The following is a 71,200-nucleotide window of genomic DNA, read 5'->3' as shown; positions in this document are numbered from 1 at the left end:
TCAACTGCTTAGCAGGCATCCTAGTGCCATGCTATCTGTTTGAAATACTGAGAATACCCACAAACTCCTAAATCCAGCTGAAGTCACTGGGAATAGGGCATCTGAAACTCAAGATATTTCTTTAGATGCTTAAAAAGGATTCAGAAGTAATGCCAGATATCCAGATTTCATTATTTTATCCCCCAACTTTGTTGTTTAAAGTGACATAAATATACTTTTTCATAGTTAGTGTTTTTATTTAGAAAACTCAACAATTAGGAACAAAATACTAAGTTATATTAGACTATTTTCAATAACTTTCAGATTTCTGAAGTGCCCGGTTATGAAAAAAAAAGGACTACAGAATAAAGGTAGCAAATGCACAAATTCAATGCTGTTAAAAGGCAGACACGTGAAATCCCATGTATCTTGTGCCATTTGTAAAAAGGTTGTTTTATTATCAGTGTAACTAATCACAATGAAGCCATCTCTTACAACCAAAGACATTATAATGAATTTTCTTTACAGCTACAGAGAAATGGGATTTGCTGTTCCATATCAAACCAGAACAGGCTGTATAAATTCTTCTTCATATTTACTGTTAAATGTAATTTTTATCTATAAAATCAGCCATGAAATATTAAAAACTGAAACAACAGAATTTATACCCTTTACTTAATTTAGTTTAAACGGTCTATTCACTAAAGAGAGGGAAAAAAGGTTACATATGTATTATAGCGCATCTGCCCCTCTCCCCCTCTAAGCCTTTCCATTACAAACCCCCCAGATTTGGGAATTTATGGCCGGGCTGTAAAAATTCACTTCATACTTAGAGTCGGTATGCTCCCACAATTTTTTTTAAGAAATAAATAGGGAGGAAGACAGGAGAGGGCCGCAAGGGAAGAAGAAAAGCAACCAGATGGGAAACTTCATGGCCTAGCTGCCCAGACGCCTGGGCCTCACCCCAGGTGGAGCAGGGACCCTCGGTGCACCCCTGCCCAGGAAGAGGCACACGGAGGCTGACAGAAAGCCTCAGAAGTTCATGTGAGCCAAAGGGTATAAAAAGGGGGTTATTTAATATATAACTATATCTATAAACACAGAAAACAACTCATACATAAGCAGGTCGATTCCAAAACGAAGCACGATATAACGCAACAAGAGACAAACAGCCACGGCCTTAAGGTTTATGCTGCAACCTAGCCCATTTCCAACTACCAATATCCTATTTTCAGCCTGGAGCACAGCAAAAGGCACAAAACCAGGCTGTACCTCAGCTCTCGGGGTTCCCATTTTGCCAGGGAGCACAGCCCTGCCTCAGTTCTCACAGGCAGAAGGTATCACCTACACACACCCCCGCCACACACTCGAAAAAGATGCATAAGAAGAGAGAACTACAAAGTACGAATGTTAAGGATCAACCAGACACTGATACCATAATTGTTTCAATGCTATAATTTCATTTGTAATACAGATGAATAGCAAGGAGCTGAAGAAAGACTCAGAAAGTTGCTGGGCCATGACAAATGTATCCTTGAAAACAAAAACAAACAGAATCAACAGCAAAGGCTGCAAGGGTAAAATCGGTTACCAGGTGATGAAATTTACGACAGAAGACCACGAGGAAAAAGATGATGGAAAAAGGATGGTCAAACCAGGCAGCATGGATGTTCCAAGGGTTAGGGTGGTCCTACAGAACAAAAATCTGCACTTGATTTCCAAAATTCACTTCCAAAATTATTTCAGACTGTGTCCACGCCAGGGATGTCAGGCACAACTAACTGAACTGCTCAACACCAAGCTTTAAGATGTCTGGATCACCAAGTGTGATAGGCAGTCCTGAGATAGATACTTGAATAAAATACACAGAGAGAAGAAGAAAAACAAGAAACAAACAAAAAAAATACCAACTCTAACAACAACAAATTAACTTACATGGGACAGCCTCCTCCAGCAAGAAGAAGGACAGTGAGACAGCGAGCACAAGTCCTGAACCCTGAAAGCAGAGCTGCTGGGTGAAGCAACCTGGGCAAAAAGAAGATGGCACTGACTCCATGGAGCTTCTACCACACGCTTTGCATCAGGAAAGCCTTGGTCCTGCACCTGTGCCGTGCCAGCTGACAGAAACATCCTGGCATCATGAAGCAAGCACCTAAGCAAAGCCTCCTCCAAGCCAAATGGAGCTGCTCGATAATGAGATGTCCCCTGCTTCTGAAACCAGAGCAGAGCTCCAAGCGTGCACGTCTCATGCACAGGTTATTAAGTTTTCATGATGATTCACTAAAAACCACATTCTCTCTAAGAGTATATTTAGTTTTTATGTTAAAAAGCATTTAGACATCAAGAGTATTTCTTTTAGAATTCGTTATATTTATTTATTCTTAGGATTTATGAAAAAAAATGTATTCGTTGCAAAAAAGGTATTGACCAAACACGAGCAAACACATTGTAGTTGCTCTACCCTTCAGCTGGTTTTAGTAGAAAGACATTGAAAGTGCATTAGGAGCACTCTGTAGAACTATCTAAACAAATAAATATCTAAGCAAACAAAGACCTCAACAACATGGCATTTAGTAATAAATCACACTTTACAAAGCACTGGAATTTGGGGAAGTATTAGTCTTGAAAATGCCTTTAAATTACCCTCATTTGGAATGACTGGCATGACTGCGTTATCTGTATGTTTTTACATTAAAATTACCACAAGCACTGATTGCTACTGATCTTGAACTTCTAATAACCAATCAACGAATACGGCCCTGTAACTCACTGCAATCTAAAATCGGAGTGCTGAAGTGTGCGTTTTCAGAGAAGTGGTTTATAGCTCTAGATTTAAAATGCAAAGTTTCCATTATATTTAATAATTAAAATGCATGCTGTGTTATGGTTACATTTGGTGACTGGATTAGTAGTACCCCAACTGAGTTAAACAATGCCTTTTTCCTATTAGACTTCGTATTACCATATCAGCTATTTGTTTAAGAAAAGGAAGAAAAAAAGCACAGCACGGAAGAGGGAATAAAAAAGAAATATGAATATCAAACATACTGAAAGACAGTGAGGACCAAGACAGTGAGAAGACCTGGTATCAGCAAAATCTATGCTAGCTGAAAGGGGAGAAGCTGAAATATCTATGCATTTAAAGCATGAAAACTTTTTCCTTTTTTTTTTTTTGAAAAAAACATTTGTCATTGAGGGTTCTTGTTCAAAGTAAATGGTTTAAATCTCAGTCTGTTTTCCTGGATTCAGTCTCTACGAATTTAGGGAATACAGACATCACTGTCAAAGAGCGGACTCTCTCAGGCTGTCAACTTCTTAATCAGGGTCTGACTTCACTGGAAAGTGTGAAATTATGTAATTATTTATGCGTGGCAGTTCTGATGGGTTAGACAATTCCAGCACTATGAACATCTTCTTTTATAAATCAAAATCCCTACTGCAGTTTTATTTCAGGGAGAATACCATTCTTTCTTTCTGTGCTTTCTAGGTGGTTTATTCAAATAACATTTAAATACTTATGTGGCGTACTTCTCCTCTCCCAAAATGGATAACATGGAGTTTTGAAATATAACTTACACGGATGAAAATGAATTTAAAAAAATAAAATCAGGGTGAAACCATGGCTACATGAAATGAAGTCTTCTCAGCACTATCTGTTAGATCAGATGTTATCCAAAGCTCTGTAATTACAGGTCTAATGACCTTTGAGAACTTATAACGAATGCAAAATAAAATACATTTTGACCCCACATACAGACACCCTCCTTACACATCTGCACTTCCATACAACATTTAAATATAAATTTCAGAGATTAACTTTATTATTGTTATTTCAAGTATATTTTTAATTATCTTGGTATCAATAGAAGGTTTAAAGAATGGCTCTTGTGCCTGAAAGCTTGCCTACCTCTCTCCATCTATAGTAGTTGGTCTAAGGTACTACCTCTGCTTGCATACCTCCTCCTACGAAATTTCCCTGATTGGGTACCCCTTGGGGCACACACCCTTAGCATACAAACTAGAAAATTCCCCGTTCTCTGACCAAAAAAGTCTCTGTTCAGTGCTTTACCTCGGAATATACTCTGCCGACACCAGCAACATCTAAAATCATAATGATGATAAGGAGGAAAAGGAGAAGGCATCCCTCTAAGTCAGCCTCCACCTGCAAAGCTCAGCATGTTTTTCACACGGAAATGAAAACTGAGTAGCCTGAACAGAGCCGGCAAAATGCATTCTCAGGTGTTTTCTTGTCCTCTCCAACCAACTGCCTATCATACCTAATAATCTCGTGCCCAAGGGGGATTCCTGGGTTGCAAGACAAGGAGCTCCTTTCATCCTACCAGGCATCTGCTGCGGAGCTGCAGAAGGGATACCTCCAAAGTCGGACCTCATCTCCCTTCTCTTCAGTCTCTTCTTCTCCTTCCTTCCTCATTTTGCCATCCCTATTACAAACTCCCTGGGTGACAAAAAGAAAATCAGACAGGGAACAAAGCCTACACACAACCCTCTGCAGGTGTCATCAGAGGCGCACACAAATGAGTCCATGAAAATAGTTGTCAGGGGGTTTCAAGCTACCTAGATTTAGAATGGCTCTCAAAGTCATGAGTCTGTAGCTTTGACAACTCAACTCTAATCACAAGCAACAACAACAAAAAAAGAGATGTTTCTTCTTAAGGCATATACCTGTGAAGCTCCCGGTACCGGCAAGAAACCACAATGTATTACAAAACCTCTGCTCTGAAACTGAACTCTGGGGTTTTGGGTTAATATTTAGACAAATAAAAAGTACAATTTTATTTCTTTGTTTTTGTATGCACAAATTATGAGAAGGGGGGCTTGTGTCAGGCTCTGATTTTGATCATTTTGACGCAAATTGAAAAAATTCTGTTACACTAAATGGAGATACTCCGATTTATATTCAGGTAAATGACATCAAATTCTAGTCCCAGGTTTTCTTTCCTTCCTGATTAAATTACATTAATGTAGGCTCAAAACAAAGCAACTACTGCTAGTCCTACTGTTTTTCCTTGAGCAGAACAGCTTAACCATTAACAACACATCACACGCACACATACATGAAGGCATCCGGGCTCTTCCATACTTGTGCTCTTTTTCTGAAGCCTTGCCAACAGCGACCAACGTTACAGCGCATGGGCACCAACATCCTAAACGTGGGACATAACTGGAGCTGCTTCCTGTAGGGAAAGGACCTGCAGGCCACTGTTTTCCCCTAAAATACCTTTTAGTAACTTTATACTCAAATAAGATATCAAAGAAAAAAAAAAAACCACACCCACAACGCTCTGTTCTTGCACAGAAGGCAGCAGAAAAAGGCCCAAATACTAAATATTGCATCTTCTCATTGTTAAAGGGTTTGACATGGTATTTATCGCTATATTACCCCTAATTAGCGGTTTAAGCTTGTTAACAAGAAGAGTTCTTTTCATTTAAGATAAACAGGAATTATCTTCCCATTGTATAGGTAAAACTTGTAAATAGGACAGCTCATAAATTCCAAGATGAGAGTAACTAGGAAACTATTCATTAAGGCTTGTGTTATAAATTCAAAACATGAAGCATAACACGCTTAAAGAAGAAGGTTTTATTTTTAAAAGCATTCATTAGGCTCTCATCTCCGAGTCTCAGACTTGTAAATAATTTAAAGTGAAAATTTGAACAACAGGGAGAAAAAAAAACACAAATGCAATTCAAATCATTCCATTGTTATACCAAGAAACCCGGAAACAATAGAAAATAAGTAGGCAAATTTAGAAGAAAACATCCATAAAACATTTCTGTGGAGTGTATCTGTGAACTTAGATATTATGCTACCACTGGATCCAATCAAAAAAAAAAAAATTAGCTTTGACTTACAACAATCAGGTTGTGCCTAATAAGGGATACGTATGCTCAATAGTAATTTTGAGTATTCAGTTCACTTTATCCTGCTGCTGCCAAACAAACAAACAAGCCGCAGCTTATGGATGCTTTTAGATTTTACATTGTTCCCTTTTGACTTTTCCGACGCGTATATCCTATTCATTATTTATATGACATAAGGTGAGAACCCCTTTCCCTATAAGGAGTAAGATATATCCAGATTTGCCTCACATGGGGAGCATGAAAAGGCACAGCCTTTTACTCTGCTGGCACTGAAAGCTGGCAGCGAAGACAGACGTAACAAACCTGAGGGAACAGAACACCAGGCTTGTGTTTTTCCTGGGGCACAGAGGAGAAGCGGGTGGTGCCAGCATGTTAGGCACCATCCTTACAGCATCCTGCAGCGAGCATCCTCCTGCTACGGCACAGCCTCAAGCCAGCTCCAGGTGGACCACCTCGTGTTTCACCGAATGTCTTCTGCTAACTTACCAAAAGCAAACAAGCCCCATCACTAACCCGTGCGGGACGGAAACAGGCAGGCTTCCAGAGAAGGCCCAAATGTAGAAACCTGTCTGGTACAGCAAAGGTACAGGGCCGTGCAGGAGCTTTTAAGGCAATCCAAAGGGAACACAAACAGTTGGTTTCTTTCTTTGTTTCAATCAGAGATCTGAAGACCTCCATGCTTCCAACCTTCTTGCTTAGATGTTTCCCACAAAGGTTTTATCACACGTTACTATACAGATTCCCAAACAAACAAACAAACAAAATCACATGAAACAATTACCTCTATATAAATTGACGACTTTGTGTTACTGTTTGAAGAATCGTAGAATGGGTTGGATAACTGAAATTAATTTTAACGTTCGTATGTCTTTGCAGCTGTATCTTTCAGAGGGACTTTTGAGATGCCAAAAACTTGGCTGAGCACAGTGAGAACGTTTCTTTTTAACTACAATGAAACAGAAAAGCATCTATAAGCATGTTTGTAGCAAAACAGTCATCTGTAGAGGCATGTGCACCTGGATCCAGACACTGAAACACTGCACGCCTTAACAGCCCTGCCTGCTTCCCCCATGTCTACTCCATGCGCACACATAACTTAAGTCTCTGCTCCTTTGAAAACAGGCTGAGGGAGCTGGGGTTGGTCAGCCTGGAGAAGAGGAGGCTCTGGGGAGACCTTACAGCGGCCTGCCAGGGCCTAAAGGGGCCTGCAGGAGAGCTGGGGAGGGACTCTGTGTCAGGGGTGTAGGGATAGGACAAGGGGGAATGGCTCTGAACTCAAAGAGAGCAGGTTTAGATTGGGTATAGGGAATAAATTCAGAGGGTGGTGAGGCCCTGGCACAGGCTGCCCAGAGAAGCTGTGGATGCCCCATCCCTGGAGGTGTTCAAGGCCAGGCTGGATGGGGCTTTGGGCAGCCTGGTCTGGTGGGAGGTGTCCCTGCCCATGGCAGGGGGCTGGAACTGGGTGGGCTTTAAAGTCCCAAAGCATTCTACATTTAGACTTGGAAATGCATAGGTAATTAAAATGTCTGCTCGTGCTGCTAAGCACCGAAGAAACCAAGAGCATTTGGAACCTCCCAGCCCAGTTAAACATAACCCAGGAAGCGGTCAACAACATAGGACAACAAAAACAGGCTGGCAATTAGCAGCTCTTTTAATGCAGCACTGGAAGGCAGGCCTGAGCCTTACAAACAAGCACCTCGCTTTTGGAACATCACCACTGCCCGTTTCCGAATGGCGCTAGGGTTATCTCTTTGTGAAGGAGCACATCAGTTCGCTAGCTCTTGCTGTAACTTCATTTCTGCAAAGCAAAATACACTTCTGAAGTTTCTCTAGAAATTGCAAGGACAACATGTTTGTATTTTTTACTTCTTCACTGGTTTTATTCACACACATCAACAAATTCATTAAGCTTCTGTTTTAGCGCTGACCAAAACGGCAAAAATTAAAAATAAAAAAGTTTAGAAGAAAAACAGGCACAGATATTTTTCCTTTAAATTTTTATAAACTTTTTTTTAACGTTGTTTGGTGCAAAGGCAACAGACCAGAGATGAAATCACGGTGGTAACTGGTTAAGGTGTCCCGTGCCTGTGTCACGCTGGGCCAGGCAGCAAGCCCGAGACGTGAGGGAAGCGCCAGCTGCCAGCTCGCTGCCCCGCACCGAGCCCAGGCACCCAGCACCGGCCCGAGCACTGCTGCGGATGTACCGGGAGCAACCGTGACTGCGTGACAGCACCCGGAGCCCTGGCTCGAGAGAACAGCACGGTCTCAGGGAGACCAAACAGGACTGGAGCCAACCCACGGCTGCACCCGGCCTGTGCTGGGAAGCCCCGCTGCGGTGTGGGAATGAGGGAGGTGGTTTGCAGGGTGTAATCATAAGCTAGGATGAGTTTGCGTGGCGTTTTGATGCAAATTTTGGAGGGGAAGGGCGATCTCATGATGATGACTAAATTTTAGGAAAAAAAAAAATGTAAATGTGCCCTTGGGTCCTGTTTCCTCCTTGGTCACGGAACCTCCCCGGTCATCTTTTGTCTTTCCTTTGATTTTGATCTGCGTTCAGCCTTTGATTTTTGGGAACAGGTCTGTGCTGCTGGCAGAGCACCAGGGGCAACTGCACCTTATGCAGCGCATACCGGGCTGCTCCAGAGCCACCAAGGCAGATGCAAAACAAAACCTTCAGGGGGCAGAAAAACTGGCTGGCTGCTGATCACCGACTTGCCCAAAGTGAAAGCTGTTTAACTCCTTAGATGATACAAGGCACAGAAGAGAGATTCCTAAGGCTCACAGCTGGTTTTGTGGACAACTGAACAGCTGCTCTCACTAAATATATGTATATATGTCACTGAGAGAACCGCAGCCACCACAGTTTGTAGAATCAGGTCGTCATGTATCCCTCTCCAATTTTGGCACTGTGCTCATTACAAAAGGATAACCTGTACTCCAATAGGAGCAACCTAAAAAGCCAACGCAGTAATCTTAACACGCACCATAATGATGTGGCATTCACTGGAACGAACTAGGCCAGACATATCTTTAACCAACATTTTTATTTGAGTGATGGATCATCCAGCGCAACCTTTCTGTTTCCTGAAGGACGAGAACATCTAAGTTCTACGCCACATTAGGAAATTCATATGTGGGAGCCACTCAACAATTTCAGTCCAACCACATTTCATCTCATGCACAAAAACATAAGTCTGCAGATATTTAAAAAGATCAAAAAACAACTAGGCAAAGCAGTTATGGTTTTTTGTTTTTTGTTTTCTAATGGTGTACACACTAATGCAAAAAAGCTGTTCTTCCTCACAGAAGGTTTTAATGGCGCATTGTGACTGAAATCTGTTCCACACACATCACGTCTCTCCAAGTATTTTTCCACAAATGAGCTCAGGCTTTAGGAAACTTTTAAAACGGGAAACTTTCGTGCAAATAAATTAGAAATTATTGATGCCATTAATATACAGTATTTCCTACAGAAGAATGATATGAAAGGATTAGCTCAATGTTTTTAACTCAGGTCGTTTGAATTACATTACCCAAAATGCTAATAAAACCGACATGTTTGAACATACTGAAAAAGTCACAGTCCATCATCAGGCTGTCACGTCACTGCATTTGACTTTTTTTTTTTTTAAATGTATGGATTATACAATTACTGCCAGGCTCCATATTTTATATGTAAAAGCTACAATCTGATTATATGTCCGTGTTGAAATAATTTATGAAATAAGGATGGAACGACTCTAACGTTACCTCTGTGATGAATGTAACTTGCTGTGAATACTCTAAGAGATTGCAAGAGAGACCAAACCGAAGGCTGTAATTGTCTTCATCTTTCATGAAGAGGTGTGACCTGGGAAAAATATAGATCCCAGCATCCAAAGCTCCAGCCTCCTGCAAACATCTTGATTACTCAAGTTCTGATATAGGACTGGAAAAAGACAATTTACAGTCTTCACGGGCTACACCTTTAGATTATTACGGTAAGAATCACAGCAAATTACATCTGTTGCTTAAATTATATATTTGTCTGTCATTGTTTTGCACCATCAGCAAATCACTGCCACCACGACTACCCTTTCAGTTTTGGATTCCTGTTATTTATTACTCCCTAGGTGTCACCATCATGCTCAGTACGGTGCAGATGAACACGAACACATGAAAAGCTCAAGGTCTTGCTAGTCTACATCAAGGTTACTACAAAAAAAAAGAGGGAACAAGCAGTCAAGAATTAAAACAGTAACTATACGAAGCCTTCCCTCTTTGTAACTTCTCAGAAAGAGAGGTTAGGTATTGGTACAGGTTGCCCAGGGAAGCGGTGGGGTCACTGTTCCTGGGGGTGTTCAAGGAAAGGTTGGACCTGGTGCTTAGGGACATGGTTTAGTGGGTGACATTGGTGGTAGGGGCATGGTTGGACCAGATGGTCTTGGAGGTCTTTTCCAACCGTTATGACACCATGAACTCTGAGATGACCAATAAACACAGCTCAGGGATCACAAATTAAACGCACACATCATTTTTCAGACTGTAGAGTCAGCTAAGGAGAACAAGATGCACACTGGGGCTCACAGGCCATACAAGCTACCCAACAGAGCCGCAGGCAGCCTGCCACCCCATGCCACACTAACCACAGCCACAACCCATCCCTCGAAAGCCACCCGCACTCCATCTCCGCCTTGGCGACCGGTGCAGCCTTCACCCTGCGCCGAGCACCTTTGCGGGAAGGCACTCGGGAACCCCCGGGGCCCTGTCCTCAGCCCGACCCCCGCCGCCCTGCAGACCACGACCACCCGCAGCGACGCGCTGGGGCTCTGTGGCGGAGCGAGAGGCAGAGGCGGGGGGCAAACACCGCCGAAAATCCATTTTTTAGCACCAAAAACCCCTCGCGGGGGGCCCGGCCCTCACGGGGGGGCGCCGCCGCGCCTGCGCAGAGCCGCGCCCCGCCCGGCGGGCACGCGCACGCCTAACGGCCCCTAACGGCCGCTAACGGCCGCTCCCCGCTCTCCCTCAATCCCCCCTCCCCGAGGCGCATGCGCAGCACGGCGCTGGGCGGGGGGCGCGCACCCCGCTGGGGGCTCGCGGCGCCGCTGCCCCCGCGCCGAGGAAGAGCCCAGGGCCCGGCTTGGCCAATGGGCGCGCGGGGCGCTCGCCCCGCCCTCCGCGCCGCGACCAATCGCCGCGCGGCACGGGAGCTCCGCGGCAGCCGATTGGCTGCGCCCGGCGGCGCTGCCCGCCCGCCCCCCGCGCCCTAAAAAAAACGACGGCAGCGCAGAGGCCCAAAAAGCCCGCGGGAAGGCGCCGGGCCGCGCGCGGCCTCCCCGCCCTCCCGCCGCGCCGCGCCGCACGGGGCCGCAGCCGGGGCCGCGCCGCCGGGCGGGGGGGGGCCGGGCTGGCGCGTGGCGGCCGGGCGCGCTTACCGGCGGGGGGAGCCGTCCGCCTCCGCGTGTGCAGAGCTTGGTCACCAGTGGCGCGCCGTAGATTCGCCGCCTGACGTCACGGCGCGGGGAGGGGAGGGGAGGGGGAGGGAGGGGGAGGCCCCGGTCACGTGACGCGGCGCCAGGTGGGGAGGGAAGGGGACGGGAGGGGAGGGGGGAGAGGCGGCGCCGCCATCTTGTGCCCCCCTCCCGCCCGCTGAGGGGTTGGGCGCGCTGCGTTAATGCTCAGTGTAGAAGGGAAGCGGTTAAATAAAGAGACGTGGGGAAGCGCTCTGTGAAACACCTGTGGGAATAAAGATGTTCTTGCACGGAGTTGGGTTGTTCAGAGGGAAGGATCGAGATAAGCTTGCAGTGATAGGAAACCTTAACAGACAGTTGTAAAATACACACCAGTTTCTCACACACCTTACATGTGGTGACCTGGTGAGGAAACCAGAGTGCTAAAACACTTCACAGTACTTCATAAAACTTCAGAATAAACCCCCATAATACTTAATATTCCACCCACCCCCCTTTTAAACTAAGTCACACAATGCACATAATACCGAAATTGAAGATGCATGGGCTAAAGAGCCCAGGCATCTGGGGACAAAGGCAGTTGCTTTTTCCCACTTGTAACTAGGAAACCATAGTGTTAAAGCACTTCACATTCCTCCATAATACTTGATATTGCATTCCTCCTCCCCCTTTTTAGACTGAGGCACACGATGCATGTAATACCAAAATTAAAGATGGATGGCCTAAAAGATGTATGGCCTAGGCATCCGTGGTGGAAGGCAGTTGCTTCTTGCCAATTGTAAGTAGGTCTTAGTGTTGTAGTCTAACACCATTTAGCTTTCTTCAAAGCTGTTGTGGGTGTGCCAGGAGAAGAGAAGACGCTGCTTGGAGTTTCACTGGTGTTTGCCAGCCATACAGCGCACATAACACATAGTCTGGCACGCTAATTAGGCCTAACAGCACACACTTTCATTCAGCCACCTAGTCATCAGCTAATCCGTCAGCATCGTGACACAGCAGTGCAGGGGCTGTGGTATAAAGATCAAGAATGGTTTGAGGATGAGCAGGCACCACACATAGCCTGAGCCATATGTTCCAGCCACGCTGGAAGAGTCTGAAATGAATCAACAAAGCTGAAAGCATGGGAGTATCTGTAGGTAACATGTAACACAACATGGGTAAGATGAGGATCTCTCTTTGTATTTGTCCAGTACCTAAGGACTGTAGTACATATTTTAATTGCCCTGTGTATAATAACAAACCTGAAGAGAGGAAGACTCCCTGCTTTGTAGTATGGGTACCTTAAGTTAGAGATACATATTTGCCTTCATCAGGACATTTAAGAGCTTTCACAGATTATCAAAAGAGACTATGGAAATCACTGGCAGTTTAAGAATGATCTAATTAAGAACTATCTAACTGATAACAATATCATTATTCTTGATTTTGTTTTTCAGAATGGGAGAATGTGTAAGTCAACCTTTTGATGTCCCTTAGGCTCAGCTCAGCTTCCCTGCATTTTACAAGTTCCTTCTGTACTCCTAAGAATTTTTGGAGATCCTCAAGTAACATCTGTACTTAAATATTTGTAGCATCCAGAAGAGCACACCTGATGCAGCAGTTCTTTCATCATCTGCTTGCTGAGGGTGAATATACTGAGGCAGAGGGCATGATGAGAGCTGGAGTTTTATAAATCTAACAGTAGAATATAAAAACGTTGTTTAGGTGTAGCCTGAAGAGGGAGCCATTGGTATTGTAGAAGCAGCAAAAAAGGCAAAATAGCTACTAATAAAAGGAAAATTATATCTGTAACAAATGTAATTACTTTTTGTAATTTCAATCTCTGTTAAATGTTTGCAGGCATGCCTACATTTAATATGCTGTTTTAGATAGGTCAGTAATTAAAGTCATGCTGCAAATTTAAATGCTTCTTTTTGTTCTGGATATTTATTCAGGTTAAAATATATCTAACTAAATAAGTCAGGGGTTAATTAGTTAATTAAAAAGTTAATTAGTTAATAGATTAGTTTATAATTTGTAAATCATAAACTAATAAATTGTTTGTAAACATATAATTTGCTTTCTAACCAAATACGACACTAGGAATGATTCTGTAGTTGCTCTATTTCTTTGATGTCAAAATACCGATCTTGCTAGAAACGCTGATTGTTTAAAGAGCAGTACCAGGTTTTGCTTACCCATGTAACTTCAGTAGGAAAGGTAGACAGAATTTTAATTTTCTGTGTTTATTCATGTACAGGAAACACAGAGCTCCGTGTCATTTAGCGCGACAAAGACAATCATAGTAATCGTATGTACCCACTTTGAGTTACGGGTTTTCTCACACACACTTGCTTAAAAAAAATCATCCTGTGACTGGAATTTGGCGATGGCCATGTGAGTAATGTCTGTGACAGGCCCTCCTGAGGGCGCTGAGCAGTGTCCGCAGGACTGTCAAATGGGCTGCGGCAGTATCCATAAGGGTTTGTTAGCCACTGGTATTTTCATCCAGAGTGGCAACTTGCAGAAGAATATCTGCACGTAGTTTTGTCCTGTCTGTGCAACCACAGCCACAAGAAAACATCAAACAGAATATCTGGGCTGTAAACACCAGGAACTTTTTTTAATGTCACTTGTCTATGCATCTATACATATGTATACTTGTATACCTTCCCTTCTTTAAGCCAAAATGTTTTTCCCATTGAAGAGACAATTAACCCTTGAGAAGCCTTATCAGGCGGTAGCTTTTCTCTCACTTGAAAAGCAGGACTAAACGTTTTCCTTTTTTTTAATAAATAAATAAACAAATCATGAGTTATTGTGAGGAATCCTATTTCATGTATATTGGTGACTGAACAAAAGGGCCTCGCTGTTCCTTAAGCTGTCAGAAATTAATGAGATAAACGTATGCATTCTTGGATAATCATACTGAATGTCACGCTTGTCTCAATCACATACTATGTGTTGCACGAAAGTATTCCCAGATAGGCCTAGGAAAATAAAACGCCGTGCTTAGGTTTTTCAAGATACTTGGATGCTGACTCCATTGTGGCAACCCTGATGTGGGTGTGGGTCTGTCTGAAACTGCCGTGGGGCTGCCGCTGCAGACACATTGGGGCTGGCATTTCAGTCCCTCCTGCCGTGTGTGTGAAAGGAGGGATTGAGCCTGCACCCCGAGCCTGGCGCTGAGATGCCTCACAAGGTGCCAGCCAGCTCAAGCTGCTTCAGGGACACATGATCACACCTTCATTAAGGGCTGCATCTTCTTACCCATGTCCTTCTATCCTCCTGTAGGTTCACGGCCCACTTGTGCTAACTAAGTACACCTGAAGTACAAATGGTTATCCATTTTCATGGGACCAAAGTGCACACCTGCTGCTTTTATGCCTTTTGTTAAACTTCTCTGTTTTAACGTAGAGAACCTGATGTCAACAAGTAAAATGTGATTAAAATCACGTGCTTTCTCCACCCTTTTCTGATGTTTTAACTGCAATATAAATGGTACAGAGAAAAACAAGAGATTAAGGCATGCAGGCTTTAATTAGTATTCAGAGGTGATCAGTCTGAATTTCCTGTAATTTCACACAACCTTGGAAAAGGAAAATTTTCAGCAGTTTCAAGAATGCTTTTTCAATGAAAAACAAATCTTGTTTATAGCAAGTTTTCATGTTGCAGTTATTAGAATTTGGAAAAAGAGAACAAGAAGATAATGCTCAAAGACCCTTCCCCCTTATCCTAAGGGAAATACGTAGGTTCAAAAATTCTAACAGAAGAGAGTGGCCATATCTGCAGATCCTTTCATGTGGCCCACGAGAAGCATCCTTGTGGCCTCCTGCAAGGAACATTACAGGCTTCCTGCTCAGATTGAAGAAATGAAACAACATTTTTCCAAACGTGAGGAACACAGCTTGTATGCTAGAAAGAAATGAAGCTGGATTTTTACAGGCTTTACACTTATATTTTTTGCTTTTATATTTGGATAACTGAAGACATCATTGTAGCTAAAGATGACCCTTTCTCTATTACAAAGGAATGATTGTATTAACATGTACTTTTCATGCTTTGGTTCTCTAGCAAAATTATGATGTTATTAAGCTTGGACTGACATTTTTAGAAGTTACCAGTAGAGTATGTTTATCTTTAAAGTGCTGATCCTGCAAATGGTTGCACAAAAAAACTCTGAAGCCTGCAACACAGCAGCCACGGAGAGATGTCTTCACCTGAGGAGTCGGGCATGTCCCTTCAGATACTGAGTAACCCTGAGTTATATCCCTCTGAAGCCACTTGCAGTACAGCTGAGAAGTGGTGTGAGATGTACAAAACAGTGATTTGTATGGTATGTGCTTATCTAGAACAGCAGACAACTGGCTGTCTACTCAATATCCCAGCAGTCAATACCACAAAATAAATGCTAATAAACAGTCATATAAAACAACTCCGTATAAGCACAGACAATTAAATATACTTCTGCATACTACAAAACTCTCAAATGTTTGTCAGTTAAGGACCACGACCATTTTTCATTGCTGAAAAAGATGTACCTTGTGCAGCATGTACTTTGAAGTTTAAGCAAAGTTCTGTTGTTGTTTTCCTCTCCCAAGGGTAAAGTTTCTTAGCAAGCAGAATCTAAGCTCAATGCCTAGTTAAGCTCTGCAAACAATTTCATGCACCTGTTTGATTTTATTCCACGACCAACTACAGCTGTTGTTTCTGCCTTGAGGAGTAAGTGAACATGACAAGTTTCACGCAAGGAACCTGGGGGGAATTATACAATAAAACATAAGCACGTTTTCAGAAGTATTTGCATGTTTTAAAGCTGAGCAAGAGTAGCTACAGTGCCTAGGAACTGCCTCCATAATCCCCCATCGCAAGCAGCTCATTCCACATGGGCTGCAGGATCTAGAGGAAGGATTTTGCAGGACCACTGATCCTCAGGCAGGTTTTGAGGGCCCCTTACATTCAATGGCTCTTTCATTTACGTTGTTAGAAACCTGTGGAAATAACCAAGTAACTTCTAAACACCTTGAGAAAGATTCAAGCCCATACCTCAACTGAAAAAAATCTGGGGAAAAAAAAAAAAAAAAAAGTACACCACAACACGTGCACTGTTAGCAAGCCAATTTTATTTTTCTGTTGTATTTTTCTGTAACTTAATGTTACAGTATCCCAGGTGTGGTGGTAAATTTATTAATATTTAAGCTTTGAGAGGTCTGGCTAAGTTTATCCTGAGCAAAATCCCATTTCTTTCAACTGAAAGCTAGCAGTGTGCTGCTGCTGTGGAGCACCAAGCCATCTCCCCATGCTCCCCATGAGACAGGGAGACTAAAACAAGGAGATTGTTCTTAGAACTGCATTTTGTGGATCAGGGTTTTAACTTCACACCTTCCTTGAAGGTGGAAGCTCACAGTGGAAGCTCACAGCAGGAACCAGGGGACTGTGGCTCCTCGCCAGCACTGGGTGCTGTGGCACGGTCTCCTTGTGGCACCAATAAAGGGGCAGGTGCTCAATCTTCCCTGTCCAAACATGGACTATGGCCACCCTTAACTAGCAAGGCACTTTGTAACCTGTTGTCAAGCAAGCTAAATGGTGTATTCTGAGAGGAATGACTGGCGGGAGTCAAAGTCAAGCTTCTTGGGAGTAATGTTTCTTGAAAAAATAACACCATAGCTACATGAGTGTGCCTAATCTTCCACTTTCAGAGCAGATGGTGACCTGATTAGTTCTGCATCTCAGGAGGCTGCTCATCTCTCTATGCCTTCAGCTCCTATTGTCAGCATCCTATTATTTCACTCGTTCTCTATGATTTTAGCTGACTGCCACATTTTTTTTAGTCTTGCCTTTTGAGACATTATGTAAAGACTAAACTGTTTTTCTAATCTAAAAAAAAAAAAAAAAAGCAACTTTAACACTTAACTTGAAATTTAGCCCACTGATTTTAAATGAACATTAAAGTGTTCCAATTTCTTCTTTTAAAATAATAATCAGTTGGAAAATATAATCCCATCGTTGATCACCTGATTCCCTCAAACACATCTTACCTGTGCAGGCTATGAGGGAAGACCCAAGGCAACATACCAGGGAGACAGGTAGACCTTGACCGTGTAGAGGTACCTGGTGCCATTAGAGGTTGCCCCTCCACTGGCCATGTTCACACAGGGCTTGAGCTGTGCCTGCCATCCTTCAGGCATATCTCTGCAGGACATCCCCAGTGGCGTTAGGCGTCCAAGTCTTGGATGCTGCTGTTGGACATGCCCACAAAGTTGTTTTGTTCCTGTCTGGGTAGGTTTAATCAGCAAAATGTCCTCTTAATACTGTTATTCAGAACATGAAACAAACAGTACTGAGGTTTCACTGTGGTAACCCAAAGTAAACACAGATTAATACTAGAGCTTTACAACATTGTAAAAAAAGAATCTAGAATAAAATTTAACCTGTCCAATTTACTGTGAGATGTCACCTCTTTTTGGTGTCCCTTTTCTGTGACTTCATGTACGCTGCACTAATAAAGATACTGGCTTTTGTAGTTTTGCACATACACAGGCCAAAGCCAACAGCCCTCATTCAATCCTTAGTAAGAAAAACCTGAATCAATATGATAGAAGTGACAGGTAATGGTACAGACCTTAGAGAAATGCACACCATATTTTTTTTTCCCCTAAAGACTGATGAGATGCTGCACAACAGTAAAAAAAGAAAAGCCAGAATGACTGGTGGATGCACTCCTGATTTGAGAGGGAAAAGAGTAGTTCTGGAAACCCCTGTGGGAGGGAATGGCTCTCACAATGCTCTCTTTTATGGCCTGGAAAACCTAAAATCAAAGTTTTCTGCTATTTCTCTCTTTTGGGACTGAAAGATGTTCTGCATAATTCATTGGTCCCAGTGTTTCATACATACGGTTTTATCTTGATGGTAAGTGGTTATTTCAGATCTGAACCTTATTTCAGTGTGCTGCTCTGACAGCATTTGTGCACATGAAGTGATGCCATCCTTGTTGATTGCACTTTATTTGATGTTCCAAATAAATAGCAACAGAAGAAACTACATATGGCACAATCCCACCCTAAATTGTTTTAGGATTGCTGTGTTTTTCAGAGCACTTACATTCCTGGAAACACAGCCTCCATACCTCTGGCATGAGCAAATCTACCAGCTCTGCTACCTTCTCTTCTTCCAGAATTGTCATGTCTAGGAGTAATTATTTCTTTCAGTGATGTTGAAGTCCCTTTTGAAAGCCACCCAAAAACTGAGACACTACAAAACAGAAGACTGCAAATCATGCTTTATCAGTTGTACATCTTCAAGCACTTTGAAAAAATCTAGTCCTTTACAGGTCCATAGCTTTTAAGCATGGACCAGCGTGCCCCACGTGCAGGGCAGAGCTCCTTACCTACTGCTATGTTCCATAATGGTTTGAACAGGTGAAGGGAGCTGAGAGACTGCCAAGGGCCTTTCCTGCAACTTGATGATGTGCAAACTGGAGTCTTCTGCTTTTAGGGGCTCAGTCCTGGTCTTCTCATGTAGGCCTCTAGGCGTGGGCACCAGAAGTTGCGCTTCAGTTGTGTGGTAAATGGAGCCAACACAAACGAGATCCCACCTGGGGCCCTTCTCTTTCCCTTGAAGGCCTTCAGCAGCCGGTGTACATACTCTGTTCTCATCAGCTGACGGGGGCTCCTCACAGCCCTGGGGAAGTCTGAACATGGGGTTTATTGAGAACCCAGTGTGAAACCTAACCATCCCTGATCATGCCTGTTCCCAAACCTCTCAGAATACCAGCCACATGTAGGTCCAGCTCCCAGGAATTTCAGGGGAGTGACTGAAAAACAAGCTTGTTTTTTGGTTGTGTTTTCAAATCCAGCCAAGGCTTTTCGCCTGATAATTTTCCACATCAGCAGAGTTTACAGGTTATTTATGGCATGATATCCTACTCTGAAGGCTCTACATCCACACTTCATGCCCTTAAACACCTTTATTCTTGCTTGTTTTTCAAGAGATGGAGCAGGAGAGGAAGGAAAAATACCAGCCAAATTCCTTAATTAACGCCCCTTGTGTTAACAGTGGAGATAACACCAATGAGCTTTTGTTTAAATCCAGTTGTCATTTTTGTTGTGTGTGAATTAAATGCATATCAAAATGAAAATCACATTTTGAAATTGAAATAAATATTGATGTGAATTGTGTAATATTTGCTAGATGTTTTCCCTAATCAGCAAACAGAACTTTGGAGCTTTGTTGTAATTTCAAGATACATCACATGCATTTGATTTAACAACAGAAACTGATAATTTAAAAGCAACTAATAGTTTCTAGTTTGATGGAAAAACACCCTTCTGATGGCAGATTTTGGCCAAAACACATTTACAATTTTTGTTGTAAAGAAAGTGACATTAAGGAGCATGTATTATGCACAGCATTTATTTTTTTCCACAAATTCAGTCACATAGAATATGTGATTTACATGTTTTTCCAGACCAGGAAATGAGTAAGCCTAACACTGGAAAAAAATAAAATAAAAATAATAATAAAAAAAAAAAAACATGCTTTGCTAATTTTGTGATGATGGTCTATCAGTTGTTAGTCTCTGGGCTGGAAGTTTCATGTAACTGCCCACGTAGCTTTGATATCTCCAGGAAAAAGGCTGCGAACACTTTGGTTCCTTCAATGTAGTTGTGTCTGTTAAGAAAGAAAGACGAGAATGACATCCTGTCAGGCCAGTCTGCTGTTCAGTTAGTAGACTAGCCAAAGGTTTAAGTATATTCAGAGGAGTCTGAGAGACTGACCACCATAAAGAATTGACAAAAGATCCTAACAAAAAACACTGATTTATTAGTGGTGAGTTTAGCATGGGAAATCACTGTTCCTTACTACTGCCCTGCATCATGACTTACTCTAATTCAGGAGAAGGGTAAGAGGAAAAACATCTCTCCGAGGATGAGAAAAAAAAAAAAGTGCTATGTTCTAGCTCCCCATTCATGCCTGCAGTGATGGCAAGTTTCTCAGAGTCAAGACCATAACTATCACAGCCAAAAGAAATGGACAGAGGTGACTTCATTTTACTCTCCTACGTGCAGAGTGCAGATGTGGTTTACTCTCACTCATTTACATTGCAAAGAACAGAAGGATGAAACAGCTTCCTGAAAAAAAGACAAAGTGCACTGAAATTCTGGATGCCCTGCAACTGGCACTCCTCTGCAGGATTCCTCTGCAGGATTCTCAGAGAAAACTGTCTCAGTGTAAAGTATGCTGATTACTGTCATCTGTAACCAACAGTGTTGGGGCTATACGGAGGGGAAAAAAAAAATCACCTGAGAATTAATTTTAGGATGAGCTTGGTACAACCTAACTCAGAAACTGCAAGGGCAGCACTCTAATTTTGATATAGTTACACTAGTTTGGCTCGCTGCGATATAACTACACTTAACCATCAGCCTGAGTACCTCTGACTGCAACATTCAGAATGGATGCTGTGCAGAAAGGTGCCCATATTTCATCATATTTCAACCAGAGGAAAATTTCACTGGCATGGCAATGAAAACCGCCACTGTATGTACTTCAAGATGGAGTAGACATTTCATGAAAAACACATGTCAGTATGTGATAAATTTGGAATTCTGCTTTCTGCACGGCAACACACCAGGTTTGCTGGAGACAGTAGCTTGGGACCGTCCACTGGAAAGCAAAGGTTCCCATCTGTCAGTGGTTATGTGTGAGCACCAGAAGACTTCAGTTCTCCCCCCCTTCTCTTATAGCACAAACGAATGAATAAAAGGAACCTGCTTATTTTCTCATTTTGGGAGTGCTCCCCAGCATCGGCCGCTCCAATCGGAAACATTATCACCCTTTTCTGCGTTACAGTCTGAAACAGTCTGGCAATAGGAATTGTTGAACCATCCCGAATAAAATCTGGATCTTCTCCAAAAACTGAAATACATGCAAAGAATTGGTTCGTTCATAAGTGAAACAAAAGATGCTTTCTTCTGTTACCAAATATCCGCAGTCTGCTCAATCACGAAGAGCTTCTGAGTAGAAACTGTATCTAAACGATGTCATGAATCAGTTGCACTCCACAAACCTCTGGCTTTGTAACTGTACATGAAAGAACTAAACAAGTCATTTTTTTTGGCTACTCCTGTTAAATACACCCCAGTTCAGCAAGATGTGGAGGCTGAGCTGTTCTGTCAAAATCAATGAGATACGTAAGGGCAAGTGACCATAACACTGAATTGGGAAATCCCTTTTTAATTTTGTGGATGAGCAGAGTTCTCCTGCAGACTTGCAGACACATTAAAAACTAAAAAAGAAGATGTGTACCTGTTTTTATTGCCCTTCTTGCTGCTTTATATAGTGGATCATTAACGTCAGCAACCCAGGGCTTCGCACCCAGTGGCATAGACACTTTGAGTTTGTTTGGACTGTTCCTCTTGGAAAACACATTCTTCAAGTGCTCCTCCACCTACAGGGCAAACACCTTCCAGTTAGATGCTTTCATCTTCTTGAAATTGCTCTTACAAACAGCTAAATGCTAGAAACACCCAGTTTACTACTGGGGTTGTGAAGTTGTGAGGTGCTAAGAGGGACTTTGGTTCACACAGTAGAAAGAACCTGGCTTTGGCTTCTTACCTGTTGTTTCACAACTGAAAGGTCCATGTAGGGGACTTGGCGAATTGAAAATTTCCCTATGACTTTTGCTGGAATGACTGTTTTAATTCCTGGTTCATGAAAAGCTCCTTCAATCCCATGAATAGAGAGTGAAGGATAACGCCACAGGTGCAGGAGTATCTCTTCCTTCAAAAAAAAAAAAATAGAAGAGGGGAAAAGGGTGACACTGGAACCATTCACAATTGATAGAAACAATGCGAAGACAAAACATTTTCCATCCACGTTATACTTGGAGACCTCTGTACTTTAAAGATATTTGATTTGTAATTCAAACTAGTGCTATCTTTTTAATTTTAAGAAATACTGCTCCTTTCAGTCAACATTTGTTTCTCTGTAGAAACGTTTAGATTGAGAACAGCTTTTCATGCACGACAAGAAATGTGGAGCACTATTAAAAATATCACAGCAGTGATTTTTGTAGTGCCAAGTGAGATCAGAACAACTTCTGCTCTACCACCTACGGATCTCAGGATTTCTACAAGGAGAAACCTGCAACCAGTTTAGGCAGACCCCATTCAGTTGATACCAGGTGAGAAATCCTTCTAACGAGCACTTAAATACTACAAGAAGTAAGGGGATAATATTCAAGTTTATGCTTTTTTTTTTTTTCCTGGAGAAGGTAAGAAGGATAAAAATAAATAAAAATGAAACTACTTATTCTAAAGAAGGAGAGACAGTAAGAGGACACTTTTTTTTTTTTTTAAAAAAAAAAAAAAAAAAAAAAAAAGCTTTTTATAAGCTGGTATGTGTGCAGAACCCCAGAGCACTACTCCTTTATTTGTACTCCATTTTTATGACATTGGAGCTTTAAGTACACAAAAAATTTTCACCACTTCACCCACATATGGGTAAAGCATCAAAACTCTTTACTGTTACATTATTCTTGTACATTATTAATTATTACAGTCTAGTTTAGGCCAATTCAGAAGCTTCTTCATGGAAATAAAAGCATTCACATTAGAACTAATACCATTATAGTTATGTTAGTAATAAAAAAATGAATCACCCCTCCCTTTCTCCCAGCTGCAAGCCTTGTGCAAGGAGATTTTTCTAAGTCAGCCCTCACCTGCTGTTTTTTATTTAGGAAATAATTTTTAAATTCTGGCAAAGAGAGGCTTATAGCTTTGGGTGGTTTTTGGCATGCTCAACAGACACCAAGATCAATAAACAAAATTAATGAATAAAAACCACCCCAAAGAACACCAGCCTAAAGCTGCCTCCCATTTTTAAGAGCTGAATATAGGTTCTTTCCTACTCCGTAACCAGTATGCAGGGTTTTCAATGTATACTATCTTTGGTTGGTTAGCCAGGGTATGGTGGGAGAGGATCTGCAGTATGAGAGAGGGGGAGCCAAACTCTTTAATTTGCTCATTTATTATTCATATTTTGGATCAACTTGCCCAGATGTGGTAACTTACATTTTCAGCACATTAATTTTATTTACCTTTTAATGCTCTGTGCTCTCTCTCTTTTTTTTTTTTTGGCCATTGATTGAAAATATCTTTCAGTCTGGCTTTGTCCATAAATGCTATGAAGGGGTGATTTAAATTCTTTCTGCTGTCCTTCTAATACATTACTTTACCTATATCTGTCTACATATAAATATATGCACACCTATATATTCTTATTTTACCTTGCTACTGTAGAGGAATTTTTTCACTCCACTATTATTCTTGTGTTCTTCTATATCATATTCAATGGATTCATACAATTTCCTCTCCTCCTCTGTCAGGGCAGCGACACTGTCATAGATTCCAGGGATCTGAATATGACCCGTGGGATCCACAAGGCTGTCTATGAAGGAAGACAAAGATATCATTAAAAGTAGGACCCATTTCTTCTGCTTGGCAATCACTACACCTTTTCCCTTCTACCTAACTCTTTTGAGTTAGCCAAATGAGTAACCCTAACAACTAACTAGTAACAACTGTAGGCAGCCATCAGGTTGCCACACCCATGTATGTGGGTAATCCTTAAACATCCTTGATGAACATCTGAGTATTAGACTGAAAACAGCTCAACTGCACATCTGGTCTTACCAGGGACATTGCCTTCCTCCGCTGCTGTCAGCATAGCTGTGCTGAGATTTGGAAACCTGGAAATCGTGCTTCAGTTAGACTTGACTTACTCGAATCAATTAAATATGGCACTGATCTTCATTAGGCTGATTGCTAGTCATTTCCCAGCTACTCCTGAACAATGATGCACGTTATTACCCAGCAGAGCTACCAGGTCCATCAGCGGCTCGTGAACGATGCCTCCAAAAGTTCCAGAGTGAAGGTCCTTGTCACCACCCTCAACCTGTGCCAAAAACATGGCTCAGATGTAAATAGTCCCTACCTCATTCTTCCGCAGGTATTTGTTTTCCACAGGGACTGGCAGCTTTGCTTTTTTAAACGAGGCCACAAATAAATGGAAAGCTATTATGAGTTCCTATTAATGGAATAGGAAACATCATGTCAGGAACAATCTGCTCCTGGTAAAGAGAAGAGGGCTTTGTTGTTAACCACTGGAGAGAGAAACTCGGCTGTCTGTACTACTTACAGGCACTTGAAAGCAAGGATCTCTCTCCATTCCTTCTTTTGCTTCAGTAAGATTAAGTACATCATAAGTGTAACACCTGCATATTACTGTTTCTAACATTGCAGAATAAATGCAAAAATCTTCATAACCAAAGCAAGAAAGAACCTTACTTGTTTCACATTAAGAAAATATATGTCCAACCTTAATTCCAGATTGCAACAAATAAGAATTTAGAAGCATCTCAAATCAAACAGCCTTAGAACAGAAAAGGCATTTGCTTTATTAAATGGGTTGTTTTTCCAGACACATTTTCATTCTCAGGTTTATCTTAAACTATATTTGTGCAACAAACTTGTTTATTCTTCCCTAAACCTCATTAAACCCAACTGTCTGGTAGCAGGCAGAGACCATTTCTGATGTTTTAATATCATAATTTATCATAATCTAGACTTAGACAAATTGAATCAAGGCTGCAGAGGTTGCTTTGGTTAAAAACAAATTTCGTTCATTTTCAGACATAAAGGTTAATGTAGATTTTTCCTTTAGGTCCTTTCCTTTTTTAATCTCTCTGAATTTCTTTTATGCTTTAAGTTTTCCAGATGACAAACTTCATTTCACAATAGCTCATTTTGGCTGCTAAATACACTGCAGTGCACTGTTACTTGCTTCTGCCAATGGTTAGGAAAGTTTTGCACAGCTTTTAAACCCAGAGATCCAACTAAATTGAGTGCCTCTAGGCAGAGATGTTGCACTAAGCAGTATCTGCTGCAGAGGGGCAAGAACAGCAGAAGAAATAGTGTTGGAGTGGTGTAGGGACAATGGTGCAGGAGAATGGAGTTGATATGAGGAAGGGGTGATGAGGGAGAGGGGCAGGAGAGTAATTGGGTAGGAAAGAGAGTGAGAGGAGAGAGTGGAAATTTCTCCTAAGCGGAGAAACGATGATTGAAGAGAACTTGATGAAAGCAAATAAGGCTTCTCACTGAAATGAGAAGGGAAATCTGCATAAGCAAGGAAGAGCACAGAAGACCTGCATTTGTAAATATTCCGCTTGCTGTCAGCCTTTCTCTGCATATAGAGACAGATGTGATCACAGCAGCATCACTGCTCACTGGTCAGAGGCCTTGCCAGCTCACACGAACCCGTGTCTCTTACCTCCACAAAGAAGCAGGCGTTGCCCCGAGTCCCGTATGTGAGGGCAGGCTTCTTCTTGCTGAGCCAGAGGTTGTCCGAAATCACAATGAAATCAACATCTGAGAAAAAGCACTGTTTCTCTTCTTCAAGTAGCTTCTCTAGCCCCAAAGACCCTGCTTCTTCCATACCTTCAATTATAAACTTGAAGTTTACTGGTATAGCCTGAATGAACAGCAGAGAAGTCTGGTTAAGGAACAAGCACTTTCAAAATTAAAAAGGAATATTTAAAAAGAAAAACCAGACTGACTTGCAGTATGCAATATATTAGGAAAAGAGAGACATAGGATATACATCTTGTTTCAATAGAAGGGGCATTGATAGATACACACATACAGTTTCCCATCAAGGTTTGTTTTTCTCTACTTTTTTTTTTTTTTTTTTTTAAAGGATAATGTAAAAGCAAATACCCTTTAACTTCTGTTTCCAGAAAACTTGTTAGTCTGTCATGGGGTTTCTCTTTGGTGCTATTAAATACTTTAATTGCTTTGGAAAATCTGCGTAATGGCAATGGCATTTTCACAGAATATTCCCAGCCTCTTGTATTCCCACTACTAGAGCCCATGTGGGAAACACTGGCAAAGGTCCACTGCTGTTGTTTTCCCCACATGTTACCCCTCACCAGGGGTAGTCATCTGATGATAAAAATGCTGCTGGTGATTCCCTGATAGTTGTTCTTGAATCTGTAGGCCTGCTAGCTCATAAGGATGCATTTCCAAGAGTAACAAAGTGAAAAATTGTGGAACAGTGAGAGTTGGAAATGCTGACCTGTCCCATAGGAGAAATAAATTTGAGCTTAGTTTCCATTCCAACTCATTTTCTCATTGCAAGCTTTAGGATGCTTTCTGTTTTAATTCAATTCTCAGATTAAACCCAGAAACAAATGTTTAGAGTTTAAATGAACTTGTGCTATGGATGGGTTCACTGATGGTTTGTCAAATGGCCCCAGAAAATTTAGAAACAAACAATTAATGTATATTGCAAGATGGCCTGTGCTGTTTTCTAAGGGAAGACCCCTAAATGACAAATATTTCTTTTCGTTTGCTTGTAAAAAATGACAAAATAGCTATTAGTGATTTGAAAAAATTGAAAAATGCAGAAAGACAGATGTATAAATTGATAATAGCTAATTTATAATAATAATTAGGTAATAATAATCATTACCTAATAGTAGGCAAATAACATCATGTGTTTGTGTATTAGAACTTAGGGGCACCAAGGTAGATTCAGTCCTACTGATGAAAGAAAACCATTAGGTTTCCAGAGGCTGCACAAAGACTTTAAAAGCCAAGACTTGCAACTCAGTCTGTCTCATGTCATACCAGAGGGAGAAAACTGTTTTTTATCAATCTAACAAAATGTGTTGTGTAAAATCACCCTAAAGGGTGTTCGCTGCTGAACTTACAAACTTAGAGTTGGCTTAATTTTGCATTGGGGATAAAACTACCACAAAAGTATTAAACATGCAGACTGATTTAATGATAACTATGTTGGCCATTGTAGAGTTTAGGCAAGAGTTTGGTTCTTAGACCTATGGCAGTCTCTAGGCAAATATATTTGTACTTGGTTAATGCACACATTCAAAGCATTTTCTGTCATAGATCTACTGTTGAAAGAACATCCCACTAGGAATAAGCATTTTAGGTGCTTTCTTCATGCATACACAAACTGAAGGTAACTTGCAGGTAGCCAAGGCCAAAGACCAACAGAATTTAACAGTGGAGATGAGACTTCATCACCATTCTCTGATGTATGTTATTTTACCATTTAAAAAACTATCAAGAAAATAGGGTAACAAAATTGTATAACGTATGTAATACAAATTAAATGCTTCCCCTAGTTTGTTTTCCTTTGCAGGGCAATGACAGCAAAACTATTTCTACATTGCATAAAGGCCACTCAATATAAAAATACCCAAATATGTATTTGTACTGGAGTGAAAACAGTGCCCTGGAATATAGCATTAGAAATAAGCTGATATTTCAAAATACACATAGTCTGTTGGGACAGAGAGGCATTATCTATGTCACAAGAAGGTAAACGCATTCCTCCAGAGAGGTACTGTAGTAATGACTAACTAATTCCTCACTGATACCTACTAATTTCAAGGCTCTAAATGTTTCCACTGCATTTATCCAAGCTAAGACTGGTCCTTTATTATCTGTTGATCCACGGCCATAGAGATTTCCTTATTAAGAGAAAAAAAAAAAAAAAAAAAGATTAAAGTTTTCAAGCAATCTTTGAAACTTCTCAGGTCACTTCAATGCAATCAACAAATTCCTGGTGCAGCAAAAGCTTCAAAAGAGGTGTGTCAAGAGAGGTATCAGCACAATCAGAATTTTACTGACTTGTTAATACCAATTTCTGGAGTTCCACTTTTGTTCTTAAGATCTGATTCATAAAATCATAAAACCATTAAGGCTGGAAGAGACCTTCAAGATCATCTGGTCCAACCATCACCCTACTACCAATATCACCCACTAAACCATGTCCCTAAGTGCCAGGTCCTACAGGTATAGGTACAGAACATTTTTTTTTTTTTTTTTTAAGCATTCAACCATACAGCTATATACAGGAATAGATTTTGGTTTCATGTACAGCAGTATATACCTATGTCAATTCCCACTGGAGGCAGAAGAGTTACCCCAATAAAGCTGTTTGGAACCAGTCCCAGCAGATGGGAAAGGGTCACTTAATGGTTATGGTACTGGGAACCAGGATCTCTGGGCTCTTGGGCTTACTCATCCTCTAACCTGCCATCCCACATTTGTATTCCTTTGATGAAAGGAGCTTTCCATGCTCTGCTGATTGCAGGGGAAAGGTTGCTACATGAAGAAGGGCCTGACCATCTCCCACCCAAACGCTCCTAAGCTCCAGTGTGGTGGGTGGAGGTGCTAAAGGATTATGAAGCAAGAACAGAAAGGGTGAGGAAGGACAATGATTGATCCAACAACACAACAAGAACCTTAAGGCAGAAATGGACTCTAATGAACACTCTGTAAAGTGACATTAACCTCACGTGGCTTTTCCACACCAAATATTAAGCAGTCAGTGATGAGTCTCACCAGTCACAGCATGACATCAAGATGTAAAGCTGCTGGATTTGTCCCATAGATTTCTGTGGGAGAAGAGCTCGTGCTGTAGTTAAGTGTACAAGGAACTTCCTCCTACTGGAGATCCCAGAGTCACAGATCCAAATAATGACACAAAAACTATGACCAGGTACACACCATCAATTTCGGTCAATGTGTAAGGATCAGTTTTCCAGCCATCTTCCCTTCTGGCAGGCTGCACGTCCACGTGGCCATAGAAACAGACAGTGGGGTTTTGTGGATCCTTGCCAAGCTCCCCGAGAATAACAGGCGGCAGTGGGAGGTGCTGGCCATCAGGGAGCTATAAAGTAATATTAAAAAAGCAACAAAGGAAAAAAAAAAAAAACTTTGAAAACTTGCAAACGTTGTAAAAAGAACTGGAATTCTCAGTACTGAAAATGTTTCTGCCTACTCAGTTGGCTCTAATTTGATCAGGTCCTTAAATCTGATTTTGAATCCAGATCTAACCTACCCAGAGGAATTGAGATTTTCTCCCCAACTGTTCAGGTTTTTCCAGGGCTATACAGAGTTCTAATGTTGCTCTGTCATAAATGCACTCTTTAATAAACTTTGTCTTCTCTACTGCTGGGAAGTAAAAGTCAACTGTGTGCTATAGTGACAAAAGCATATGCTGTGGCATTAAAATAGTCAAAAGCCACACAGAAACTCATGTGGGGATTGATTTTGCAACAGACAGATGGCAGGAGGCCTGCAACTTCAAATAACAAAACAAAATAAAGTTTTCCTGGCAGGATGCAGCAGCAGCTATTTAGGAATGTTTTTTAGGTTGAGGTTCCAAACTAATCCTATAATTTGTAGGTATACAGAACAGATCTCCACGTTGGCTGAAAGAGGCTGGGTGTCTCACAGGAGTGGGAAATAAGAAGTAAATAATGTGTATACTCCCTTGTATTCACAATAATATGGGTTTGTATTGGTCTGTTGCAATACCAAAGTATAGCAGCTTCTTGCCCAACAATCAAAGGAAAATAATGGTTTTAAGGGAAACAATATTTTGGCCCTAGACAGAGATGCATCTCTGGTGTCTGCTCCTACGACAAGTCACCCATTCCTTGCTGTTAGACACAGGCTGTTGCTATATAACTTGCCAACCATAATTGCACGTGTGGTCTCCTAAGCGTGCTGGTAATCAGTCTGAGGAGGGGCTGAACTCAGCAGGTATCGTGTGGCTGTGGGACTGTTGATAAATTGTCATCTAGCTACCAAAAATACCAGTAAGTCATAAGAGATATATGCACATACATAGCATTGAAAGTAGTAGGCAGAACACGATAGATGTGGAGGTATGACATTTTACATACAAGAAAAGGACAGGCACCTGATGTGACCCCAGGTTTACTGAATTAACAGTGGCTCCCAAAGCTTCAAGTTTGCTTGCTGCCAACGCCATCATTCGCATGACTTCTTTCCTCAGGCCTGGTTGCACAGAATCGCTTTCCACAGCCACCCATTCCTTGAGATCCTGTGCAGGAGGACAAGTACAGTTCAATCAGGTTTAAATGAGGTCTAATCGGTCTAAAACCCAGGAATCTGTGGTTGGCCTGTGGATATGTAAAGCTTCTTATTAGAAGACAGTTTTCCTTCCATCCTGTCACAACAACATCGTGGAAGCTGTAGTTTTCTACCTGGTAAAGGTTTGGCAAGAGCTAGGATCATCTTTCTTGTGCCTACAAGTGTACACATCAGCTCATCAGAGTCCCCAGTACATCATCAGAGCCTGATGCTGTCACTTCTCTGCAGAGCTCCCTTGTAGACAGAGGCAGGAGCTGCCTCTCCTGTTCAGGTGCATTTTGGCTTGGTGGAGCCTTTCTGTGCCCACACCTGGAGGATGCCTACAGCCACCTGGTCTATGGGGGTCCATGCAATTCCTGCTTCCTAATACAGTGTCCCCAGTACTGTCTGTCCCCTTGAAACCTTACTTTGTGGCACACCTGATGCCAGATACCAAACCCTGCTGTTACCTTAGTGGCAAATGCTCATCTGGCATGTGGAGCACGGGTCTCCGGGACATTGCTGCTGCCCTCCAGCCACTTCCCTGCAATATAGTTCTTACCTTAATGAAATCACTTTGATGCAGATCAATGTACTGGAAGATCTCAGTCTCCAATGCTGAAGAGGATGAGGAGGACATTCCTTCCTTGAAGGGCAGCTCGAGGGTGAGGTGGACAGTATCTGAAAGTTAAAGATAAAATTCAACATCAGAGACACCCTGCAATATGCATGTCTGTTCATTGCTGAGAACCATAGACAACTGCAAAACACTGAGCCTTATTTAAGTCTCATTTAATTCCTTCAGGCCATGAGAGAGGATGTCTGAGATATTTCATCACATAAAGTCTGAAATCAATTCATAACTAATTTTCTGAAAGAAAAAATGTGGGGAAAAAAATGACCAAGGAGTAAATAGCTTTACAATTTCTGCTTTATAAGGAAATAAAGGGAAGTGTTTTCCAAAGAAATTCTTGCTGCATCATTTCTCAATGCACAAACCTCACACTGCGCATTCTGCAAAGGCGGCTGCAGGGGAAGACTTGCAAACACTAACACGCACCATCTGCCCAGGGGACTCATCTTTCTTCCTCTTCTCCAGAAAGAGAGAGAAAAATGGATTCCCTGACACACGTTGTGTTTCACATGAATAAGGGATAGCAATCCCAGCACAGGAGAGTAGCTCCAGCAAATAGCTTCTGCAGTTGAATAAGAACAGCAGCAATACTGAAACACTCGATGAGTGCAGAAGTCATTTAGTACTTACAAACCTCTCTGTGCCTTGTTTTTCACAAGATGGGTGAAGATTTAAAAACCATAGTATTTTGGTGCTTTTCTTCCTTTCTGCAGTTTTCCTTTCTTGTCTCCCTGAAGTGCCTGCTGTAGTTCCTGAATCAGTGTTAGCCAAGTAACACGTAGAGGGTGGGGCTAAATTCAGAATAGCTGCTGTATTGGGCTGTGCAATGCGATGGGTCCCAAGGTCAAGACCTAACATGTTGACTTGAAAAATACTCTATGCTGGGGATGAAACATGCAGTTTCATCCCTAACTCTTTAATTCTGATGCACTGTTAAGATAATAGTCTGTAGCAATAATAATAATTTCAATTGCATTTCACTGACAGAGAAGGAAGATGGAAAACCCATGTTATGAACAAGAGGAGGGAGAGGAAGTAAGGAGAGGAGGGGAGTGGAAAGAAGAACTGGGGTTATTCCGCCTGGGAAACAAGCAGATGGGCAAGGCGCTCTAGCACCCAGTGACACGGTGTCCTTCCAGCAATGGACACAGCCACTTCTACTGCAATGGTACTTGAAACATGCAAAAATAATCATTAAAAAAATAATAATAAAGAAAATTCAAGGGTAAGCATGGTCTTTTAACCCAGTCAGGTGGTTCATCTCCTACACCTCAGTTACTCCAGAGAGTCTGGAGGTTTGATCTTTAAAATCAAACTAGAGACAGCAAATCTCTAAGCAAAAAAATGCTTTTGTGACTCCACTGTTGACCTAAAAGCCTGCAAGACCTGTTTTTAAACAGTAAGGTGTTTGTCCTCCTGTCAAAGCACAATTACCTGTAAAAACTGCAGATCAGTTTTGCTATAGAGACAGAGAAAAACCAGCTTTGTGGACACTCTCCGAAACACTGCCTCCATCACACATTCTGGGAACTTGGTGAAGGACAGGTCTAGAAGTTGAGGGGCGATTATAGAGATCCTAGCTGCATGAAGCGTAGGCCTCATTTTCCAACCTTTCATTGCAAGCAAGGTTACATCTATCCTGCCTGTGACACAGCTCACTCTGTGAAGCCCCAATGTACTAGATCTGATCACCAGAGTCCAGCTCCTGATGCCCGCTGACACTGGACGGACTGGTGTTACAAGAGACCAAATACCAGTTTCACAGCAGAGCAAAGTGTCAAAGCACAGGTACAGAGATGATTTGTTGATTGAGACAAAACAAATCCAAACCCAGGGGATTTTTAGGATAGAGATATTAAACACTGAAACATTACATGACACCAAGCTGAGTGGTGTAGTTGATACTAAAGAAGGAAGGGATGCCATCCTTGACAAGCTGAGAAGTGGGTCCACATGAACCTAATGAGGTTCAAGAAGTTCAAGTGCAAGGTGCTGCACCTGGGTTGGGGCAATCCTGGACATGGGCACAGTCCGGGAAAAGAACTCATTGAGGGCAGCCCTGCAGAGGAGGACTTGGGGGTTGTGGTGGATGAGAAGGTCAACATGAGCCAGCAGTGCATGCTTGCAGCCCAGAAGGCCAACTGCATCCTGGGCTACATCAATAGCAGGTGGAGGGAGGTGATTGTCCCCCTCTGCTCTGCCATTGCGTGGCCTCACTTGGAGTCCTGTGTCCAGGTCTGGGGCCCCCAGCACAAGAATAGTTTTAAACTACATGTAAAAGAGGACAAATTTAGATTGGAGGTTAGGAGGAAATCCTTCACTCAGAGGGTGGTGAGGCCTCTGAGGCTGCCCAGAGAAGCTGTGGATGCCCCATCCCTGGTGGTGTTCGAGGCAAGGTTGGATGAGGCCCTGGGCAACCTGGTCTAGTGGGCCCATGGCAGGGGACTGGAACAGGATGGTCTTTAAGGTCCCTTCCAACTAGAGCCATTCTGTGATTATTTAAATGCTAAGACTTTCTGGGGAGAAAGTGATAATAGTAAGTACATAATAAGTGATTATAATAATAAGTACAACTTCATTTTAACCATCAGCAGGTCTGAGGAGAGCAAAGGTTGTCTTTATGCTGATCTTTATTGAAGACATCACAGCTTCCTGCTCAGAGCTCCTCAGGGAGCTGGTCCCCATTATGGGGAAAAAAGGATTGGTCACAGCCTGTCTTCACAGCAGAGGTGCTCCAGCCCTCTGATCACCTTTGCGGCCCTCCTCTGGACTTGCTCTAATAGGTCCATGTACTTCTTGTGCCAAGGGCCCCAGAGCTGAACACATTAATGGGTGTTAAAGTAGCCAAGCTAATACAATGTATGAACTTTGGTTTCTTCATCATACATGATTTTCCCTCTTTCTCTTCAAATAATCATTTTTTCTGAATTCCATGCATTTTCTTTCTAAAAATAATGAGTACATAGTTTGCAGCTTAGAGTGACTTCATGGAATGCAGTTCTTTTAATATTACATGAAGGTCATAGTCACAAAAAGTTGCTTTTACTTGGGGAAAAGCGCTATGGTGATGGTATCCTCCTCTGCTTATGTTACATGCAAATGACCTGGAAGGATGCAGACAAGAGGCATATGTCTTCAAGTCATGTTTCATTAGCTTTTAACTGCTTAAGAAAATGAAAGAAGGAAAATTAAACACTGTGGAAGGAAAAAGAAAAAAAGAAAGAAACATTCAAGAAAACAAAACATCCTAGGAATAAATGAAATAATTATTTGAGATTTTCCAGAGACAGACTTCCATAAAAGTTTATAGAAAACACAAAAATGGTTGTTTTCATAACACAGATAAGCACGAACAGTGGCAAAGTTCAGCAAATGAGTGTGAGAAGATACTTACAGAGTCCTCTGAAGTAGCAGAGCATACCAAACACAAGTCAAACAAGAAATTAGGTAACAGCTATGCTGTGCTGTAGTTCGTGGAGGGAGGGAAGCAGCACGTCAATGCATTTCTCATGCACAAACAACGCTAATGAAAAGCATTTAGACAGTATAGGGAAAAGTTTGTGTAAGGAACATAGTCTGATAAAGGAGTAGAAAGATTTCAGGCAAGGCTAAAATAGCTCAGAGTTGCAAGGAGGGGAAAAACAATGTGAAAGGATGATAAAGCCTGCAAAAGAAAAACATCAAACAAAGACTTCAGTGTTCAATTTCAAGTGTATTTGATTTGATCTCATTCTAAAATTGCAGTTGCTGCCTTATGGAAAAAAAGTAATATGACTATTTTTAGAAATAATGTCTGACAGTCGCACAGTTTCTCTTCCTTCATTCCTTTGCAATAAGAACATTTTGTGTCTCACTTCCTTCCATCTCACAAGTACCGATAAAAGAAAACTTAGCATCCTTAGGGGATGATTTAATAAGAAATTTAGGTTGATTTTTTTTTTTTAAACCATAATGAATCTGTGATATACTATCAGCTAAGCTTACAAAGATTCAAGAAGCAGCTCCTGAATGTGTTGTACTGCCCTCCTCCCCCTTCCTGGCACGTATATGTCTCAGGTTGCAGTGCTCCCTGAGATGCTGAGATACAGCATTTGATTGGGGCGTGGGGAGGGATTGCTAATGAACACTGAACATTTTGCAACCAACCCACAGGAAAATAAAGTCAGAAATCACCTAGTCAGCCAAAAGTATAAAAGAACAATTGACATGAAAAGAAATAAAAATGCACACAGTGGTAGGAGCTAGCTGATTCGCCATCGGGGAAGATAACTGAGATACCTGGGTTTTTATTTAACTTCCTTTAACAACGTTCAACGTTTAGCACTGATAAGTGGCCTACCTTTGGTGGAAGCAGGCAATCGAGCCTCTGTTGCCTCTCTAGCTAAGGGTGTGAGGCTCTGCGAGGTGGCGAATCGAGGCAGCAGCTCTCGAGCCAAGCCCTGATCACGTGCAGTCGCTGGAGCTGTAATGACCACAAGCTGCAGAGGTCCAGACACAGGCACGAAACTTGCCCACATTTGGAGGTGGTTAAATAGCATCATGCCCAGCAAGCCGTGTGACAGCAAGGATTGGGTTTGGTAGAGAGCACAGGTAAAACCTGGCATTGCTAGCAGATGAGGAAACCCCTCCAGGGTGTTTCAGAGAATGGCAATGACAGACCCAGCACTTCCTGATCAAGTTGACCCCTTAGAGAACAAAAATCAAGACCCTGTCTATCAGCACTGCTTTACTGTATTGTGGATGATATTAAAGAAGAAAATCCTCACCTCTTTGTATGCCCTTGTTTTGCAGCTGCTGCTATGGCTGGTGATGAGAAAGGTCTCCTCTGCCACCTGCAGAACAGGGATATTTTATGTCCGTTCACCGATGTGTTCTGCAATTATGAAGGGTTACTTGAGAGTTAAAGATTAACTCTTGGTTTAGATGTTTAATTCTGCTTCTCTATCATATAATAATCCAAGCAGGATATCCAAATCACTACCACACCAACTCGGTAGGGCTTTTCCCGTTCCCTTTCCTCTTCCTTTCCTCTCTGGCCGTTCTCTGGAAGTGCTGGATCCTAGCAGTAACCTCAGCATCAGAAAACATTTAGGCAATGCTGGTAAGTATTGCTGCTTTACAGAGGCATTTTAGAGAAGATGGATTTTGTTTGTTGCCTTTATTTGGAAAATGGAAAGGAAAAAATTTTTTTAAGGGGAAAAATTTATCCCAGGCAGTGATATTCCACTCTTTGGCCACTGAGGAGAAGTAATTCACTATTTTTCTAAGAAATTTTTTTTGGGCTTGTCTGCTCATTGGTTTGCAGTCAGATTAACACTGGTTTAAGAAGATCCTTGCTCTTTTCATAGAAAAAAGGTTCATATGAAAGAATAACAGGAGGTACTGTAGTTACATGTGCTAGCATGCAAAGCTGAGCTACTAGTCTGGTTCTTAACACCCTTAAAACACAGTGAGTACCAAAAGGAAAGCCACACTACACATGAAGAATATTTACTATATTCTGACTTGCTTGGCATTGTACTCACTTAGATGTGGATAGTTTCATCTTTTTGCTGCCATATCTTCCATACAAGAAGTCCTCTGAACTAGTAGCAAATCTCTCATTTCATGCATTATCCTTGTGGTTCTCCATCCACTTTGAAAGCACTGCTGTTCCCATGGTCAGATTCAGTACTAACATTTTGTACTAACAACCATCAGTCTTGCAAGTGAGGTCCTATCTCAGAGCATTACAAAGACCTTTTCATTTAAGGTATTTGTTCTGCCGTTCATTAATATAAATTAATATAAAGCTCATTTGCAAATGAAGTACAAAAGTTGGGGGGAAAAGAGTTTATTTGCATTTAAAATGTTTCTATTTTTACATAAATACTTTCCTTCCTTCACTTTACAACTGTTTCTCACTGGAGTTACTCCTGGCTTACAATACTAGGTGTAAGATTAGAAATAGGTCAACTACATTTGTAGTCATTTAACTGCCTATTTATCACTTTATACTGCCAAAAAACAATATGATTGCTGGGGGGTGAGGCGGGAGAAAGAGTGATTATTACTCTGTAACTTATAAGGAGCAATTAGCAATGAAATAATATTATACCCTATAACTTGGAACAAGGTTTAGAGTCCAGAGCATAAGAGAGTTATTGTTTGATGGTTGTTATCCCATTTATGGAGGATCATAAACATTGACAACATTGCTTAGAAGCCTTTCTACATATGGGCAGTTTTATCTCCTTCATAAAAGCACTGTGATGGTAGCTGATTAACTGCAGGAAAGGCTAACTTATAAGGACAGGTGAAGAACTCTACTCAAATAGTTTGGCTAAATGTTGACAAGGATACCTCCTCCTTGGAATACAGTACGTGTTTAAGCAGGAGGAAATCAGTTACAGGAAATTAAGAGAAGAACTAAAAGAGCAGGATAAAGAAAAGAAGGACCGATGCCTTTGTTTCTCTTGTCCTTTGAAAAATTAAGCTATCCAGGGCAGAGATGGTCTCCTGCTGAGTTTCTCTTACTACATTAGGACAGCAGCCTCGCTTGTTAATGAAGAGTTGATGCAAATAAGAGTAACTTAATTTCAGTGGCATTTAAGCAAAACTAGCATGCCTTAATTGTTACCTTAATTAAAAAGTATCTTAACTAATAACAGTAGTAAGTTTGAGTGAGCAAATACATAAGAAATATGCTGTGGGGAGGAATACTTCATTGGCAGAGAAATTATATGATGGTTTTCAGGACTACCTGTCACTCTCTAAGCAATTACCTCTAGCTCCAGCCAGCTCTTTTTCATTTCTTGAAGGTGTATTTCAGGAGAAGTGGGAAGATATTGTAACGTCATAATCAGTGGTACCTGGTTATTATTGCAGCCTACTGTCATTTCTCAATACACCGCCTCCGTAAAACTGAAATTATCCTTGTCTCCTAGTAGTGTAAATGTGGAACGGAGAGGCCCTTCCACACAACTCCCCCAAATATCTCTCCCTTTCTAGGATTTCTGTGTCTGCTCCCTGTGTGGCAGCAGCAAGCCCTTCCACCTCCTCACTCCTACCCACTTCATGCTGCAGTTTGAGGAGAATTTCCCTGCCATCATCTTTGGAGATGATCCTGACTGATGCCAAAATCTGAGACCAGAATTAAAGCAGTGCTTCCCACTGCAAAAAGCTGTCAGACAGGGGAATGAGATTGCACTGGTAGGGAAGTAAAGAATCCTGAGGCACTGAATAAACAGTTGTTACCTGAACATTGATAATCCCACGTATGGCTGTGGAAGGAGGCTAATTTAGGAAAAACCTTCGTACCCAGGCAAGAGGTCACACAGTGCTTCATGATGGCTACAGACTGTACTCCATGTGAAGCAACGATGCTTAGCACCTCCCAGGAACAGGGCCACCAAGGTTCAAGACACTCTGAAACACCATGTTCTCATCATTTGGCAGCCAGTTCAGCAAGCACTTTGTACACAGATCTCTGAGTATGCAGAGTTTAAATGACAGCCTGGGGAAGAACAAACAAGTCCATGGTCAAGCATCTTTTCCACTTCAGTGCATTGTATGCAGGGATAGGAGACTATTTTTTCCAAGAGCAAAATCTGTAAACTTTTTAACAGTTATGCAGAAGTATTTTCAGATAATAATCATGCTGAAGTGATGGCAAGAGGTTATTCCAGTCTCGATATCCTTTGGACAGCTTTGCTCAGCCAAACCACAGCAGCATTCCCCTGAGGGTGATTAATGCCCTCCATGCAGGTGAGGCTCTTACCCTGTAGATAACTCATACCCAGACAGCAGCTATGCAGCAGCTAGAGGCTGGCTTTACAGGTTTGTGGCATTAGGTTGATGCTAACCATGCAGAACGTGTTTAGGCAGCTCTGGAAGAGCTGCCTAAATGCCACTGTCTTCCAGAAGTAAGTTCTATGGGGCATGGGAGTTGGCAGAGGCAGGAGACAAGTAGCTGAGGTGGTGTGCACCATGCCCCCTCTTCCACACCATGCCTTCGAGGCCGGAGTACTTGTGGCACTTTGCTGATGTCCATGTCCCAGAATCAGCAGACTTTGAAGAAAGCCTGTGAGTGTTTTTCCATTGCAGCCATCCTGTCTTTGAAGGCAAACTGTGAGAATGCCAAAGCAAGCAGAGGGGTTCTTTTGTTAACAAATAGGATTCTCTCTAAAATAGCTTGTAAAATATGTAAAAATACAAGAACTGTTCATACACGTATGAATATACTTGCACATGTATATGCATATGTGCATGCAAACACATCTTGCATCTCACGGCAGCAGATGTTACTGTTGGAAGGTCTGTGTGTCTGTAACATCCTTGAGGAGGAGCGTGAGGTATTTTACAGCACATCTCTTCTATCAAAGCGCCCCTGTTTATATTAAGGGTAAAATAAATGCTGCTAGAGCCCAGAGCAGACGTGCACGTTAAGTTGAGCCTCTGTACCAGTGATGTGTTATGCAAATCATGCCATCGACGGCCCGTTTTTGTGAAAGATGAGATATCATCTCAACAAAAGCAGGGACAGATAATTACAAGACTGGTGCCGTTGGTTAGAAAACTAATTCATATCTAGACACCTTATTAAATGCCTGCACGTAGGCTCTGAGCCTGCTAACAAGTGAAGTGGATCCTTGACAAGCGGATTAAGATCTTTGGATGAGGTGCTATAATCTTAATTACAATTTCTGTGGAAAACGGGCCCCTACTTGTTCCACCAGGATTTATAGTCTGGACTTAAAATGTTTTCCCTACAGATAAGTATTTTTTGCTCTGTTACAGAATCTTCAAGTGGAGGAGAGGCTTCTTGTATGTCCAAACAGCCTTCCAATAAAAGTGCAGCACATGCCTTGACATGGCTTAAAAGGCAGTGATGGCTTCGCATTTTTTGTACTAAAGGAACCTGAACATTTAGAACTGATGGTTTCATAGCTTTTAGCTTCAGAGGAATCAGTTCTGAAAATCAGTTTTGGATATAAACCATTAATCCAGCCTTTAATTCCACACTCCACGTGCCTAAATCCTTAAATAAACTTTGGAATTTCGGTTGAAATATTTTAAATAATTCACAAATATGCATAAAGACTGTATCCATTCACTGCACTTCAGAGGGATGGACATCACATATTGGATACACATTGCCTGAATGACAAGACTTGTGCACTTAAGATGAGTAACACATCCCTGCCTTTGGTTTTCATCTGTTTCTGAAGAAAGTTTCCTGCTTAGGGCCCCGAATACAAAGGTATAGTTACCTACCATTGAGAGAAAGCGCTGGCCTGCAGGTGGTCTCTTTCTGCCATGCAGAGTTGAATTGGAGGTGTCAGCCAGCCCTCAGCTCACAGAGCTGCTGACTGCTTGGATCCACCCCTGGTGCATCCCCACCTGCTGCAGGGCTCCAGCTTCCCCTGCAAGGCTCTCACCCAACTATCAGCATCCAAACCCATGCTGCGCTCCAGCCCTTCCCACCACCACCATCAGCAGCTTGCTCTGAATCTAAAATCTGGGGAACAGAAAGCAGTCATGTGGCCAAGCACAAGGGTGTGTGAGAGACAGAAGGACAAATACTGAAACTTATCAGAGGAAAAAATGGAAAACTTTTCTGCCACAGACACAATTCTATACAGCCAAAAGGCCCAAGCATATCCTGGGGTGCATTAAGCATGACATTGCTAGCCAGTCAAGGGAAGAGGTTGTTCTGCTCTGGTGTGGTCTCATCTTGAGCACTGTGCACACTTTTGGTGACTAGAGTATAAAAAGGACATAAAACCATTAGAGTGTGTCCAAAGAAGGATGGCCATGAGGATGGTGAAGGGTCTAGAGGGCAAGACTCAAGGAGCAGCTGAGGCCCCTTGGTTTGCTCAGCCCCGAGCAGAGCAGGCTGAGGGGAGGCCTCATGGCGGCCTGCAGCTCCCTCACGAGGGGAGCGGAGGGGCAGGCGCTGAGCTCTGCTCTCTGGGGACAGCGACAGGACCCGAGGGAATGGCATGGAGCTGGGGCAGGCTGGGGGTTAAGCCTTTATCAGAACAAAGCCAAACCTTGTGTTTAGCAGTTTTTTGTAGGTCAAAATTCTGGATTCCAGACTAGCACAAAAAAACTTATTCCTCTTGTGGTCTTCACTTTTCCATGAAACCTCTCCCCTTTCATGCTATAGAGGTTAGGATTGGCTTTTTTTGTTTGTTTTTATCCTCTCCACGTTGATACCTATGGGAAACTGGCTGGGCAAGTAGATTTCAGCAACAAAACCTACCTGAAAAGCATAAACAAGTTTTACATGTAATTTAGGGGCAGGTAAATAGGGACTGAAGATAACAGCATGATGAGATGCACCCAGTTTTCCCAGCACATTTAGAGAAGCCCAGATATATTTACAATGCCAGCCTTTAATCTCCCCATTTGCAAACAAGTCTGCTTTCATTTATCTGATCATCCACTGCTGAGGCAAAGGAAAAGCAACCATGGAAAGTACTATCAGAGGCAGAAGAGGTCTCCATTTCCAAAGCAGTAATTAGGTGAAAAACTCATCTGGAGGAGTCTGTCACATGGTGGACATAAGGAGACAAAGTCCAAACTGTCCATTTTGTATCTTACATGGGTGATTCCAGCTGAACAGAGCTGGCTAAGGTTCTTCAACAGTGTGCAGAATTCCCTACCACATGTAAACAGACCTGTTATCTATCTAGACTTGCTCCTTCTTGACTAAGAAGAGAAGATGTACTCTGTGGAGATATTAGAAAGATAACACAACTCACTTAACTGAGGGTATATGGGGATTCTGCAAGAGAGAGACAAGTTTTTTCTCATAGTCAAATTTCAAAGAGCCACGTCTATAGCTAAATAAATAAATAAATGTGTCAACCTGAAGTAGCATGGACTGGGGACCAAGTCCTCAAGCTCCCCAAGCCAAATCAAATTTTTAACTCCGGACCACTTACCTGCCGGCTTCCAAACATCTTCACGGGGAAGTAGCACCACCAGGGTTTTCCTGTTCTGTGTACTCACCACCCATGTTACTAGCTCACAGAGTCTCCAAAACTATTTCACAGAGATGGTAGAAAACATGAAGAAAAAGCAGCCTACTCTGGAACACTGAGTTCATTTCGCCAGGACAGTAGAAAAGCACCCTACACAACCTCAACCTCAAACTGCCCTGGAGTGGCAATTCCTCCTATAACTCCTCATGCTTCCTATATAGTAAAGGTCAAATGATCCCCACCTGGCAGATTTCACTTCACATATGTGGAGTCATGAGACCTTGTGGAATAGGCTCATCAGCCTAGGTTTCAATGTTTAAGGTTCAATTGCTCCTTATTGCTAATAGAAATAACCTGACAAGGGGCTTAGTAGTTAGAGTTGACCTAATGAATTAAATACAAAAAGCATGTAAGGGTCATATTGCTGCTAGTCATTCTGTGAGGAAAATTAGTACAGAGCCTGTTAAAGTAAGATAAATCAACATAAATAAAAGAAATAAATAAAAGAAAAAAGAAAATGACCTAAAAGGCAAAATTGCCATCATAGATTTTCATCTCTCTAGTCATGACAGATAAGAATATAGCAATCAGAAAGACTTTACTTGACATTAATGTTGCTTAAATTTGCTTTTCTGAGATCTCTTCTTTATGCCGGACTTGTCAAAATCTAGCACCATGACCTCCGAATGCAGTATTTACTTTGGCTGCATATAAACTCTCACGTATAAATGCCAGGATCCGGATCCTCACTCCCTATTCAGGTCAAGGACCGGGCTGAAAGTTTTGGCTTTAATTTGGTTACATGACTACATTGCTGTCCTCGTGGTTTCCCCCAGCCCGCAGCTAAGCACCACACAGCCGTTCGCTCGCCCTCCCCCCTCCCTCTCTAGGATGGGGGAGAGAAATAGGAAAATGAAGCCTGTGGGTCGAGACAGAGACAGTTTATTAAGACAGGAAAAAAAAAAAACAAAAAAAAAAAAACACAAACAAACAATAATAATAACGAGAATAGTACTGCTACTACTAATGTGTACGGAATAAGTGATGCACAATGCAATTGCTCACCACCCACTGACCGATACCCAGCCTAACCCCAAGAAGCCAGCCCCCCCATCTCGGCTAGGCACGCCTATATATTGCTCAGCATGACCCCATACTGTACGAAATGCCCCTTTGGCCACTTTGGGTCAGCTGTCCTGGGTCTGTCCCCTCCCAGTTCCTGCTGCACCCCCAGTCTGCCTGCTGGTAGGACAGAGCGAGAAGCTGAAGCGTTAATGTAAGCACGGCTCTGCAACAATTCAAACATCAGCGTGTTCATCCTAATCCACAACATAGCACCCTACCAGCTCCTAGGAGGAAAAATAACTCTACCCTAGCTGAAACCAGGACAGCTGTTTTCTGGCAGGTCGCGGGGAGAAGATTGGCTGGCTTTGTTGGGGGAGCTTCTGTACATGTGGCTTTTAGGCTGCAGCCAGCGTGTTCCTCTAGATCTGGAAATTTGAAGATGGCTGAGTGGTTGGAAAGCTGCCAGGCAGAGAAGGACCTGGGAGTATTGGTGGACAGTCGGCTGAATATGAGCCAGCAGTGTGCTCAGGTGGCCAAGAAGGCCAACAACATCCTGGCTTGCATAAGAAGCAGCGTGGCCAGCAGGGCTAGGGAGGTGATCGTCCCCCTGTACTCGGCTCTGGTGAGGCCGCACCTCGAGTACTGTGTTCAGTTTTGGGCCCCTCGCTACAAGAAGGACATCGAGGTGCTTGAGCGGGTCCAAAGAAGGGCAACGAAGCTGGTGAGGGGCCTGGAGAACAAGTCCTATGAGGAGCGGCTGAGGGAGCTGGGCTTGTTCAGCCTGGAGAAGAGGAGGCTCAGGGGTGACCTTATTACACTCTACAGGTACACAAAAAGGAAGCTGTAGCGAGGTGGGGGTTGGTCTATTTTCCCATGTGCCTAGTGACAGGATGAGGAGAAATGGCCTAAAGTTGTGCCAGGGGAGGTTTAGGTTGGATATTAGGAAGAACTTCTTTACTGAAAGGGTTGTTAGGCATTGGAATGGGCTGCCCAGGGAAGTGGTTGAGTCACCATCCCTGGAAGGCTTTAAAAGACGTTTAGATGTAGAGCTCAGTGATATGGTTTAGTGGAGGACTGGTTAGTGTTAGGTCAGAGGTTGGACTCAGTGATCGTGGAGGTCTCTTCCAACCCAGATAATTCTGTGTTTCTGTTGCAGTCTCCCAGCTCAGAGCTAACCACCAGTTAGTCTGGTGCAATGGATTTGTGTGTTCCTTGCACTAGCTGTTCCTTCACCTCCTCTTCACATACAAGGACACACGTCTCTTTCACGCTCCTACAGGAGTAAACAAGCCAGGAGAGATTAAAGCCTCTTTCTTCAGGTCAGTAAGATCCCTGCCTTTGGTTTCATTGAGAATTCAGGCCCTAACAACTCAAGTGTCTTCTGGACGGTGTTTCTTCTGGATAGGATAATTTCATTTCCCTTTTGAAGACTTACAGGGATGTAGTAACAAAAGCAAAGGCATAAAACAGTACCTGAGGCACAGGCTACTTTTCAGCCTGCAGCAGACTATAGGTATGATATCATCCCTATATCATATACCATGTTATCATATCAGGAAATGTAGAAAACTGCCTGTTGCTTCTCAGGTTTAAAGTTTAAAAAAAAGTTGTTTATTAAAAAGTAATGTTGTTTTAAGGCATTTCACCAAATATGTAATATTTGGTAGAAACCAGACAACAAATGAAAGGGAAGAAGAAATAGTAGAAGGTATTTGCATGGCCTTAATTTACATGGCAATGGACAACAACGACAACCTGCAGTGATTTACAAGTGCCTTCCACCATTCACCCTTGAGACAGAAAACTGGGATTCCCATATGATGTAAAGGGGAGTGCAATCCCTCTCAAAATACAAGAGCCTGGCAGACGCTACTGAGTACTGAAAACGTTAAGGCTAGGCAGCACCGAACTCAACAGAGAAGGGAGGCTGAGTCTCCCTGGCTGTTCACGTAACAGACAAGAGCCTCAGCTTTTAGCCCAAAGCAACGGTTCGTAGTGCCAGGCGGGGAACTAGTTCTTAAGCCAGGGACCATTTCAGCATCTTTAAAGCTACAGAAAGGTTTGAAGGCTCTGTGGAATCGTGTTCCTGGCACAAAAATCTGGGGACCAGGACTGGGCAAGTGGGGCGCAAGTGTGTTGGGGAGCAAGCTCTCTGGGCTGATTACTAGGGCTTTAAACTAGGTTTGATGGGGGAAGGGAGGGGAGCTAAAGGGGACAGAGAAGGGCTGGGGGAAGTCCTCACTACTGTTATAAACGGCTCAGTCTTCAAAATAGGACTATAATGAAAGTTCACAATTTACTTAAGGAATAGAGGTAAGCAAACAGCGCTGGGTGCGCCGGGAGTCTCTGCTCCACCAAGACGCACCCCAGTTACATCAAGCAGCTGATTTTTATGCTCCTAGGCTAACGCATATTCATTACTGCTTCTAAAGCAACCAGGGTTATTATAATTAGTTTCCAGAATCCGAACCCTCCTACTGGAGCATGCGTATCAGTCTCTGGCTGTCCCTCTGGGGGTCTCTCATGCTGAAGGTTCATAGTCTTCCTCCCTCTTGTCCTTCTCCTTTGTCCAACTTGGCTGTATGGCAGAGACTTGTGCAGCGTCGCCTGCAAGCTTTGTCTTTTAGTCATTCTTCAGCTTTCCCCGTCTCCTTAGTCTCCTGGCCAGATATCAGAGACTTGCATGGTGTCCCATGCAATAGTCATAATACTATTCAGCTATTCTGAAACCCCCCCCCCCAGATATCAGAGACTTCAAGGAAAAGCCTACAAATACATTTCCCTTCAAGCTCTCTATTGACACGAATTGCTAAAACATTCCTTTGCAAGGTACAAGGACTATATACATTAGTATGATGATTAGAACTATATACATTAGTATATATTAGTACTTTCCAACTATGGAAAGTACTGTCAGAGGCAGAAGAGGTCTCCATTTCCAAAGCAGTAATTAGGTGAAAAACTCATCTGGAGGAGTCTGTCACATGGTAGACATAAGGAGACAAAGTCCAAACTGTCCATTTTGTATCTTACGTGGGTGATTTCAGCTGAACACAGAGGTGCCACAGCTGGCTAAGGTTCTTCAACAGTGTGCAGCATTCCCCAGCAAATGTAAACAGACCTGTTATCTATCTGGCTTGCTCCTTCTTGACTAAGAAGAGAAGATGTACTCCGTGGAGGTATTAGAAAGATAACTCAACTCACTTAGCTGAGGGTATAGGGGGATTCTGCAAGAGAGAAGCAAGTTTTTTCTCATAAATAGTGAAATTTCAAAGAGCCACTTCTATATCAAGATAAATAAATAAATAAATGTGTCAGCCTGAAGTAGCGTGGCTGATTCCTTTTGAATTATCTCAGCATGGTGTCATTTTATCCGGAGATTTCATTCATCCCCGTGACTGGTAATTGGGCCCTAAACTGGATAACAGATTTAGTGGGATCAAGCTCTCAAATTCAAAGCACCATGAAAACTAAGTTTTTCATCTTTAAACTGAAAGATAAATGGATGTTATCCAGGTGACACATGCCACTTCAAATGCTGAAGTAAGGAGTTTACAGGGTAGGGGGTTTTGGCATTTGGTGCATTTCTTGTTAATATGAAGATACAAGTCACTCCTTGACCCTGACAATCTTGAAAGCTCTGAATATTGATGAGTCTGAAAAATGAGTGGCAAAGCTAGAAAATTTATGCATCATTTGCCAATATATCTGTCTTACCTAAGTAACTAATTCTCCCTAACTCAGGACTACAAGAGGCTTTTTTACCATTTAGCTATGTTTGCTAGTTTTGATTAGTAGAATAATGTAGAAGGTTTAAAGGACTCAGGATGGCATGTGAAGTGTATCAATACAGATAAAAGGATATTTGGAACAGATTAATTACAATCCTTACTTTTTCCATTATGTTCTTATCCAAAGTGCGTGAAATTAAGATTTACTGTCTCACTCTATTACAAAGCAAAAGAGTTTCCAAACAACTATATTACAGGTTGAAATCCCTGTGCTCTGCACTTTTGATTTAGATCCAAAAGTAAAGTAGGCTCTCAGATTCATGGAACACTCTCATCTTATCACTCCAAACTCTTGCATTCAGTAATTGCAAAAGACTAATACAGTGTGCCAGATTGTTAATTATTTTTAATGAAATCAGAGTGCTTTTGAATTTAGATGATTAGAAACAGGTACATGCATCTAAGTGTATGAACAGATTACTAGGTACCTCTGAATATATTAGCCTCACTCCTGTGAGGATGTCTGTGAATTTAAGAGGATGAAGAGACTGCCCTACTGGAGACCATGTGCTACTGAAAGAAGGAAGTTAGCATTCTAGATTCCTTGGTTTTAATTTTAGCGTTAAGTCTCGTTATTTTCAGAACCTTTCCTCTACATCCTTAAAGAGTTGTGGTCTGTCAGTGGCAGAGATTGAGTCATTAAAACTTTCTTCCACGTAAATCAAATTACAGGAAAGAGATAGAGGAGTATTTATTACTGAAGCTCTCTCAGCTTCCTCTAATGAGGTCAGAGAAGCTGAACAAGTTTTACATTTGGAGCAGATAATGCTAATCAGCTGTTACTGAGCACTGCTTCAAGGTGACTGCTGTGTCCCACTAAATCTGTCATATTTGCTCATAGATACTTGTGGAACTACAACGCATTAAAAAAGTGAAATGTATCAGCTTAAATATTCATTTTTTAGGTTGATGACTCAATTACTTGTCATATCATATAGGAACAATTTCACAAAGTGAGCAGTGTAATACAGCATCTTTTCCTATTAATATAGGATTGAGTACATCTAGTGCTCCCTTTTCCATGGGGAAAAAAAAAAAAAAAAAAAACACTTCAAATGTGTTTGCTGCTTTTTAGTGTATTTCTATTTTAAACAAATGAATGTATGATTTTTCAGTTAAAAACATTTCATTTGCCCCATTTCTCAGAACCCTCCTTCAAAACTCCCTTTAGATTTACAAAATAAGGACTTCTGAATGGATCTTTTAAGGTAATTAAAACTATCATATATGAGTATCAGACAACTCCGCATAAAGCTTCCAAATATTACGTGCGGCTCTACCAACTTCATAAACAGACAAATTCCATTAAGCACCATTTGCAGATCAGTGCAAAGGAATGTCAGCAAACGAAAGCCCAGAAGCTAACAAGTTCTGGCTGCCCTTACTTCAGGGACACATTTATGCAGTTACTTACATGTTTCATACAAAGCCTTTGACTGTATTTTTGACACCCGTTCCCTACCTCTTTCCCTTTCCATTATCTTCACATTCAAGTTCTCATTATTGACGTCTCAGGATTGAAATTGTTGTGGGACTATCGGTCATTGGTAACCAACACGTGCTTGAGCTTCCAAGGCAGATAGCTTTCCTCCTTCTTGAGCTATACTTTGATCATATATAAAGACTTCAGATTTGCTAATTCCTTTTACTTCCTGCCTAAGAGAGCAATAAACAGTCCTCTGAAGACTCACTCTTTAAATAAAAACACTAAATGTCTCGATATATGTAGACATAAGCAGTGGTCTTCAAAGGATCCTTCCTTAAATGCTATTTGTATGCATTGCTCATGAACCCAAACTTTACTACGGCTCGTCCTTCTGTACAGACAGCTCAATTTGTGATTGACTGCTGTGGGGCACACTTATTCACTAACAGCTAACACAGAGGAGAGGGCTCTACACAATGGCTTCCTTAAGTATCTTCCTGAAAACTGAACATATTTCACTCTCAAATAGTATTTGAGCACTTTGTGCTGTGGGTCAGCTTTGTTGCTATAGATTATAGCTATATATTTAAAGTTATCATGGTGGAATTCTCTTCTATTTTTTGTGGAGACCTCAGAGGATGCAACAGGTCTCATGATTCACACGAATTGCTAAGAAATTATGATAAAAGAAGGTGCTCAACTGTATTTGTTGCCTCATTTTTCAGTCTAAAAGGCAGAAACATAAGAGGTCCATGGCCTGTCTTCATGATTGAGAAGAACATAAGCCTGCCCAGACAGAACGAGGACACTGCACAAACATGCCAGCATTAGCTGGCCCATCTCATTGGCATGCATTTTAAGCAGTCCTCAAGAAATCTCAGAATCTCTAAGGATATGCAAAATTAATAGAAAGATGAATATTTAAAAATACTAGAAAAACATGCCTTAGCATTCAGGGTTTGTCATAACCTAACATCATGATCTGGATTGGTATAATCAAGCTAGCAAGGGATAGAATCAAAATTATCCACAAATAAGGTTTTCTGTGCAGACTAAGCAGATTCTCTGAAGAGTGATTTAAATCCTCTGCATAACTTTATTAATTATAAGGAAAATGATTTACTCAGATTGACTCCTCATAATGTAAAAGCATATTTAACACATTTAACACATGAATCTATTTTAATGGAATGAGTTCAGATGACAAAAAGTTATGTTTTTAAGCTAATACTTGGACAGAATGAACAAATTCAGATTCTTTATCTAGATCACCTATTATTTCCACATTGCTTCAAGATCACAAACACGATGTTTTTGATTATAGTCTATCCTGTAACCTTACATAAAAAGGTTTTAATTTAGTTTCTACATCTAAATTCATTGCGCTAAACCAAAGGTGGCACCTTGTGATTGATAAACCTAAAATGGATTGTCACCTAGTCGATAATCAGGACAGAGTTTTTAATATGCAATATGCTCCCTAGTACAGCAAAAAAAAAAAAAATTGACTTTTAAGACATTTGGGCTTTTTCTGCATTCCCTATTTCTGCAGTGGTTTCACCACGTGGACAAGTGACTGTAAAATGCATATCGTAGATCTCCTTCCATGCTTGGTGTAAGAGAAATGAAAGCACACACCAACTTGACTTGAGAATAGCAACATGCCCCTGACCATGAGATTTCTTGATTTCTAATCAGAAATCAGGCTGTTATCAAACATTAGGCAACAGGGCAGAAGAACGCACCTAGCTCTTCCAGGCCTATAGATATTGTTTGTTGTCAGCCACCTGTTTATGAAGTCACCTTCCCTTCTGCAAGTAATCCTACCAGGTCCCCAGAATTGATTTCCAGGTAACTGTTTCTGCTGACTTAAGTGTTATGCAATTCCATCAAGTTTGTCCGGAAGGAAAACTGAACAAGAAAAGATTATGTTGGGGGAGGAGAAAGTACAAAGGTGATCCAAGAACTTCCACGTTAGTATTTGAAGGAGTTCAGCATGGTTTGGCTAAACAGAAAAGCTCACCAATTTAAGACCATGTGGTGTCACCACGACCTCATGTCATTTGGGTCAACAGGCAGTAAGCTGAGCTCCTGTCCTACTGAACCGTAACAGCCAAGTAGTAGATGAGTAAAATCAGGGTGTAAAAACACCTTGAAACAAGAGTAAGCAGTAAGCTAAGCAGGCACATATTGGTACCCCTTATTGGCCCAACCAACTTTCAGACAGATTAGAGAAGTGCATAAACCTACTCATTTGGATAGTTTTGCTACCCTTTTCTTGGAACTAGAAAGCTGGCACATTTCTTCTCAGAAAAATTGGAGACTAATTGGAGATTAACTGCTCACCTTTGTGAAGTTGTTTCAGGCATAACTCTGCCCCAAACTATAGTGACTGTAGGTAAAGAGCATGAGGAAGGAACTGCAAAACCAACAAGGATGTTTTCCAGTACTTACCACCATGAGATACTTAGCACAGTGAAAATGCGCGTGAGCTACATTGGCTAGCCAACATCTGCAGTCGTACTCTGCTCCTGGTGCTACCTCTCCCTGACCAGAAACCAGTTTGGCAGTCAAGCCACTTCCCTTGGGAGACTTTTAATGAAAATATATTAAGGGACATTTACACAAGTATTCGTGTTAAATGTTAACTGGAGCTGATCAACCTTTCAGTACACAGGTAAAAATCGACAGTATAAAGTTGTGTGTGGAAAATACCAAGCATACACCCAGCAGATGGTGCTGTGATGTTGTGTTTCACTGATACTTTTTTCCACATTTAACTATTTCACATTTTATGTAATGTCAAGCTTCTGTCTTCTGTGAATGCTGCTACTGAAACAACTTGGGCTACTAAGAATATAACAAACCCTTTGTGCAATGCACAAGCATGCAAAGATGTGGCAAACCAGGTCTCTGCAACAGATAGTTTTCCAGAAGTCTTCAAGAAGCTAGTTTTGAAGTAGGTAGCCAGCAGAAGCAAGCAGGTACCACCTGTCCTTTTTGCCTGCACTGTCTATTCAAGCCACATTCAACTGCTTTTTGGGTGTCTTTAGGCAGTAACAAGAGACAACATCCGTATTTTGAGGTAACATACAGCTTCCCAATTTGGAAACTATAAATCTAAACAAACATTAAGTCCCTATAGTCTCACAAAGGACCCAACATTTTAGCAGCTTACTCAAGTGCTTAAATAGGCCCCTTCATTTTGCTCAGACCAAATCATTTTAATCTTTTCCACAGGAGTCTGGCACTACCTGCATGATGAAATATTTCTGCTGCCTATCCAATTGGATCAGCTTCCAAGATTCTTCCACAAACCCCTGAAGTTACTTTGCTCTATTGTGGACACTCCTCAGAAGTCTGCCATACTGTGATTACTCGAGGAGCATAGGATCTGGTGCAGTATTTTCAGTGCAGAACTTGAAGAAATTAACTGGTTCTCAAAACAACAGCTACAAGTGACATTAAAACTACAAGCATGCTTGCTTTCTGAGCTGAGTTCATGACATTAACAACTTTGACTGCCCAAACAAGCGTCTCTACGCATTGAGAAATTAATATTACTGCAGTCCATGAAGTGGATTTTTTTTGTTGTTTTTCACATTCATAAGGGGGAAAAAAAAAGGCCCATCAATTGCCATGAATGCGTCTTCTCAGGTATATCACCCCCTTGAAGGTATGAATTGTCAATTCAGTAACTGAGGAAGCTGCATTAAACATTGACTGCTTGGATTGATTATCCCATATAACATTTTGATCTCCACATATAGGTGACCTTTGAGTATTTAGGCATGCCAGCCTCACGTACAAGCTGCAGGTTATACCAGACTCCTTCCACCATCACTGGCAGGTGAGAACCTAGCAGCCCAGTGTCCATTATTTCCAGAGATGCTTGGTGCTCGCAAGCACTGACATGGCCCTAATGACATGGGTCTCAGCCTGTAAGCTAGCTGCAAGTGCAAGATTTAATGATACGAGGTCTCAGGCCATCAATTTCTATAAAAACCAGAAGCAAGGCAGAAGTTTTACAGTGAGAACTGAAGCTTCCTTTCCACCCCAACAGCCATCCACAATTAAGGCTCCAGATTGAGCAACAATAAAAACCAGGTAGACAGGACATTCCTGCCTTCTATCCCCTAGGGAGGAAGCAGCTGATGCTGCTCTATTTAGCAGTATACAGGACTACAGGCCTGCGCCATGCTCTTAGGCAATTCCCAGAACAAAGCACCAGCACTTAAACTAGTCGCCTAGCTTAGCCTGCTAACACTGGTCAGGGAGTTGAAGAAGTGAGCCTAATCCAGTTCAGATCAGCACACATAAGAGTTGGTTTTGACATAATACCAGAAGTCTTGGAGAATGTTTCCCAAAGACACCTTGAAGCTGGATGTCAGTCAGTAGTTGCAATGAGCGATGCTCCTCTCTCCACTTCTGCCTACAAATCCCACCCACCCTATTTCACTATCACTTTCACTATCACTTGTGTTAGCATGATGTCCTGGCTTACAGAGCCCAAACTGAACACTTTTCTCTCAGTTGAGAAGGATTCTGCAAGATCAGCTTCAAGTCCACAAGCTGTTACAGAAGCAAGGCCTAGAAGTAATTTGGAATAAAAGCTTTGTTTCCCAGGAAGTCTGTGTAGCCATGTTGTCTATCTACTTCTACAGAGATTGGAGGAGCTCCTCCTAAGTTATTTGAAATTGTTTACTTTTCCTCCCAAGTCATTACTTAAACATTAGAAACAAAGAGCCAATTGCTAGAGCATGATTTATTGTCCTTTTTAGGGAGTACAAAGGCAGCTTTACAAAAAACAGCCAGTGGTCATTACCCCAGTGAATTCTGTTATAACCTAATTCACTGTAAATCAAAACCTGCAGGCAGGTATAAACTGTAAGAGCCAAACCGCTCTCCCAAATCACTCAGAAGCCTCACTAGCGCTTGAACACATTCCAGTACAGCCCCATGATCAATCACTTTGACTGTTTCCAGGACCTATCCTGGAATAAGAACCTTAAACTTTACTGACAGTTGTGCAACTGATGTGGCTGCTTAAGCAGCTGAGAGCAAACCATTCGTCCTGCTTTTACAGGAAGATCAGATGAGTACAGCAAACCACATCTTTGAAGTGATACCGAGGGGACAGACAACGATGCAGTTCAGGACTACTGGCCAGACCAAGAGTAGTTTGTGTCATTTGAAGCATTTAAAGAATTATTTTTGGTATAGTGTTCTTTGTTTCTCAAGCGGGACCGCATGCTTCCCTCTTCCCCAAAGCAGTGGAGTGTTGGTAGAGAAGGGAAGCCGTGTAAGAATTGACAGTTGATGCTGTTTCTTAAGAAAATTCAGACTTCTGATTCACAAACCAGAGGGCATCCAACTTAGTCCTTCAACTGGGAAACTTCGTAGAGGTATGCACCAAGCATCTTCACCCCCTGGATGTAGTTGTACCTGTAGGGAAGATAATTCCATTAGCATGTCTTACTCTGAGCTGTTTCACTAGTAGCTGTACACTTTGCCGTATCTGTGCCATGCAGCCAACAGATGCTACAGGAACCACTGCTGCAGGACAGAAATGCCACCCTCAGGGAAGCAGAAAGGAGTCCAGCTTTAACAGCAAAGTACAAAAGCATTCTAGTTTCAAATGTGCGTGATCAGAAGTGGTAATAAGGTCAAGATTCAGCTACAGACCAGTTACCACAACCACCCACTCAGTCATCCTCTGATGAGAAGTTGCATTTTGCCTTCCAACAGCTCAAAGAGCCCAGTCCTCCTTGGTCTTTTCCATAACACATGTTAAGACCCACAGTACAACTCAGTCTGTCACAGATAAAATATTCTTACCTATTTAGCTTCTCATTTTGAGAGTGTGCACCATCATCTGCAGCTCCAACAGGAAGCAGCATGACATTCTTGCCTGTTGCTTCTTGAAAAGTAAGGGTAACAGGAATGCTTCCTCCCTCCCTTGTCAGGTCTGGATCAACTCCAAAAACTAAAACAAGGAGGTACTCCAGTTAGTTTGGGGTTGCATTTGTTTATCTAACAAGTTCTTACTGCTGCTTAAGCAATCAGGTACCAAACATTTGTGTATGGTGCTGGCCAACCAAGCAGCTCTTAATTAGCCACATGGCAAAGATCACAGAATTGTGGAATTTCACCTCAGAAATTGTGTTGGAGTATTAGCAGAGTTTAGTTCAAGTAGATAACGCTACCCAAAAGGCAGCTGTACTCCAAGAGAAGTTAGATTTGCTCTAGTTCACCTATTAGAACTGCTTAAGATGCTAGAATGCCTAAGCTTTAAGGTCTTTGACTATGGAAATAATCCCAACTACTGACAATTTAATCCTTATACAAAAGCAACACTATACCAAAAGGCTTGTACAGTAGGGATGAGCTTGATAGTAACTTTTCTTCTGTCCTGCACCTCCGAATTGAGTTTAAGTACTGCAACTGAAATACTTTGTTACTTAGCCAGCCAAATCTACTACCTACAAGTAGGCAACCATAAACATTCTGCAAACATGACTTCCTCAGAGCTCCTTGAGGTACTGGAACAAGAGCTCTTTAGTCCTCCCCCCCACCCCAATACCAAGTGGAAAATCCACTGACCTGTCTTCATGGCCCTCCTGCCAGCCATGTAGTGTGGATGGTCAAAGTCAGACACCCAGGGTTTCCCACCATGGCCTAAATACACTTTGAACTTGTTGGGGCTCTGCAGCTCTGCAAACTTCTTGTTCAGGTAGTCTTCAACCTATAGGAAAGATTGAGAAGTCTTTCTGTTATTCACATGAGCACTGGTGAAGACAGTATACTAAAGGCATATAAGGAACTTGCAGGTCACTACTGCTGAACAGATACAGAAAAGCTATTGCTATTTCATATTATTACTATGTAGCTCTGTGGTCAGAACCTCCTTCAGGCAAGTAATAGCATTACTGTAGAACAGTCAGCCATTATGTCAAACTCTTACACTTTGGAATATGCTCTGGTGGCAACGCAAGTGCCCTGCAGTTAAATCAGCTTTCATTCCTGAGCTGTCTTCAAGTTAGAAGAGAGAAACTGGAGATCAAGACCACTATACCAACTCCCTCAATATCTGAGCTCAGGTGCAGAACATGGAAGACTGTAGCAAAGTAAACAGAACTGCTTCAGAAATCAGGAAATTTCTCCCAGACACAGAGAAAGGAAGCCTAGAGACTGTTGCTTTGAGAACAAAGCGTCTCAACATACATGCTTTGTGACTTCTTCAGGAGTCATGTTTGGCACAAGCCTGATTGAGAACTTGCCAATCACTTTCCTAGGAATCACAGTCTTTGCTCCAGAGGCTGAGAAGGCTCCTTCAATTCCATGGAGAGACAAGGAAGGGTACCTCCACCTGTGCATTAGGATATCTCTCTGTAGAAAAGGCAAAGATGCAAGGTTACATCAGACTTCACAGAACTCCCATAAAGTAAATTCCTTCAATCTATTAAAGACTTGCAAGTAGCAGTGCTTTCTCACATGGACAAATGCACCTCAATAGTGATCACTCAGTTAAACAGAAGCCATTACTCCCACCAAGCACACATTGATGCAACAGCTGGCTTCAACACCTTCAGAGATTTTTCAGTGGCCCTAATTTGGCTTTCTCCCACTTCTATGCAGCTTACAGGACAGTCAGTCTGCTTCTGATAAGTACAGAAATACCACTTTAAGATGCTCAAGAACTATAGAAAACACCTCTGGCTCAAGTCAGGCAGGTACCTTCATTCACATTCTTATGGATCACAAATTTTCTAAGCCTCTCCACTGCAAACTGAGACATACTGGGCTCCTTTCGGCTATCCATATTGTCTACATTAAACCAACAGAACTCTGGTTTGACTACCATCACTGGGCCCTTTCAGATACACATTTCCAGTACAACCTGCTTCTAATCTCCATTCAAGCAGAACCATCACTGCCCAAAATGTTCTCACCTGGAAATTACAGCCTTCTTGTATCTCCCCTTAGTCCCTAGTCATCTATTGCATGCATAAAGCTTAAAACTCTGCAAACCAACCCAGGATTTCAGTCTAGCTGAAACTGAACAGCTTTAGTGCAGTATCTGAAGTGACAAGCATCTTGCCAGCTCCTCCTTACACATTATATTTCATCCATTACTTTACAGGACAAGGCTAAACAAGGAAGCCTGTGCGCTCTCAGTTGATGTAAACCTGAGCATGCAGAGACAAGACCGAGCATATAAAACTGTTACTTAGGGCTGCTTGAGTTGAGCCTGAAGTCCTCTCCTGACAGTACTGTGACAGGAGACAGACCTGCACATGTAAACTTGGCCTTTACAACACTTTTAGCATTTTATGATAGACACATTTACATCTATGGCTTATCTCTTTAAGATCAAAGGTATATGTATTGCACACTAGACTTAATGCAGTTAAAAGCATTTATTTGGACAGCTCACAGGATGGCTGTTCAAGAAGTACAGACAAGCATTTAGCAAACTTGAGCCTGGACAAAGATTTGGGCAGCTACCTAGTTCATGCCTACAAGACAATCTTTGCTCGCCAGGTCTAGGAAGACATTCTGTATGTCAACCTTAAGTTCACAGCCACCCTGTTTTCTCACCTTATGAGAAGTCCTATCTACAAACAACTAGATTGCTGATAACCCACTGCACTTCCCACACAGATGCAGGAAGTCAGATGGTTTGTGTACATGCAGTATCTGACCTCTGGAAGTTTCTCCTGTGTTAGCTGTTTTTATCAAGTCTTAAGAGAACAGCACTAGATAAGGAGAGTTCTGTACAGATTTGAAATGTTCCTTATGCATAGCAAAGAACAACTAAGGAGCAGCTTTAAAGCTGCCTAGGCAGCTAGCCTAAAATACTGGATAACTACACAAAGCTTCCAAGAATACAACACTCTGCAGAGGAACTGCTAGCATGATGTAGTCAGCTGTGCAGTATCAGAAATTACCTTCAAGGCAATCTCATGATTTTTAAAGACATCACATGAATTCTCTGCCTACCAAATTACTTGGTAACTACACAAGTACCCACAGAGATTTGCTTGTCTTCTACTAATTCAGAAGTCTGAACAGACACAGCTAACCAGCACAAACAGGAATACAGAATACCTTTGTATCATGCAGCAGTTTTGTTGCTCCTACATCTTTTGCATATTCTCCCAGGTCAAAATCTATCTTCTCATATAGTGCCAGCTCCTCATCAGTAACAGATGCCACTGCTTCATTAATGCCTGGGATGAGGATTTTTCCTTTCTTGTCTATAAGAGAACCTGTAAAAAAAAAAAAGCACTTAGGATCAGCATTCAACCAGAAATGATGTCATTACAGGGCACATTTTTATGGGTGGTAGGAGTTAGTTTTCTGAAAAAATCTACAGACTTAATAAGAATGGCCTCCACCTTCCAGAGCTTGTTCCACTAAAAGCATGGAAGGCACTCATGAAGTTTGCAGCTATCCAGAAATCTGCACTTCCCTGCACCTGGACTCTACTGCTACATGTTTAGCTGGCTGTTTGAAGGCAGGACTGCCCAAGGAGTTTGATGTGGCATATGTAGAAGAGTTTGCAGGAGAAATGATTTAATTAACATTCAAGTTTCCAACAAGATTTTAGGAGAAGCTAGGTAAGACCTTCCTCATACTCCTCTATTTAAGGGATCTGCCTGTTTTAGGCATACCTGGCAAACAGCTTCACTGGCTCTGCTAGTGTACACAGTCCTAAGGAACTCCTCGGTGTTAACTCATGCTTTAATGGGTCTTACTCCCATTTCAGATGCATTCAGTGAAACCTGCTTTCTTACCCATTAGAGCAATGAGATCTGTCATGGCCTCATGCACTGAACCACCATAAACTCCAGAGTGAAGGTCCTTGTCACTGCATTCAACCTGGTCAGAAACGAAATTCAGGTGAATCTTACCATGGACACCAACAATTGCACAGAGAAGATAATCTTAGCTTTTTGCTGGGTGTATTTCAAGAATGCATCTGGTTTTGAATCCAGACCCAGACCACTCAGTTGTATGTTAAAGCATGTGCTTTTTATTGCTCTGAAGTGCAAGCCCTTAGTACACTAACTGTTCCAACCCTAGAGGCTGTGGTGACTTCTTCCTCCACTCATAGAATTACTTGAATCAAGATATCCATGCAATGAGATAATCATCCAGTGAAGCTGCTGGATAGCTGAAAGACAGCCCTTCTACCCAACTATCACACAGGATAGTAAAAGGAAGATATTTATAGAATTACAGCAGAATCTGTTCTACTCCATCAATTCTACCTTTTCTGAAGAAAAGCTATTGGCTTGGATAACCCAGAGCTATCACTCATCTTCTTTAATAGAAAACTTGGCTCAGTAATACTGTTTTGGCAGTATATTTCAGAACTCACCTCTATGAAGTAGTAGCAGATACCCCTCAAGCCATAGGTGATACAAGGCTTTTTCTTGCCTAGCCAGTAGTTGTCAGAAATGCAAACATAATCAACATCTTTGAAGAAAGTGTCTCGCTGAGCAAAAATCAATTCATCAAGGCCTTCTGATCCCGATTCCTCCATACCCTCTAGGCAGAACTTAACGTTTACTGGAAAATCCTTTGAAAATGAAAAGGCACAGATTAAGTATGTGAAAATATCTGATTCCTTCAGTCATCAGTAATTCTGATCTGTGATGTACAAAGCAGAACAGAGGTAACTCAGTTCCGTGATGGTGGAATCTGGTAATTATATCCAAAATAAGTTTAAGTGCAGACTTTGCTTAAATTAAGGACACTTAAGCCACTCTTTATTTGATGGTATTCAAGTTCTTCAAAAGAGTTTTAAATTAGCTCTAGAACAACTGGTTTCCAATCCTCTTAACTGCAGAAAGCCTTCAGAGATCAGTTGCCAAAGGTAAGTCACAAGGCTAGAAACTCTAATATTAACCACAGAAACTGCATGCCACAGGAGGAATACCTCGTCTGACCAGTTTACCATATTTGATGCCTGTGCAGCACTTGAGAAATGTTAATCCTTTACCCAAGAGCAACTGGTCTTACAAGATGCTTAGGGTATCTGCTTTATTTCTGATTGCACTTTTTCTTTAACAGACACAGCAAAGATCCCAGGTTAGTGTTGCCAAGTTAATCTCTCCTCAAAATTCAGTGGCAGTGAGACATTAAGCTTTGCTGAAGGCCAAGCTAGTTACGACATCCTTACATGAAAGAGCACATTTGATTATTACTCCTGCTCCATATGTGTTTTCCTTTCTACATATTTAATTAAAGTAAAAACATTTTAAGTACAATCCAAGCATCTACAAGACCAGCTTGCCAGAAGGACAACTCAACCCTTCCAGGAAGTCAGGGAATTTACATGAGTGTTGCATCATTCCTCCAGTCAGCTGAATAAGCAGCCTTGCTGCAAGGCTTTGTAGCTCGGATAACATTTATTGCTAGACTCAGCTGTATGTAAAAAAAAAAAAGCAGAATATATACTGGGCACACACCTGGTTTGTTTGTTGATAAGCCTCCAAGGCATTCAGCCAGGCAAGCACTGGACCTTTGTCATCTGTTGATCCTCTTCCATACAGCTTCCCTGCAGAAATCAGAGATAAATTAACCAGTATGAAGAAAAATGAGGATGAAGTTGGTCATTTCCCACCTGCAGAAGAAAACATCCTTTTGCATAAGTTTAGCCCTGCTTATACTAACTTTCATAACAGATTCCTCTGAGGTAGCAGTTTCCCATCCCATTTCACACACTGGTGCAGTGGGATAGGTACAGGACTGCAGTAGTTCTCCCACAAAACTACCCACCTCCTCCCTGAGCTGCCCTCTGCATAGAACAAAGGCCTAGAAGAGATGAAACTGCCTTGAGCTAAGCCATTCCTATACCCTCTACAGTAATTGCATTTTCTACAAACATGTTGGTAAAGGTATAGAAACAAGGCACCTCTTTTTAAGAGGTCTATTCCATATTGCTTCAATTCTGTAATTCTTTATTTTGAGAATAAGGCTTCAGAAGCTAGTGACTAATCACTTCTCTGCAACCCAGGAAGGACTTCAGCCAAAGACAAGTTTTACAGGCTGTGGGGAAGTCCCAGGAAACGTAGCACATGGGATCATGGCAGAGGCAAATATTGTTGCCATAATTCATTAGAGCTGGGACTATGAGGCCTGTGTGGGAGATGTAACCGCAGTGCCAGAGCACATGGAGCCTGCAGGGTAAGCAGCAATTGGCAGATCCACCTCCTGCACTGCCAGGCTGCAGAGATAAGCCACAGCCTGAGGCAAGCCTGGCTCTTGCTATCAGAGGAGATAATCTGACTTTGTGACTTGGACTCTGCTACGTGTGACCAAGTGCCCTGCTAGAAACACTAGTTACCACAGATACCTCTTCTTGGCAATGATTAACGCTTACACAACAAGAATGGTTAATGTCCTTCTGTTTGTATGACCTTTGGGTCTCGGCACAGAACAAATGAAACAAAGAAGGGGCTGTTGGTAGCACCAGCTTTAAACCAGCTTTTGAAAAGTTTCAGTCTCCTCTTGGCTACGTGCTATTTCAACAGGAGCTACTGCTTGATTTCTTCATCCCCACTACAGGAGACAAACACTCCTCTGGGCACTAACTGTGACTTCTGCGTACTCCTTGTAGCACAGTACACAAACACAAGGCAACCCATGGAGGCTGCTGTACCACTCCTGCCTCCAGACATAAGGAAGCAGCATTGAGCTCCTGACCCCTGCGGTGGTCAGAAATCCCAGCCTGACATGACCTCACAGGCCACAAGTTTTGAAATGTACAAAAACACAACTCTCGAAAGCTTTCTGGCAACATGGAGGGCAGTAAGATTTGTTGTAGCTACAAGAGAGCGTGCAAGCACAGCCTAGAATTTCAGGGGAAAAAAACACAAGCGCTAAGGGCAGCTGAGATTTTATGTCTCTATTGTTTACCATTTTCCCCTGCATCTTTTCTCACTAAGTGCTCACATCTGATCTTATTCTCCTTTGACATTTCTTTCCAGGGTATGACTTTAGACAGTTAAACCCTATACATGCTTAAGAAGTGCTCCATTTCAGAAAGGTCCACAGCTCTCACCATCTCTTTCTACCAGCGTGAAGGGCTCACTATCCCAGCCATCCTCCAGTGTCGCTGGCTGGACATCCAGGTGGCCGTATACACACACAGTCTTCTTGTGTGGATCGGAGCCAAGCGTTCCCAGAACAATTGGAGGCAGAGGGATCTCTGATCCATCAGGCAGCTAGAAGTAGAAGGCAGGAGTTTTTAATGCAAACATGGAATGTCAGTGGCACATTTTTATCAAATGAATACTTGAATGTTATGCCTATAAGCTCATAACCTCTGCAGACAGCTAAACAAAACTAAGCTACTTAAACTGACTGCCAGAAGCAGGATGTGCCAGTGAAGGTGTTACAGAACCATGTCAGAAAGAGTTTCTTGGCCATTCCCCTAACAGTCACTGTTTCCAAGCCACTCAGCACACCTCCTTTTAACCACCCCCACACCAGATTTTAGCAGAGCAAGCTGTCTGCATGCCAAACTGCCATATCTAACACTTACCTAAGCACTGCACTTTCATCCTGTCTACATTACAACTCTCAACAAAAAACTTCCTGACAGTGGTATCGCTGAGGACAACAAGTGCCTAAACTCAAAGTCTGTGCAACAGCTGTATTTCTCTGCCTGCAGCCGAGCAATTGGCAGGGTACTGCCGATGAACTTAGTTCAAGAGTTCAAAAGCTGGATTTAGCTTAGTTCTTTGGAGTACCCCATGAGCAGTTATCCCCTGCTGGTCTCAGTCAGCATATATTCCATTTTGGTGAACACGTGCCTAGAGACTGTTCAGCAGATTAAAATTAGAATCAGCTTTGACTTTTGGGCTCCAAGTTCAGATTTTTATCAGTGGGTTACATGATCTTTGCCCAGCTGCAGCTTTAAGTCATTAAAGCAATATTGCCAGAATTTACAGCTACACTGATCAGTACTCAGTACAAACTGCTGCACAGCAGTAAACTAATTGTGATCAGGCAAGTCAGCCTGTTGTTTTACTTTGCTTTTCATTAACGTGGCAGCAACAGTTCTTTCCCAGCAAAAAGTTACACTGATGAAAGGAATGAGATTGACTCAGTGAACTGAAACACTCTTGGCATGATTTTAGGCTGTAGGCAAGCGCTAGAATTATCCTACAGATTCTCAAGAGCTTTCTCCCCTCATGAGATGAACTGTTGTCCTGCCAGAAAGTGTATTCCAGTTGCCAAATGCAATAACTGCTCAGAGGATCCTGATATACTTAGATCTCCCCCAGCAATCATTTGCACCAATTACAATAACCATCTTCCAAAACTTGCAAGTGCTTCCGATGCCTTTTGAATCTCACTGTCCAAATGCTAGTCTAACAGCTCTGGTGTGGGTCATTCTGTGAAATAGTGACTGGGCACTTGAAGAGAGGGCCCAGTAGAGCAGATGGTTTCTTTGGATGAAGCTCTCTCCTGATCACATTTCTCAGGTGAAGAGAAGCAATCCAGACAGCCAAAAATAAGGAAGGGATTCACCTACAAAGTATCTGTCTCTCACTGGTAAGGAAGGAGTGCAATCTTTTGCTAAATGTTAACAGCCTTCTGGAAGAGCTGCCTAGAAGTCTTTTAGACCTGAAACTTCAGTCAACATCTTCACAGCCTACAGGTCTAAGGGCCAACACCAGCCTACTGTTAAGAATGTTTAACATGCAGGTACTGTTCCTGCTTGGTCAGAAAGGTGCTAAATATATTTAACATGCAATCCAACACAATGACATCATTGATATGGATCCCGATGCTTACTATAAACTGCAAAGATCTTAACAGCAGGCTCAGCCTGTGTGGCTGGAAGGATTATCCCACACCAAGAGGCCTTTCTAGGTCCCACAGAACCCTTGTGTGGTGATCCTGACCAGAAGATCATCACACCTCCACAAATTAATGATCCACACAATACTTAGCTTGAGTCCACCCAAGCCTGTGCTGTGATATGCGGCTTGGCCTTCAGGCCTGCCTCATGCACATCCCTCGGCTGCAGGATAAATTTAGCCAGCTGATTGCAGCTTGCAAGGCAGTTCCCATGTGGCACTGGCAATTACACCACCTGCATGTCCTTGTCTTTATCTAAAAGCACAGCAAGAAGTTCTCATGTGAACATCCCTTTTGTTTGACACTGAAATCAACAAACAGTTTTTTTTTAATTATAGAATTTTCAAAACAAACCAAAATAGGCAACATTTCCATGGAGAGAATCTGCACAGCTAATTGGATGCCTGTTAAATGCTGCACGGTTTGGGTTCCCAGCATCTGAAGGGACAGACAATACTACCCTCCTTCATTGGAGTAGTAGCTCTAAAATAACACTTTAAATAATCCTTTACAGAGTCTGAGTGTCTTCCCTACTGGGATCATCAGAAACCAGCACACCTCCTGGTGCAAACCCACCTTGTCTTCTGAACAGACTTTGTGCTAAGCTGCTGTGGGGATGCTCACCTACCTTTTGTTTCCCAATATCCATAAGTTGGGTTGTGCCTCCCAGTCGCTCAATATCCTTTGCAGCGACCTCCATCATGCGTTTGATTTCACCCCTCTTCTCTGGCCATGCTGACACACTCTGGATTGCCACCCAGTCAGCCAGCCGCTGTGGAAAGATGGAAAAGGTACAGGTTTTACTACATGTCATTTACAGCACAGGACACACTATAAATACCAAAATCCAACTAAGATTTTAGCAGAACTTAAACTTGAGGCAAACCAGCTTTGTCCTCTCCTCAAAGTAGTACTCTAATACTCAATCTCTCTGAAGTTTCACTTTCCTACAGCTGCCCTCCTGCTCCACCAGTGTAGTGCAGCCTGCAGATACAGAAGTTAGACTTAAAAGAGTTTGGCAGCATATTTTGCTTCTCCAGTCGTGATTCTTTAGGCATCCCAAACCAGCTAATGTCTACCAGGCTTCTCAGGTCACCTGAGCTCTTTCCCATGTGACATCAGGGGAATTGTCTGGTAGTTAGGCACTTGGCATATTTCTTGTCTGGTAGATGACAGTGCTGTACAGCTGATTCCTTTGCAGATTTGGGTGAAGGGGACTGCAAACAAGGTACAATTTAATTGTAGATTAAATGCCAAAGTGCAGAATTTAACCTTCCCCTCTGTCCCTCAACATGAGGAGTTTAATTTGAAAAAGCCTTATTCCAGCCTTCTGTATACCTTTCCTCTCCCTTCTCAAAAGGGAAGGATCTAGTCTGGCATTCAGGAGCTACTGGTGTCAGATATTTCTTACCTTTAAGTCAGTCACTGATTGCACTATACATTAATAGAGTATTTCCTAATAAATCTACTGTGGAAACTGAAGTCTTTGAACAGAACTAAGCCTTACAGAGTTTTCTGTTTTGACCCAAGCCAGCCATACCCTTTGTCTGAACCCCTTCCCCACTGCTACTTTATTATAAATATTACACCGGTGTAACTCAACAAGCTTGAAGCTGATCAACTGCCAACTTTTAACATCCCACAACTGTCTGTACCACAGGACAATACTGAAAGAAAGCTTACCTTAACATAGAGGTCTTGGTGATCATCGATGTATTTAAAGAGGGTGTCAAGAGCAGACATCTTCTGAGCAGAATGCTCTTGCTGCAAGTTCTGTGACAGAAAAATAAGTTAGCCTTCAGAAGTTTAAGCAGCAGTCAGCAATGAAGCAGCTGCAGAAGACTTTCACCTTTTAATTGCTAACACCACACACCAGGCCACATGAATATAAAACTTGAGGCCACTCCCTCCTTGGAAATCTGAGTGAAGTGACTAAAAAGCAAATCCAGCCTCAACAGCACTGCTTCTGCCCCCTCCCCAAACTAACTCTGGAAGCAGCAACTGAGCAAGCTGGCCTGTAGAGGTATTTCATGACTTCACTGCAGGAGTACAGGCAAAATATTACTCAAGTGAAACACCCTGAAGTTGCATGTTATGGTACAAGTTGAACTGGTGGTGTGCCATAGCTTGACTACTAATAGCTAGGCCCAAGTACAACATTTTTGCTTGACCTCCTGTGCAGAGCACTAAACACAGGCAGTTTAGGAACTGTTTTACTCACCCTTGAAGTCCTAAGCTGCCACTCAGCTTTCCAAAGGAGGTCAAGAGTAAAGACACAGGAACAGAAACCACCCCCAGCAAGCGGTCAGTGCCTAGCTCAGCACTACCACTTCCTTGTTCTGTTTTTTAGTTTCAGCTGAAGCTCACGTGAGAAAATCCAAGTTAGAACTAAAGCTACAGCACCTCCCCCAAGTCTGGAAAAAATGAGTTTTACAAGCAAGCCCCTGGTCCATAAGCAGATCTCCAGCACTTGTGTACTTCACTGAACAAGTGTGCTCAGCAGCACCAGCTGCTACAGGTCAGGAGTTTGTTCAGTCAGCTTCATGCCACAGCCTTTAAGCCTTTCTACTTCCACACAGAAGTCACAAGGCAAGTCTGATGTTGTTAGAACATTTCACTGTTTGTCTTTGGATTTCTGGAACAGCTAACTACTCACGCGTGGCTGAAATGAATGCCACCAAGCTGACCCACACAGCATACTACAATGAAAGCACATTCTACTGTCCCAAATCTGTGAGACTTACAGAATGCATTTGCTGTCAAACAGGACTGTATTTACACAGATCAATGATGTGCTTTTACTCACTGGAGATGGCTTCTATTTTGTCTTGCCACACACAATTTACAGTATAAACACTGAGTTTTAGGCACCAATTAAAATCAAATCCCTTCCTTTTCAAGGAACACTAAATTGAAGAAACTGAACTGCTGGACCACTCAAGCAGTCTTTTTGAATAGCCATGAATGGGTTCAGGCATGAGAAAAACAATGCCTTTAACAGGACTATATAGACACTTCGAGGGTAAAGCAATACTTCTTCCTGAAGCCTAAAGAAGCCATCATCCTCACACACAGCTGAAGCTCAGGCAAGATTCAGAGAAAGCAGCACACAGGCACCATTGCTGTATCTGACCCTCTAACTTTGCTGACCAGTTTCTATAGCAGCATCAGGACTCTCACTTCACAGCAGACATCAAACACAAGCTATTATACAGGCTGTCCAAACAAGAACCAAGCTACTTATTGACTTGGGGACTACTTTAAGCATCACCTTAAATGCAATTAAATACTCCTAACAATTCAAAGGGGCACTGAATCATTGAAGTCAGTTGAGCTGCGGCAGAGGCCTGCCCTAGAAAGCTATGAACATGGGAAGGCAGACACAGCTCACTGCACAGCACAGGGCTGGGATGTAAGCTCCCCTGCCACCCTTTTAAAAATTTGGGTTAGCACCTTCTGCTAGCTCCCTGGACCAGCCAGCACCCTTCCCACCCGCACGGAGGGCGCTCCGCACTTCAATTTCCCCCAGCACACCCCAACCTTTGCCTCACGCAGCAACACAACGCAGCGGTGCCGCAGGCCCTGGCTGCACGGGGACAGCTTCGCCTCCCCCTTTACCCGCAGGCAGGGCCAGCGCCGCAGCTGAGCGCCTCTGCCCGGCCTGCAGCGAGACCTGCGGCCCTCACCGCTCCCTCCGCGGCCCCCGGCAGCAGCGGCACAGGCTCAGGTGCGAGACGTGGGGACGCTGCCGGGCAGGCCCCGGGCCACGCCTCCCACCCCGCCCCCCTGCCCCCACTCACCGCCTCTCCGCGCCCCAGCTCCTTATGGCCGCCGCGCCAGCTGCGGCGCCTTAAATACCCCCCAGGGCCCCCGCGCGCGCGGGCGGTAGCCAATGGGCGGGCGAGGAGCGGGAGGCTCGAGGTGGGGGCGGGGCCTGACGCGGGAGGTGGGCGGGGTTTGCCGCAGAAAGTGGGCGGGGCTTGTAACAAGAGGGGCGGGGCCTAGGCACCATGTAAAGGGCGGGCTGGGGCTGAGGAGTGGTAGGGGCAGGGGGATGGCCCCAAGGTGTGCCAGGGGAGGGTCAGGGGGAAGTGAGGAAGTATTGCTGCTCAGAAAGAGCTGTCAGGCGCTGGGACGGGCTGCCCGGGGAGGTGGTGGAGTCACCGTCCCTGGGGGTGTCTAAGGAAAGGTTGGGCATGGTGCTTGGGGACATGGTCAGTGGGTGACATTGGTGGTAGGGGGGTGGTTGGAGGTCTTTTCCAACCTTTATGATGCTATGGTAAAAAAAAAATAAGTAATAATAAATATATATATTGACAAAATATGAGAATAATGTGTGAAGAAATTCGGGAGGTCTTGGCCAGAGCCTGTGTGGATGATTGAATTACTCAATCACTTTGAGTTACTGAATTATTCCTGACATTATTAATGCCAGGAGTGTCCTTAGGAGCTCCTTAAAATTGTAATTGAGATAGATTAGGCAGATTTAGGTATGGTTTAAGTGGACTAGATAGGGAAAGCTTAATGTAGATGTGTGAAATGCAGAGGTGAAATAAGAGCACCTAGTGAAGAGGTTTCTTAGCTCCTAGCAAAGGGAGAAAGGCGTAAGGTCATTTGAGGAGCAGGGAGAGAAAAGCTCGGGTAAGACAAGGCTTGCTGTTAGTCTGCACCTAGCCTGAATGAAGCAAGGCACTGAAAGATGGGAGCTGCTGAAGCTGCTTCTGCTCATGAGTAATTGAATAGCTCAGAAACATATAGCTGCTAACCACCGATGGACATAATCATTTGGTAACTAATGTTATTTTATAGACATTCTTAAGAGTGCAGTAGAAAGAGTAGCTGGCCTAAGGCTGCAGTAAAATATTTGCTACCTGAGCTACTGAAGGAGGCTCACCACTCCTTCAAACCCGCTGGGTGGTGTGAATCTCAGTGCCACAAATATCAGGAACAAGCTGATCAAATTTCCTGAAGGCATAGAGCCAGGACTTAAGAGTCGATACAGAGAAGGGAAATGGAGCAACTTGATGACCCTGAGGACTGCAGGGGAAAAAAAAAAAAAATCTAGTAACTGGGAGCTCATGAGTTAGAAGTGGAGGCAGGAGGGAGGCAGGTATCAGCTTCTTGCACAAGGCTGCAGTGAGCATACGTGCCAGGCACAGCCTGGAGGTGACTGAAACCAGAACATCAGGCCCCCATGGGAAGACCCCACTGCTTCTGGTGTCCTGTCCCACAGGGAGCCCCCAGCACATCCGCACGCTGCTCTGGCCTGTGTTGGTAGAAGACCAGATGGCCAAAACCACTGCACGTGAACAAACGTGGCTTAAGAATGGGAGTAAAGTTTCCAAAGTTTTCCCTTGTATTAGGGAAAACCTTGCACAGGAGCAATGGGAAAGAAAAAGAAAGATAATAAAAGGAACTGCTTCTAAAATGTGGTTTGTTGCATTTTTGAAGGGGATTACATGACAAGACATGGGACAATTCTTGGTGGCCTCTTTCTATTCTGGTGTTCCTATGTGGAACTTACTTTTTGGTACTTTTCCTCCACATCCAAAACAAACCCCACAATCCAGGAATACAAATAAAAAAACCAAGTCACAATAAAACATCAAGGAAACATACAAAGAAAATACTATGTATTGTACTAGAGATTTTTTTTTTTGTATACCTGTATAGACCTAAAAATCATGAGGAATTATGTGAAGATCAAACAAGGAAATACGGTAGTGGCTTACCCAATTTAAAACAGCAAAAACATTTTTGAAAGACAACAGGGCCAATTATGACCTTTGAGGGCCTTGTAAATTATCTGTAAGGCAATGCAGATTTGTTTTACAAGACTGATAATTTGGATACAAAATATATCTATATACATATACTAAAAAAATATTTGGGAATACGGGAGAAAGGAAGGTTAGGAAAGGAGACATTTATGAGGAAAAGTTTAAGAGTGAGTTTACAAACCAAGACACTTTATAAAGAAAATGCAAGGATGCTCTGCTCCAGCAGAAGCCATCTAAACATCTAAGCTGCTCTATTTCTTCTTCCTCATATGCTCTGTATGAGATAGTTTTGTTCTACCAAAGAAACCATTCACTGATTCTTGTGCTATTGCTTTTGAATCACAGGGGCACAATATGTATGAGACAGCTGAAGCAGCAGTAGCTGCACAGGTGAGGGGCCAAAACGAAGCCCTGGCCTGAGGACAGAACAGACGTGAATTGGCTCTGTGGGATGGCTGTGGACTGGGCGCTGCTAGCTGTAGGAGGCCGACAGAGATAACATCATCTTAACAGCTGTGCTGGTCCTTGCTGAAAAATTCCGTGTGAGACCACGAAATGGACCAGAGAGCTTCTGTAAATGCCACACTAAGCATATGAATTCTCACTCTCATTTCTTTTTGAATGAACATCATGCTAAATTTATATATTAGCAGACGTATGGCATCACATTTCTCAATTTCTTTGTCCTTTTTCCTAAGTAAGATAAATGTACAACAGTTACTTTAATGTGCTTTTGAGGGGAGAAAAAGAAAAACATAGAAGGCTGTAAATTACCTGTCTTCAGTCTCTATTTATCTTGTAAGTTCTCTCTCTGTCTTCATCTTTTCATCATTATCCTGATATGGTTCTGTTTAGGTGGGTTGCAAGCCAGCTTTCTGAACATCAAACACTCACATTATTGTTAGACTGTTAGGTGGATTGTTAGATTGAAAGGAAAGATTATGTTTCTGTATATTATACAGATTAAGAGAACAATGCAGTTTTGGTGGATTTACTTGCTTTTTCACACACAATAGTTTTTGGGTGACTGACAGTAAATCCAAAGCACTAGGCAGGTTGCAACTGGTATTTAAGGAATTCCCCACTGATGCCTTTAATCCCTTCTAAACTTCAGTGTGTCCTAGTTATATCACACCCACTTACATGCCTCTGTATGGACATTTTGACTCCATTAACATCACTTGACTTGAATACACTAATCTGAATAATGACTTGAAAGCTTCAAGATAACACTTTTTGCACGGTCTTCTATCCTTTCATGCTTTCAAACACATAAGAAGTCAGAGTGTGTTAAATCTGCAGATTGTAGGCGTGGGTGTGTGCTAGTCAAGGTATCATGTCCAGGGGGTTCATGGAGATAGTGTCTCTGTTTTCCCAGGTGCTTCACAAGGTAGGTGGGTGTTTCATACAACCAACCTTCATCACAGGCCTCATGAAATCAACTTAAGAGCCCAGAGCACATTTATGAAGTAAAGAAGAAGTTAATCCTCTTCTTTTAGGACCATGATCCCTGGGAATACCTCATTGTCACTGTCTTAAAAAACGTACATCTCTTCCACTCCTCTGGAATGCAAGATGTCACCAGGCTGTTACTGAAAGTACATAACTAGCTTGATGGATCTGTAAAACTGATGTACATCGACACCTTATACCAACCCTTGCAGGGTTTTGGATCCTCTCTGCAGATGTGCACATTAACACACAGACTTTGTGGGATGAACTCCACAGTCTTCTGAGACACGTAAGTTTTCCTTCATAAATCTTTTCTGCCCTCCCCCTCGATAAAAGAGAAATAAGACAAACTGGAACATATTGGATATGGGCAAACAGGACTGACTGTTGGCAGAGGGCCACCAAGGTGGTTAGGTGTCAGAATGGAAGGGGCTGAGCACTGGGACAGGTTGTCTGGGAGGCTGGGGAGCTCCCAACCTTGGAGTTACTTGTTGGAGAGCAGTGAGCGCAGGCTGCAGCAAGGGTGACCCAATGCAGGCCGTGCCCTCACTGTGGGGCACAGTCCCACCACATCTGAATGCTGTGGAGACAAGGGATGGAGCCTCAGACATGGCAAGCAATGAGCCAAGCCAGGCCCAGGGTCCAGTCAGCATGTCACATCAGGACCAAAAGGGAGTGGGACCAAAGAAAGGGCTGGAGTCAAAGGTGCAACAAGGGTCCACAGCCCATCCCGGGGACAGGACTGGAAACAACAGTATACGTATGTGGCTGTCAAGTCCTCGAGGTTCTGCCAGCTCTGCCTGTGCTCGCCCACCATCATGGGGCTCCCCTCACCCTACCCACAGCCCACGGAGCCTCACTAGAATTTGTGGGGAGCCCCAGGTATTGCATTAAAGGGTAAAGAAATTTGGCAGGACCAAATTCCCCCTGAGTTCCC

The 71,200-nt window shown here is 42.5% G+C and overlaps 3 protein-coding genes and 1 long non-coding RNA gene across 14 annotated transcripts in view; 1 reads left to right on the top strand and 3 right to left on the bottom strand.

Moving 5' to 3' along the window:
* ZNF407 (zinc finger protein 407) overlaps positions 1-11,397 on the bottom strand; it is a 333,603-nt gene extending 322,206 nt beyond the window's left edge. The window contains exon 1 of one of the 3 annotated variants that reach the window (XM_027451888.3): positions 11,277-11,397. The gene's annotated coding sequence lies outside the window, so the exon portion shown is untranslated. Of the gene's footprint in view, positions 1-4,256; positions 4,399-11,276 lie in introns of those variants that run through there. The other 2 variants (XM_027451889.3, XM_072034832.1) reach the window with 2 other exon arrangements.
* Positions 11,398-19,688: 8,291 nt separating this feature from the next.
* Positions 19,689-40,307, bottom strand: CNDP1 (carnosine dipeptidase 1). Of its 8 annotated transcripts, none has more exons than XM_072034828.1 (15): positions 40,152-40,307; positions 38,196-38,391; positions 35,663-35,769; positions 35,236-35,358; positions 30,825-30,943; positions 30,090-30,233; positions 28,889-29,051; positions 27,758-27,846; positions 25,623-25,823; positions 24,164-24,248; positions 23,581-23,741; positions 21,909-22,073; positions 21,600-21,741; positions 21,062-21,209; positions 19,689-19,961 (listed from the first exon to the last, which is right to left on the bottom strand). In XM_072034828.1, the coding sequence occupies exons 5-15, from the start codon at positions 30,900-30,902 to the stop codon at positions 19,856-19,858; spliced, it is 1,482 nt and encodes a 493-aa protein (XP_071890929.1). In that variant the 5' UTR covers positions 30,903-30,943; positions 35,236-35,358; positions 35,663-35,769; positions 38,196-38,391; positions 40,152-40,307; the 3' UTR covers positions 19,689-19,855. The 8 variants fall into 8 exon arrangements, with proteins under 8 accessions (XP_071890929.1, XP_071890928.1, XP_071890925.1 ...); XM_072034827.1 differs by having other exon boundaries at positions 35,663-35,728; XM_072034824.1 differs by lacking the exon at positions 35,236-35,358.
* On the top strand, positions 35,776-51,629 carry LOC119715923 (uncharacterized). Its single transcript, XR_005263440.2, has 2 exons — positions 35,776-35,997; positions 51,389-51,629. It is a non-coding gene; the product is annotated as an uncharacterized lncRNA (long non-coding RNA).
* A 1,269-nt stretch (positions 51,630-52,898) lies between these two features.
* Positions 52,899-66,893, bottom strand: CNDP2 (carnosine dipeptidase 2). 2 transcript variants are annotated; one of them, XM_027451896.3, is made up of 12 exons: positions 66,832-66,893; positions 64,715-64,804; positions 63,660-63,803; positions 61,224-61,386; positions 59,629-59,717; positions 58,536-58,736; positions 57,949-58,033; positions 57,260-57,420; positions 55,373-55,537; positions 54,752-54,893; positions 53,987-54,134; positions 52,899-53,593 (listed from the first exon to the last, which is right to left on the bottom strand). In XM_027451896.3, exons 2-12 carry the CDS (start codon positions 64,772-64,774, stop codon positions 53,524-53,526), a joined length of 1,428 nt encoding a protein of 475 aa, XP_027307697.1. In that variant the 5' UTR covers positions 64,775-64,804; positions 66,832-66,893; the 3' UTR covers positions 52,899-53,523. The 2 variants fall into 2 exon arrangements, with proteins under 2 accessions (XP_027307697.1, XP_038030786.1); XM_038174858.2 differs by lacking the exon at positions 66,832-66,893 and adding an exon at positions 66,650-66,674.
* Positions 66,894-71,200: the final 4,307 nt, after the last annotated feature.

This window comes from Anas platyrhynchos, chromosome 2 (genome assembly GCF_047663525.1).
Source record: "Anas platyrhynchos isolate ZD024472 breed Pekin duck chromosome 2, IASCAAS_PekinDuck_T2T, whole genome shotgun sequence".
Lineage (NCBI taxonomy): Eukaryota > Metazoa > Chordata > Aves > Anseriformes > Anatidae > Anas > Anas platyrhynchos.
The sequence above is the reverse complement of the archived record's forward strand: the minus strand, read 5'-3'. Positions and strand labels throughout refer to the sequence as shown.

What these genes read in the sequence shown, in the direction of transcription:
- CNDP1 (XM_027451892.3), bottom strand. Translation starts at nt 34,315, where the DNA reads ATGCTCTGCTACTTCAGAGGACTCT. An exon ending in CTGCTACTTCAGAGGACTCT is followed by an intron (nt 30,944 to 34,290) that starts GTAAGTATCTTC and finishes TTTAACTTTCAG; the next exon opens with ATACTGTCCACCTCACCCTC. An exon ending in AAGAAGGGCAATAAAAACAG is followed by an intron (nt 21,210 to 21,599) that starts GTACACATCTTC and finishes CATGTATTTCAG; the next exon opens with TTTTTGGAGAAGATCCAGAT.
- CNDP2 (XM_027451896.3), bottom strand. Translation starts at nt 64,774, where the DNA reads ATGTCTGCTCTTGACACCCTCTTTAAATACATCGATGATCACCAAGAC. An exon ending in ACCAAGACCTCTATGTTAAG is followed by an intron (nt 63,804 to 64,714) that starts GTAAGCTTTCTT and finishes ATCTTTCCACAG; the next exon opens with CGGCTGGCTGACTGGGTGGC. An exon ending in TGGATATTGGGAAACAAAAG is followed by an intron (nt 61,387 to 63,659) that starts GTAGGTGAGCAT and finishes TTCTACTTCTAG; the next exon opens with CTGCCTGATGGATCAGAGAT.